We start from the raw sequence: 66,909 nt of genomic DNA on the forward strand, positions 1-66,909 counted from the left end.
CAAATGTTGACTAGTTAGCAGCTCGGCAAATGTGTGTATTGGGTATGGCTGAGCTCTGAGAGCAAGAAGAGCTTAAAAGACACTCTGGAATAGATCATAAAAATGTTTTGGTCCCTTCACTAGAAATACTGAACTAGGCACAACTGTTGCAAAGTGACTATTTCTGATCTTTCTGTGTTCCTATTGTTTTTTCCACAGTGTTTTGGGAAAGCCCAAGATAAGGATAAATTTCTTTCCACTGGGACTTGAATCTATTTATAGGTTACAAGGCCAGAAGAGAGTATTATATTATGACCATTTCACTTGACCTCTCGGGTAACAGAAGCTGTAGAACTTCCCTTAGTTAATTTGTGTTTGAAGCAGAACTTCTCTTTTAAGAACAACAAGAGATCACAACTTCTGGGAAATCCCACCGCAGCTCTTGGCAAATTATTCCAATGACCATTATGCGTTGTAAAAATGTTTTCAGGGTACATAATGGGAGTTTGTTTAGCTTCAGCTTCTAGCCACTGGACCTTATATTTAATAAATTCTCTATTAAGGATGAGTTCCCTACACGCCAGGTGTCCTGGAATGTAACCTTTTCTTAAACAGATGTGGAATCCTTCTCTCCGTGACATGGTCCTGTTTTGTGCTCTTCCCGAGGTTTTCCATAGTCACCTAATAGCCACCTTAAATGGTGAACTCCATCACTGGACCAACTAAAGCTACTGCAAAAGTGCTAGCTGCAGACGTAATTTGTTTCTCTGGTTTTTATACTCCCAGCCATCACATACAAACTGCATGCCCACATTCTCAAACGTGCACTTGAACCTGTGCTCGTGCTCAGTTCACTCCCCATCCACACAGCTCAGCTGTGAACGCGACTTAGACGTCTCCTGGACTCTCATTCCAGTGGGCATTTTAAGAAAGAGGGAAAGTGGGGTTTGAGGGTCGTCTTCTGTAGAACCGCACTGGGCTAAGCGCACTGCAGCCTGGTTTCCCTGTGGATGTCCCAAGCTCGACTTTTCCTAAGCACAGTATAAAAACTATGAGCCTGAACCAAGTGGGGTTATTCACCAACAGCATAGATGGAAAGGCTCAGGGCTTCCCATGATCAAGCTGTCCTGCAGCTTTCCTGCAGATCTGCTTCCTCAGGGCTTGTCCTTCATGCTACGGTGGTGTGATTTTCGCAGAGCGACAGATTAATTTCCCTTTATCATCTCTCCATTTAATAAGATATCCATGGTAACTACTCTCTTCTCAATTTTCCCAAAGGTTTTGTGTTTCCTCATAGTGATTTGACTGAAGTCATATTTCTTGCGCTTGGTCGTAATACTTTCAGGTGGGATAGTGGCAAAAGACTTGTAAAAGTAAAGTGACATCTTTGCTCAAAAGCTGCAGGCAGCTGCATAAGCTAACTGATGTGACTGGGAGCTCAAGATAAGCAAACGACTTAGTATGATCCCCGGATCTTTGTAAAGTAATGAGTGCCCCACAGGGAGCTGCACACCCTATAAGGCATGTCCTGCAGTCCTTGCTCCTAGATATGTAATTTTGTGGAAGCTATATTAAAATACATATTGCCTGCTAAAGCCCAGTTTATTCAGAGATCGCTCAGTGGTAGTGACCTGCCTTCAGGACTTACCATTCTCCTAATTGGTGTGTTACATGAAAATGTGAGCACTGAGGATGTTACATCCTCTTTTAGGTCTCTGATAAAAATTATAAATTGCCAAAGCCTAATCCATGCTTATTTTTTTAGGTCCCGCATGAAGATGACACATAAAAATGATATTCTGAGACCAATTAGTCAACATTTAATCCTTTTAATGCATGCTGTGCTAATTCTGCAGATATGTCCTTGTTGCAAATGTCAGGGGGTTATTAAGCCAAATGTTCCACGGAAACATAAAGCATCATAACATTGCTACCTTTACCTAAAATATGTTTTCCACCAACCTTTGTCAAGTGGCATTTGCGATGGTACTCTCCCTTTTTATTCTCAGCTTTGCCATACCTGTGTCTGGAATCAGAGCAGAGCTGACAGGTCTGAGCAGCCTGGGCTGCTTTCACTTCACAAACCAACCAAACCACTAATGCCCTGCGCATGAGCATTCGTCCAGGGGTCTGAAACCTCCACACCAGACTAACAGATTGAAAAACCAGTGTTACAAGTCGTTGGACGCGAGTTTATCCAGAGCTGCTGATTTCAGGTTGTTTAACTAGAGCTGCTTTTCTTTTGCACTCTCAGGCTTTCATTGGAACAGAAAGTATTTTGTTGCCATCCTGGAATATGGTTCTATCATCTGTTTTCCATGCCAAAACAGAACAGAAATATTTATTGAACATCTGTGTTTCTTTTGCGTTCCAAATGATAAGTCAAATTTTTCACATAGCAGTAGATCAGTAAAATAGGTACCATTCTTTTGTTTCAAATATATATTAAAATCAGCAAAATCTTTATCACTCAATATTGCTGGCTGCAGCCCTCATCTTAAGTTCTTTAACAGTTTTATACTTCTGATTTCTACCAATTCCTGACAATTTAACCTTTTTTCTACTTATTTTTATTAATTCAAATGCCTTCTGTAATTAAACTATTAGTATTCTTGTCAGTTCTCTGGTCTAGACTGTAGTTTTTTTCAGGCAGTGCAACCTTTTTTTTTTTTTTTTTTTTTTTTTGATAGCTTGAGAAACTTTCTTAAACAATGCCAAGGCATCATTTCCAAAAGGATGCATTTCAGTTTCTGCCTTTTTCCAGCTTTCCAAAGTTTCCCCCTACACCACCAAATATTTATGTTACTGTTTTGGCCCTTACCTTGTTCATCCATAGCAGACGACTAGCTTGGATCCCAGCCAGCACTACTTTGGGGGTTTCACAATTAATTCTTCTTTGCCAGCTCAGATGAGAGCATATAGAGATTTCTCTTGCTTGCACGCTTCTCCTCCTGAGTCAGGATATTATTACCGCTCCTGTTAGGAAGCTTGAGGTCATTTTAGTATCAGCAAGAGGAGACTTTCAGCATATTTTGAACAGATAGAAATCACAAACAATGTCACATCTCTCCCCCCTACGCAGAGCAGAGAGGGAATTCAGTAGCCAGCCATCCTGCTTTCACACCTGGTGGTCTGTAGTCAATATGTGCTACTACACGATCTTGGTTTTATGCCAACAGAAAAAAAAAGACATTTTCTTCCCAACCCAACTGTGCTGGCAGGAGAGAGAGCCACAAACCAACACGCCACCTTATGCCCACTGAAAACCACCAACACAGCCAATCTGGTGATGGCGCCCTTCATACAAATGCCTTTAATTTTGTTGGGTAAAATCAGGCAGATTGGTTTCAGCTCGTGGCTGGAGTCGACGTGGCTGCTCTGGCCTGGCTAAGCCGGCAGCAGCTGCCCGCAGCCTCTGACACCGCCCGTCACTACACATGCAAGTGTTTTCTGCACAGCTGTCAGCAGCTGGAAAACAGATGATCCTGTTTTTGCAGGTCAGGGTGCTTTTCCCTGCCTGGCCTTCCCATCACGGCTGCCTTTGATGTTTCAGCCACCTCGGCTCTGTGCTCAGGTGGGACCTGCCTGCACACTCCCTGCTTGTTTATCACACCGGCAGCTGGTGCTACAGATCAGCAATTAAAGGTCACTCTCTCCTTGTATCCGTCGGTGTCTAAATTCATTTTGTTCTCAACATGACGGTTGTGGGCTAAACGAGTATTCGTCTGCTCCCTCTTTCTCCTGTCCCTTCTGTTATTAGTGTCTCACTCTCCAGGGAAACTAACTTCAATGGCAAGGAACCCGGCATTTCATCCGCCGCTAGCCAGATGCCTCAGAGACCAGCTCCGCTCAAGTATTTTAATGAAAAATATGTTCCTGGTGAAATTTGGATGGCACATTAACAAAGACAGATCTTAGTCCTCAGCATCACAGCAGGTGTGTTATGTGTGAACATAATCCAGTGTGCTTCAAAGGGTTTAATAATGTAGGCTGTGTATTTATCCTGTGCTCATCCTCTTGTTACCTGGGGTCTTTACAATTTCTATCTTGTAATCATAAGGGATGACTTGTGTTTTTTAAACACTATTGCTTGGACTGTGTCCCCTCTTGGATGTTGACACAAAGGTGAAATGGGTCTAAAAGAAGGCACGAAGTGGGAGTGCAGTGACCTGAACTACGGTCTTGGTTCTGTTTCTGGCTTTACAATTCAAGTACAATCTCAGTGAATCACTACTCTGGCAGAAAAAAGAAGACAAAGCCTTTTTCATCAGGAGTGGGAAACAAAAAGACCAAAGATCATTCCTAACTCATAAAATACTTTAAGACCACCAGATCAAAGGCACTATAATAAGTGCAAAATACTGTGATATAACATTTTTCTACATGTTTCAGACTCTTTCCTGCTGTGTGGATTTCTTTACTTTCTTCTCTGTATTAGAATGGAGGAACAACATTCTTTTTCTTACTGATTAAATTTTTAAGAAGTTGCGGTCAGAGAGGAAAAAAAGCCTGGCAAACCACTCACCAATATAAGATTTTTCAGATGTTAAATGTAGGCAATGAGACTGGAGTTTCAGTCCCAGGACTTCAGCAGATGTTTCGAAGCAGGGAGCCATTCGCCACACACTTCCTCACCTCTGAACTTCCCCATCATCTGTAATCTCCTCACAGTATTATTTTCTTGATTACTACGCAAGATTTATTACCTGTTTCACTCAAACCAAACCCAGTGCCATGACACCTCCACTTGTGTCGGCTGATACCTTACATGCTCAAGGTGAAAGGAGTTTCTGGCACGGTTGTACCTGTGCGCCTTTGCACCTCCACAGCAGCACCGCCTGGAGCTGAGTCCTTGCTGCCTGACGGGTCACACAGACCAGGACCGGGCATGGGAAACTCCTCAGCACTGAAATCATAGTATCATAGAATCATTTCGGTTGGAAGAGACCCTCAGGATCACCGAGTACAACCATAACCTAACTCTAGCACTAAACCATGTCCCTAAGAACCTCATCTAATGGCCTTTCAAACACCTCCAGGGATGGTGACTCCAGTACTTCCCTGGGCAGCCTGTTCCAATGCCTGACAACTCCTTCCATGAAGAATTTTTTCCTAATATCCAATCTAAACCTCCCACGGCGCAACTTGAGGCCATTTCCTCTTGTCCCATCACTTGCTACTTGGGAGAAGAGACCAACCCCCTCCATGCTACAACCTCCTTTCAGGTAGTTGCAGACAGCGATAATGTCTCCCCTCAGCCTCCTTTTCTCCAGGCTGAACAGCCCCAGTTCCCTCAGCTGCTCCTCATCAGACTTGTGCTCCAGGTCCCTCACCAGCTCCATTGCTGTTCTCTGAACTCTCTCTAGTATTTCAATGTCCTTCTTATGATGAGGGGCCCAAAACTGAACACAGGATTCAAGGTGGGGCCTCACCAGTGTCGAGTACAGTGGCACAATCACTTCTCTAGTCCTGCTGGCCACACTGTTCAGAAAGGGTTGAGCCACCGTGAGACATGGAACAGATAACGTGGCTGCGAGTGTCTGATGGTGAAATGCAGTGACCTTCACTTGCTAGAGTGGACACACACACACATATGTATCCCTCCTCCTCCAAAACATCAAACAAAATCTTACAGACACCAGAAAGCCAGCAGTTAAAACAAACAAACAGACAAACAAAATGTATACACCTGTATTAAAACAAAACTGGAGAATATTATGAATTTCGATTGCTCAAATTAAAATGTTAAATAACAGCCTGGAAAATCTTTATGATACATGAATACTCCACTCTTTGCTGTCCAGAATACAGTCCGAGTGCCTCAGCAAGCATTTATCTTGCTTTCCTGAAGGTTTTTGACAGCACTCCAGATGGCAGCGTGCCTGTGAAGCGTTGGCCAGCGCAGACCCCAGCGAGCATATGGAAAAGGGTTTTAGCGCAGGTTGATCAGAGCTGAGTGAAAGTGTGAAGGCAGAAGATGATGGGGGACTAGGGTGGGCAGCAACCCTAATCAGCTGCTGAGGCTCAACATTCATGTGGGGCAGGGATACTCGTGTTGTGTGGAAGTTGCATTTTCTTGGTCATATAGGTGGCACAAGCTAACTAGGAGCAGCATTTCGCTTTGATTTTGGACACCAAAAGTTGACAATTACTTCCTCTCGGGCCTTTATGTCATGTCCACACATATTGTAGATGAATTAAGGAAAGCAGGAAGATTCATTAAACGTAACACTGGCCGATTTAAATGCCCCTTGAAATCCTTCTGTAGTTTTGTGGGTGTGTGGGTATCCATCGATCTGTATTTAAATCACAGATTCCGTGTCAGAGAAATAAATTTAATCATGCTTTGAGATAAATGGATGAGTCTGTTGCATAAAAACAGATGGAAAGTTTTTTTTTTTTAAAGAAGTCTCTCTCCAAGAGGATAGTTTTATTCCTGTCACAACAGTCCCTGAATATTATCCATCAAGTCTAGACACAACAAATACCCACACATGCATGACCTTTGGCTGCAGATGGGCATGTTAAGGAGCCGGTGCTTCTCTTTGCTGTTGATGAGGCTGTTTAATGTCGTGTGTTCACCACTGCAAGCTCACTCTGCAACGTGGCCTCTGATCTGCCTGCTGCTCTCTTCACGAGACAACGACCAACACCTGGCTCCAAGCTTGTGCCTGGATGGATGGCTTCGCCAACACCCAGCAGGAAGGGACTGATGATCAGTCACTAGCGGGATTTCGCAGGGATCCATCCTAGGGCCGGCACTCTTCAGTGTCTTATAAATGACTTAGACTCAGGACTTAAGGGATTGCTTAGTAAGTTTGCTGATGACACAAAATTGGCAGGAGCTGTTGACACTCTCGAGGGCAGAGAGGCCCTGCAGAGGGATCTGGACAAATTGGAGAACTGAGCAATTACCAACCGCATGAAGTTCAACAAGGGCAAGTGCTGGATTTTGCACCTGGGACATGGCACCCTTGGCTGTACATACAGACTGGGGGATGAGATGGTGGAAAGCAGCTCTGCAGAGAGGGATCTGGGGGTTCTGGTTGACGGGAAGTTGAACACGAGCCAACAGTGTCCCTGGCAGCCAAGAGGGCAACCGTGTCCTGGGTGCATCCAGCCCAGCATGGCCAGCCGGACAGGGAGGGGATTGTCCCGCTCTGCTCTGCACTGGTGCGGCCTCACCTGGAGCTCTGGGTGCAGGTCTGGGCACTACAGGATAAAAAGGATATAAAGCTACTAGAGAGTGTCCAGAAGAGGGCTACGAAGTTGGTGAAGGGTTTGGAGAGGAAGTCGTATGAGGAGCGGCTAAAGTCACCAGGTTTGTTCAGCCTGGAGGAGACTGAGGGGAGATCTCATCCCAGCTGCAGCTTCCTCACAAGGGGAGGAGGAGGGGCAGGCGCTGAGCTCTTCTCTTTAGTGACCAATGACAGAACCCGAGGGAATGGCAGGAAGATGTGCCAGGGCAGGTTCAGGTTGGACGTGAGGAAAACGTTCTTCCCCCAGAGGGTGGTGGACACTGGAACAGGCTCCCCAGGGAGGTGTCACAGCCCCAAGCCTGACAGTGTTCAAGAAGAGACTGGACAACACCCTCAGACACATGGTGTGACCTGTGGGGTTGTCCTGTGCAGGGACAGGAGCTGGACTCGATGATCCTGGTGGGTCCCTTCCAACTTGGGACATTCTGTGATTCTATGACTGATTTTGCAGTGAGGACTTGCTACTGACCACAAAGGAAGCCTGCAGAGATGTGCGAGAGGTGGAGACAGCCACACATCTGTGGAGAAACAGCAGCCTGGGCAGGTCTGAAGGCCTGACCTGCCTCCCCAGCAACACCTTGACTCACCACGGCTCTCCAGCTTCTTCATGACCGAAGAGAAGAGCACAACCGTTCACCCCGGGGCCACACAAACCGCACCGCGAAGAGAACTGTTGAACGCCGGACTACAGCAGAGCCCTCTGCGGGACTGGGCGCGGCCGAGCCCGGGGCGCGCACGGCGAAGGATCCCGGCGCGGCCCTCCCTCAGCGGGCTGCCGCGGCGCGGCCCTCCCGCAGGCCCCCGTCCCACAGGGGCCGCCACACCCCGGCGGCGGGCGGGAAGGAGGGCGTGTGCGGGCGGCGCGGCCCCGGCGGGGCAGGGCTGGGCAGGGCAGCGCTTCGCCTCGCCGCGCCGCCAGGGGCGCGGGCTCCCGTCGCACGGCGCCCGCCGCCGCCCCGCGCCCCGCTGACAGCCGCCCTGACAGCCGCGCCGCGCCGCCATTTAACCCTCCCCCCGCCGCCGGAGGTGAGGGAGCGCCCGCCCGCCCGCCGCCCCCGGGCAGCCCCGGCGGCGCTTCCTCCGCGGGAACGACCGCGCTTCAGCCCCGTCCCCGCTGTGCGCCCGTCCCGCCGGCGGCCGCTCCGCCCGCCAAGAGCCGAAGGCAGCGGCGTGGAAGGTGAGCGCGGGCCGGGCGGAGGGAGAACCGCGGCCCCTGCCCCGCGACCCGGCCGCAGCTTCCCCCAGCCGCGGGGCGGGCGCGGCGCACCCCGGGCCTCGATCGGGCACCGTCCGCGGGGCGCGGGTGGGTTACCCCGGGGCGGCGGTGCCTCGCGTCGCCTCGCCGCGGGGGACGAGGGGCTGGCGCCGTGGGGGAGCCCCGGGCAGCCTCGGGCTGGCTGTCGCGGTCCCCAGCCGGCACAGGCTGCGGGCAGCCCGCAGGTCGCTTATGAGGAGCGCTGACAGGACCGCGGGGCGTTTGCCGTAACGCTCGGTTATTCCGGTTTTTGAAACTACCCGTGTGACTTCAGGTTGAGGTTTTGCGCCTGCCCTCCGCCTGGATTTTCCCCGCGATCGCCTCTCGCCCCGAGGCCGGGACCGTCCCGCCCGCAGCCGCGGTGTTTCGGCGCTGCCGGAGCGCAGGTAGCGCCGGCACAGTGACTGTTCTGTTTCTGTCACTCCGAGTCTTTGGTTAGTAGGATTAATTTTAGCGTTTTTCAGTGTGTTTTGTGATTTCTACTTCGTATCAGTCGCTAGACCAGACAAAACCATGTAAGTATACAACGAAATCGGTGTAAAGCGTAGGAGACAGCTTCCCAGCTCTCTTTTTAATACTGACACTTCATGATACCTCAGACTTGCTTCCAGACATATTTCTAATTATTTCAGCTGTGCAATGTATATTCCCCATACTATGATCTTTAAGATAAGCTCCATTAAAGGGGGAATTCCAGAAACAGTGAACAATATATATATATATTTTTTTAATCTAGAGGGGAGAGGAAAGAATGGATCACTGCATTCCATCCCTTATGCCATAAGGGGTGATCTAATGTATTTAATTCTTTGCATTCATTATTTATTATTGCTTGGACACTTTCCCAAATCTCCTTAGGCTTAATAAACTTATTTCCACTGTACATTTTCCAAAGTAAATCTCATCCATATATTCAGTCTACTGTAGCCCTTAGGTTTCAAAGGACAAATGTTGCTGGCCAGCTAGCTCTTGCATTGCTGAGCTGATAGAAAAGGAGCTGAGAAATCCCAGAATTTTGTGAGATCAGACTCCAAATGTTGATGAAAATAAGCTTTACCAGCTAATTATCTTTTTTCTTTTTTTTTTTTTCTTGCACGCAGGGAATCTGGTGCTGTCAATGTAAGCCTGGTGAATTTAGATGCATGATTTTAATAAAGCCATTATCTGATAACAATGTAAAATTGTCTGATGTGTAAATAAGAATGAGAGATGCCTTTGAGGATGTCAGCTCTAGCCCCCCTGCTGTGGCAGACATCACATACATACTTCCCTTGCTAAACTCAATATCTTCTGAGAAGTGGCATATTTTTAGCCCTGACCACTCTGACTGGGCGGCAGTGATTAGATTTTGATAAAATGTGATGCACACCTGAGGTACTCCCTCTTTAATGTCAAAGGGGGAGGATTATATGGGAAGTTCTGAAATTCCCAGCAGGTGGTAACACTTCAATAGCTGCCTGATCTCACATTGCAATAAGCGAATGCTGGTTGAAAATAATTAATCTGTTTCCTGCCATACAGAGAAAATATCTTAAATTTGCAGAAATCTTGCAGATACACATTTCTTTTTGTTGTTCGTGCTGTTTGGCACCCCTCATCTGAAACATAGGGAGGATTTAGGGACTTTGAGGCTTTTCGGTCTCTAGCCTATTTTACTGCCTGTCTGTCATGCATAACCAGAGTTATGCAAATTTTGGGTTGCAAATACGACTGAAAAATGTCCACTAATGGACAGCTATTAAGGAAACTGGTTTTCATCTGGGATTTTTTTTTTTTCCTTTGCGTTCTGGCAAAATTTTGCTTGTTTTTAATTCGCATAGATAACGTTATTTTTCTGACAGCATCACTCCACACCCTGGCAGGTTCCCTGGGTCCATTGGGGTGGCTGGGGTACGTGCCGCTACTCAAGGCAGTGCTCAGGCAAGGAAGGAGGCTGGCTCCAACAGGATCAGTCCTTAACCTGATCCCCCCCCCAACTTACTCCTTCCCCGAGCCCTTCTCCCACCCCGCTCTCATGTGTTCCTGGGGTCATGGGGCTGAGTACCGTGGCTGGGTCCACCTTCACCCAGAGCCACGAGGTCTGGGGGACAAGGAGGGAGCAGGGCTGTGCTTGGAGGAGAGATGAGCAAGGTCTGGCTCCTTCCTGGCTGCTGACGTAGGATGGAGCTGGGCCAGGGGAGGGCTCTGCTCCCGCAGGGGATTTGCAAAGAGGACTGAGGGTACCCGTGGCTGGGCCAAAATACAGGATCCATCGGTGGCACTCCCCTTTGTGTGAATGAGGCTCCAGAGCACAGAGGTTTCAAGTGCCATGAGTTTGTGGTCTCCTTAAACTCAACGCTTCACCGTGCAGTGGCTGATTAATTCCTGATAGCCCTCTCTTAACTGCAGGGCTCACTTGCCTCTCATCTCCTTTTTGAAGGGGGAGTAGCTGCTGAATGCTGTACTCTTGCAGCTGATGAAGTTGTCAACTGGTTAGCAGTGCTAGATCAGCAGGTGACAGCACCCGGAGGAGGTGGCTGGTTTGTGAAATGTCATGTCTGCTCTGTGGCCTTGGATGCTGCTGCAAAAAGTACTGGCAGTCATAAATCCAGTTGGCTTGTGGTTTGTTGTTGGTTTGGGTGGATTTGTTTGTTTTTCTTTTGTAAAACTGAAATGATGACAAAATACTTTGTGATTTTAATGACATAGAGAAATAGCGACATTACTTGAAGACATGAAGAGACATAGCTCTAATAGTGTATATATAATCTGTTACTTATTTTCAAAAAATATTGTAAATGAAATTGTAAATTGCATCTTTGGCTCTTGCACAGTTCCTGACACTGTAGTAGCATCTGTAAGCCTCGCAGCTCCTGGTGGATTTGTTCTCATAATACTGTACCAGACAGTGAGGTACTATTTCCAGTGGAGAGCTATGACACAGGAAAGCTAAGTGATGTGACCAAGATTGCACAGGAAATCTGTTGCAGAGCAGGGACTTGAAGTTTTCCTGTGTCTTTTGCATTACATATACACCTCTTGGTCTTAATTTCCAAGGCCGTTTATGGCTTATCCCCTCATCTGTCATTTCCAATTCCCTTTGGAGAGGAAGTCTTCCACTTCCAGTCAGCCCATTACACCGTCTCTTGGAAGAAGAAAGCATCTTTTTATGTTGCTGTGCTTCTGCTGCGTCTCACATAATGGAGCCTCAGTCCATGCTTGTCCATGAGAGCAATAAATTTAAAAAGCCAATTATTCAGAGTCTGATAGCCTTCTCCATTCGATCATTTTTCATCTCATTAAGTTAATGAACTTGAGGTAGAAGATCTGAATAGAGGAGAAACCATTTAAGATGTTCTGTCTGCCTTGCAAAGCAAAGTTTTATGTGAGTATGAAAAGCGGAAAAATAATAGACTGGGGGACAGGAGGGAAAGATGTGGATATTTTTGAAGAAGATCTAGAAATGAGAAGAAATCTAGAAAGAAGTTAGCTTAGGGACAACTAAGAGGAGAGGGGGGAAGTCTGAGCCTGGCTTAGAGATCAGCGTAAGGCCTGTCCAAAACTGAGACAAGGTGAATGGAGGGAAAACTGAAGGAGGGGAGAGAAACAAACCTGTGGGGAAAGAGAGGAGAAGGAACAGGGCAATACTATGCCAGAAATAGGCTGGCAGTTCTTGCATTCAAAGTTGCCGTTACAATTGAGCTAGCAAAGGTGCAAAAACTCAGGGAGGCTTCCTGGAGAGACTTTAGTTGGAGTTTTGTCAGAGGCAGGGCTGTGTTGCAGCCGGGAGCCTGGGGTGGCTGCAGGTGAGGTAGGAGGGTTCCCCTGCAGTGCAGTGGCCGCAGAGGGTGAAGCAGCCCCAGGCGAGGCTTCCAGAGGTACCTGATCTCACTAACTGGAAGTTAGTTTTGGTGCCGTTTCAAATGCTCCAGTTCTAGCCTGGGTGTTGCCCCTGCTGCACGCCGGAGTCTTTTCCCAAGCAAGCCACGATAACAGAGGGAAGGAGGTTTTGGTCTGACGAATGGTTGGCGTTACCGAAACACCCAAGGGCTCTGGCTCTGGGCTGTGTCCGCGGGCTTGGTTAGAAAGAGACCCTGTCCTGAAAGGTCTGTACTATAAATACAGAGTGTGAGAGACGGGGTGAGAAAGAGGGGAGCAGATTAATGCTGCAGTTTGGTGATGCCGTGTGCCAGCGCCCTGTCTCGTGAACCAGGCTGCTTTTGCCTGCGTCGGGCTGACACGCAAATTAAGATGCAAGGTGACTGTCTTGATTGAGAGTGTTCTTCCCTGCAGGCTTTTTTCTTTTTTTTTTTTCCCCGAGGATTTATTCTCCCTTCCATAGCTTCGATTCTCTTCTGCTGCGTGCCGCTTATTAGACTGAGATTAGGACTACTTGAATTTCACCTGTCAGTGTGTGGCTCTGAAAGAAGTATTTGCAAAAGCCATTTGAAAAGTACTCAACTAGGAAAGCTAGAAATGGAAAGGATCCGTTAAATCATCCAGCACAATCATGGCTGTGGCCCACAAGGCATTTCTCCCCTTTTTTCTTTCAGAGCAGCTTACAGCAGCGCTGCGTAACTTCTGCTGCTTTCCTTGAGCAGTTATGCTAGAGGCTGGTGCATCTATCATGTTTTGGGGTTTTTTTTTTTTTTTTTTTTTTTTTTTATTGGAACCTGCTTTTTCTGCCTTGGACCACTTTGTTTTGATTACCCAATTAATGATCAGTAATGACACATGAAAAGAGCGATGCCTGGGACGCGATGCCACGCCTGCTGCCAGTAGCTGTGGGCAGCCATGGGGCGGCCGGCTGGATGTCCCTGCGAGCTGCCCACCCCTGTCTTGAGGCATAAGGTTTGTGTTCCTGTAATTTACGGCATATCAAGTGAAATTGTGGGTGGTGGCGGTATCACTGTCCCTATCTAATTCTTCCTGGAGCCTTGTCAAGTTCGTGGGCCGGATGATGATTATTCCCTTCAGATACGCACAGTTATTATTGTAATGGGCTTTTAGTGAGCAAAGCCATGCTGTTAGTCTTTTCTTAGAAATTATTCTCTCCAGCCACTTGGCACGGAGAACAGTTTAAAAAGCTTTCAAATAACACGTCTGCTGTCTCTTAGTTCCAGAAGTCTAGCAATGTAATTGCTGAAATATCTCATCTGTGATTCCTAAAGACATACCTGATCTTTGCCGTACCTGGTTCCTCCATTTTACCTTTATGCTCCGCAGCTTTGATCACTCCTAACTTATGCCTGCTGCAGTGACAGATTTCTCTCATAAAGTTTGGTTGTAAACTTCATGGCACGAGAACTTTCTTGCACGTTTGCATGATAGTGAGCACAGTAAGACTGACTTGCCGGCGCTCCTATGCAGTGCAAAAGAGCAATTCTTATGTTTTGAGAATAGTTTCCTTGAGCTAGATCTTATCTTTTTAGATTCCCCCCTAATTCTGTTTCTGAAGCAAACTGTTGGTTTTGCTGCTGTCATTGTGCTTCCAACCTGTGTTACGCGATTGTTAAGAGACTCAGTAACACTAGTCTAAAGCACATGGACGTAAACTTTTGAAACTTGCTGAAAGGAACACTCTTTGTTGGCTTAACCAAGGCTGTAGAGAACATAAACTTAAAAAATTATAGAGGAGAAGTGGAAGTTAGCACCTTCTCCATCAGATCAGTCTGCATGACATAAAAGGCAGTTATAGGTCTTTTATAAATCTATTAAGATAAGTAAATATACTACTAGACCTGAATAAAAGTGTAGTTTGAGGACCAAAATAGTAGCTTTCTACCAAGTTTCCTTCATGCTTGAAAGCAGTTGACAGCAAGTAATATGAATTGTGTAGCAGCAATAAATCTCCAGTATCGATAGGTGCTGAGGTCAGAGTTACATTTTGTATAAAATACTTGTTATTTTGCTACCATGAGTCTTGATCTTAATATAAGACATGCACAGCAGCAGTTGCTGCAGTGCAAAGGTAAATTATTGTGATGTGTGTTTGCTCTGGCTCAGGAGCTGACATTTCAGGAGGGAAAATTTATTGTACAGTGAATTGTAGTTGATACATTATTAGTAACTGACACAGTATTAGTAATTTTTAAGTAAATGGGAGAAAAGTGTTGATTTATAGTGTATTTTTTTTACTTATTAGTGAGATGTCTTCCTTCTTGTATCCTGTGAAGCAAAGTTAACACAGCTGTAATTTCTTAACTTTCAGGTGTTCTTGGAAAAAAGTGCCTGCACTTTGGAGCTGAAGAAGGACATGAGGAGTAAAAGGACCTGGGATCTCACTGGTCAGAATGAAACAGATGTTGAAAGATTTTTCAAATCTATTGTTAGTAGTGCTCTGTGACTATGGTGAGTATTAGAGCTGTCAAGGGAAAATTGTGAGATGTGTATTCATATGGTGGATTTGGATGGTGGTGTTTCCAGGTGATGTGTTGAAATCAGGTGTCTCAGAAGCCACCACTGATATGCTCAGAATGTAGACTAGATCTTACGCAATATTTAGGTGGAAAATGCAACTTGCATAAACTGCCTCTTTAGATCAGAGTGGCAGGAACCTTTCCTGCTGTTAATTTGCTCAGAAATATAAACGAGATAAATGAACAGATTTCTGTGGGCATCATCGAGGGACTGGCTGTGTTAGAAGCAGTAACTATAACTTTGCTCTTCTGTAAGACTCATATTTCATTATATTTAATGAACATTATGGAAGGTAGACCTGTTTTAGGTATCCGTACCAGAATGGGGGAACTGCGCCATACAACTACCTGGTTCTCTCCATTAACTATAAAAGGAACCTGTGGTGGTTGGTTGAGGTGTAAGTGTCTACATTACAGGCAACCTCCTATAGTTGAGTGAGGTCCCCATCTGATGGACCAAAGCTGCCAGTTAGAGAACTTTTGAGAACAACAGAGGTGTCCTTTGACTAAAGAATAAACCAAAGGATGGTGTTCGTACTCATTCAATTTTAGTCATGTAAAATTAGGCAGCTAGGCAGAGGCAATCAGCCTCTTTTGAGCAGTCCACACACAAATCAGCACATATTGAAAGCAGCTCCAACCCATCTGCAGTCTGAGACGTGTGGAATGAGAAAGCACCTCCTTCTCACTGTCAGCTGCCAAGGAGGGAGGTTGGACATCCAAGTTCAAATTAGACAACTGTAAGATATCTACAAGCTGAGGGGCATCCTGTGCGTGGCATCTTATCTCTTCCAAGAACGTACTAAGTGAGAAGTAGATTTGCAAATGGAATTAATTCCTTAATGCACAGTGAATTAGAAATTTTGTAAATGTGACTCTTAGTTCCTGAATAATACATGTTTTGAAAAATTACATTCTTAATTTAAAAGCAGGTGTTGTTCTGACAGCTGCAGAACTTTGTCAAACCATGCTAAAGGATTAAGTCATGCACTGCCGAAATGTCTCTAGCATGGAAAAAAATGGAAAAAAGGATTGGTTAGTCCGCACTTATAGAATGAACTGTAGCAGCAGGTAGTTCACACACCAGATGGCCGAAGATGTCTTGCAAAGGAGAGAAATGGACAAAAAAAATGGATGCAGTTTGCTGTCCTTTTGTAAGCGAGAAAAATCTGATTATAGGTGATGATTGAATACTAAGTATGCTCAGCTACTCATGCCTCTATTCTTGCTCCATCTCCACTCTAGAACAAGGGATCACTACAAGGTGTAAAGAACCTAGAATTGCCATCTTTTAGATGAGCTTCATTCCAGTAGATGTGGAGACGCTTTCCTGTGGCTTTTAGTACCATTTCTTCTTTTAAGAAGACAAACTAGCCGAGTTAGGAACAGTGCACTGAGTGGGGAGCACAGTGAAGGCAGGTATTAAATTCACTTAACCCTAGAAGTGAGGTGAATGATTGCAATATCCTCTGGTTCTTGGTGTCCTGTAGAAATTCACAACTAGTTCGCTCAGAGGTAAAAGCTATTATTCCTGAACTTTATAGAGCATGGCACAGTAAGTAATTACAAGCTGAGTTAAAGAGCAAAATCTCTCCTGTAAACTTGAGGTGTGTCATCTTTTGCCTTATTTCCAGTTCAAGGGTAGTCCATAATTAAGAAAATTACTTCCAAACTGTTCTGCCTATTCACTACACATCTTTGAGTATCAGATGTGTACAAAGTCTTTAGATAACTATTTCACTCATAGACTTTTGTGTTTCAGACCAGGACTATTTTTTAAATGATCCAGTATGCTCTGGAAAATTACTGTAGTGCTAAAAAAAGCCCTAACGTACAACAAAACGGTATTCTCATTTCTTATCGGTTTTTCTGATGTGTTTGTTCTTCTTAGCTCTGTGCTACTGGTGCCTGACAAGCCAACAGCACAACCCGAGTTGGCTTAAACACAATTAAAATAAATAAATATCAGAATAGCACCCTCAAATAATTTTTCTTACTCTTCAGTGAAGACAAGGATTTTCCTTTTGATCTTTCTAAGCGCGAGTTCTTGCAAAGGCTCCTCTGGCAGGTTGTTGGCGCCACAGCCAGGCTCTGTTCAATGTGAGACCATTGTAATGACAACCGAAAATATACAAATGCATTGAAAGCTGCCCCTGACTGGCCGTCCAAACAACTGGGACCAAGTCTTGGCATGGCACACAGTCACATGCGCAGTAGGCTGGAGGGCAGCTGAAGGAGCTTGTGGTAGAGACTGGTTACTTCTGACTGGCACCTTGTGGAGCATTGTAAAAAACTGCTGTGTGGGCTGTCCACGAGTGCAAAGTTCTTGCGTTACTAACCAAAGATGGGAGAAAGGATGCTGTGAACTGGGGTGCGCCAGCCAGAGCTCTGCGGTGCTGTGACAGCCTCCTCCAGTGGTGCTCACTTCCCACACCTCCCAAGTGATCTGCATTCGGGGTGATGGGAGCCATGCGGCGGTCCCCTGGCCTCTCTCCAGTCCTCACACACACACACAGGGTGGTGTTAATTCTTCTCAACCGAGCCATTCCAAATAAAAAATAGTGCAAGAGAGTGAAGACAGTTGTAAAAGAGAGTAAGGGCAGTAAAGAGGTAGATACAAACATCAATGCTTTCCATTACTATCACTTGAGTGTTTTTGCTCTAAGTTTAAAGTGTGAAGTTGAAATTTTTCATGCTGGGTTTTTGCCATGGTCTGATTTCTTTTTCCCTTGTAGTGTTTCAGCTAAGTTGAATCTAGCCAATTCCTTTAGAGAAACGCTTCATTTTGCCCGTGTTCAAATAAATAAAAACACTGGGGAACTGTAATACAGTTATGGGAACTTCACTTTTGCTAGGGTGCTCACAGTGGCCTGGGACATGCTTTCTGCTGTCCTTATGAGGATTTCCCCAGACTTGGCCCAGATCTAAGCCCTTGTGGATGAGTTAGCGATGAAGTTCTCCGAAGGGTCCAGCACGCCCCAGCTCCCACTGGCTCCTCTTGCCAGCCCTGTGCAATGCTGTGCATGCTGCAGCCCAGGGCAGCAGGGTTCCCCCTATGTTTGTAGTATGAGGCACTAGAGATGCTTGTCCTGTGCTCTCTGCTGTCATGCTAGCAGTGAGCCAGTGGGGACTTGCTGAAGTTAATTGCAAGCCCAAACAACAGAAGAAGGTAGAAGAGCTGTAGGGCAAACAGACAAGGGCAGGAGTTTGGAGAACCGTGGTAATGGTAATAGATTTAGGATAGTACCCAACAGATCTTGACAGAAGGTGACAGTAGGAACAAGACTGGAAAATATGGGTAGGGACAGGTGACAGAACCAAAACGTGAAGAGCCAGGAGAATGCGTTGCTGGGCAATTCGTAGAGAGCCATTTTTCACAGGCATTCAGGGTCTGTTTCCTACTCTCTGAGTGTATGAGTTGAGATTGGGTTTGCTGGAGTGCCATGTGCTCACCACAGCTGGGATCAATGGGATCCTGCTTTGGATGTCTGAAGGACCATTGTATCTAAAATCAGGTCCCGGGTTTCTTGGGGCATCCACAATTAGCTGATGCTTGACAGTTTTCACCTTTGTGCTTCGTTCCTGACACACTAAACAAAAATAGTGACATCGTCTCATCTTTCAGGGATATTGGAAGGATAAAGTCATTAATATTTCTAATGCACTAATAGACTATGATAAGAGCATGATAGAAGAGTCCATAAGAGAAATGAATAATTCTGTGTTATCAGGATGGATTTTGGATGGTGTACAGTCAATAATACATGGGACCACCCATGGGAGAATGAGAACAAAAGAGCCTTTTGGTAATGAGCACCATCCATCTGCCAATGAAGCAGCTTCTTGTGGAAAAAATAGAACTGAGTCATGCAAATTAAAGACTGAGTTATAGTACATATATGTAACAGTTTATGCATGATTTATATGTGCAAGGCTGTGTGTGCCACCTTCATTCGGACTTTATGGATGTGGTTGGAGCTGGTTATTTTAAGGACGTGTTAATAGCTGCTGGAGAGTAATAGGCTCTTCTTGTGCACACCGTACCTCACTCTCATGTAAATGTCTATAGCTAGGCAGATGAATTTCTTCCTGAAAATTTTCCCTGCTGACAAGAAAGTGAACCCAAGGTGACTAACTCAAATTAAGGCTTAGAGTGGTAGGCGTCTAATATTATATGAGATGAATCCTGCTACTCCTGACTGCTGAGTGCTTGCCTTGGCAGTTGCAGTGTTTTCCCAGCAAAGCTTTCTTTGAGGTAATCTAAAGACATGTGTAAGAGATTTAACAAGTCAAAGTATTGTTAGTTGATACTACTTATGAAAGGATTGCTTTAACCGAAGTTTTACACTTCCGTAGCACCCTCCATCCAAGACTCAGAGGCCTTTTCCCAGACAATTAAATAAAGATGTCTCACAGCACATTCTATATCTGGAATAGATGTATGCAGTTCCCATTTTCCACATAAACTTTCTGTGTCTGAAATCCTTAAGTTTCAAGCAACACAGAAAAGTTATCTTGAGCTAAGAACAGAAATGTGATCTTCCCAATCCATGGCTTTAGATATCATCTATCCCCACTAGTTACGGCGTGTCTCAGGATAATTTGGCAACTTGCACAAGCATGGTCATGCAAGAAGTGCATTCAAAAAGACTGCACCATTTATAATGAAATGATGTCATTTAGACATGTTGCACCACATCTGAGACAAGAAAAGTGCTGCAGTCACCATCACTGTTATTTTCAGCTCTTTCACTCAAGTGTCTCTGTGATGCAAATGAGCAAAATGAAAGATTCATAAGAGAGAGCAAGAGAAGAGACTTCAAAAAGCATCACGCAGACTTCCTATGTTATTTAATTTGAGGGACATTTTTTATGTGTCTGTATTAAGAAACTACCATCCTTTTTTGGCTAAATTACGGCTAAATTACAGCTAAAGTAAGTAGAACAACAGCTGGCCACTATGAAGTGGACTTTAAAAATCTGTAAGTGAAAGAAGATGAGAAGTTTGGGAATGTGTCCTGAAAAATAAAGTTTTCTGTGAATCTTTTTTGTTGTTGTTGTGTTTTGGTTTGGTTTGGTTTGAAACCTTGTTTTTAACCTCTCTGAACATGTTACTCCAGTAGACTTTGAGTTGCTCCAAACCATGTCCCTGCACAAAGGAAAGGTGGTGAGCTTTAACTGCTATAACTAGGACCCTTTTTTTTTTTTTTGGTGAACTGATAAACTTTAGTAAGTTTGGGAACCACTTCTTGAATATCCATTTCATAAATCTATGTTTTCTTCCATGAGGCAGATAAATAATCAGTTATCTCTTTGGTTCTTAATACTGTTGTGAACCTTTTCCTTTCAGTTCTTGGCGAAGTGGAGTATCTCCTGTTGGAGCGCCCAGGTCATGTAGCCTTCAGCAATGACACAGTGTCTGTGGAATATCAGTACTACAGTGGTGGTGGTAATGTGACAGCAGAGTGTCCATCCATCCTATTGTTGGATGCCAGCACCAACGAGATAATTGCAAGAAAACAGCTTCCAGCAAATCAATCCCAGGGGATTGTAGAGTTCGAGTGTTTCTATTTCAAGAGCGCTGGGGACTTCTTGTTCAGAATGGTCTCTCCCAGCAATAACAGCAGTGTTGCCCAGCGGAGCAGAAGCAGCATGTCCACCCTCCATGTGGAGTGGCCTGTATTTCACATTGATTTGAACAAGAGTTCAGAGGTGCTCGGGAGCTCCCTTCAGGTTGGACTCTTTACAAATGAGAAGTTGTGTGCCATGAACGAGACGGTGGTTTCACTGGATGTGATATTCACCAGCACCCTTTATGAATTCAGAAGAGTAAGCTCTGATGAGACTCTTGGCGTTAGAACTAGCAAAGGAATCCCACTCTCTAGGTCCCAGTGGGTAGAGTTTGATTGCCCACCTGTTGGTCAAGAAACATACATCACTGTGTTACTGAAATCGTTAGAAACGCGTTCCATCATTACCTCCATGGGACCCATAGATCTCCTCCACAAATTTGGATACAGACTGGTTGTGGCACCAGAAGCAACATGCAAAACTTTGGTTCAGGTCTTTGTAGTCTCGCCACCATGCGTTTCTATCAGTGGAAAAATTGTCGTCTATAAAGAGGCTCTCAAGCATCCTAGTCAAAGAACAACTTGGCTGTATGAAAACACCCTTCACCCAGGAGACAACAGGACAGAATTTAACTGCACTTTGTTTGATGTGGGGAAGAACAAATACTGCTTTGACCTTTTTAATTTCTCAAATCGAAGTCATTTCCCAACAAGAGCTAAGGAGTGTATGATGATCCAAAGGAATATGGGTTTGTACTGATGTTTGTCCTCTTTTAGCCAAAATTATCACTCTTCCCAGCCAACATGGGCAATGATAAATAGGTTTGATTGTAGTGTTCCCTACTGAATAGCTACTTTTTGGGTTTTCTACAGCAGACAAAATATTTGTAATATCATGTGCAGATGGGAACAAGACAGAGTAGGCTGTTACATAGAGGAATACACAAGGACATTTGGTAGCAGACACCACTGTGGTAGCTTAAAACTGCGTTAAGTTAACACCAAGTACCAATCAAAAATGTTTGGGGCATTCTGAATGGTGTATCCATCTAGTCTGGGTAAAACTGAAACTTGGCTCTCTCAGTGAGGTAAGAACCTATTGCAGAAGATCTGGCTGAATGGAGACACTAAAGGTAGGGTTAGTCTTACCTACATTTAAGTGTCTAAAAGCCAAGGGTCCAACATAAAGTAGTCGTTTAGCTTTTTAGTCAAGACAGGTGTCCCACAAAGGTCATGGGTATAGACAATACATGGGCTGAATCCTCATCTGGGTGTCTTTCTCTCTAGCCCATTTGCTGTAGGAGTTTAGAATTCTACATGTTAGATACAAAATTTTGGTGAGACGAATCAGGATTTGGCCATAGCAAAAGACTGTCATGTCACTTGGACAGCTTGTGGGTTTTTCAAGCAGGCTTTCAAGCATGTCTCTGCTACTGCTTAAAACAGACCAGGGTGCATTTTCTGATCCACGAAGCCACCTGGCAGATCATGGGTCACATTTGTATAGCTGCATTTTTCCTCCCAGAAACTATTAGAATCGTACAAACTGCCGACTAGGGACAGTCTGTGGTCCATATAGTCCTTTGGGCCGTGACCAGGCATGGTCTGGGAGAGTGCTGGTTGGAAGATGCCAAAACCATCTCCAGGAGCATGAATGATCATGGTTAAGGAGTGATCAAACTTAAGTATGAACACAGGACAGAACTGGAGCCCATTCCTCATCCCTGTTTAAGGAATATCTATACATCCTATTTATATCTATACCTCTTATGCAGATGTAGCTTCAGAGGTGGCAGTCCTCCAGGTTACAAATCACGGTAGCATGGCAGACGAAGCAGATGAGCCAAATGTCCTTCTCATCCCTCATTTGTGGAGGGCAACTACAGTGAGACATGGGCTGTATGTGCACAAGGGGATTGGGGTTGGGTTGGATTGTGTTGCCTACACCCTGGAACAGAAAAGTGAATGTTCTCATTTGGAGCAGGCTAATGTCCATACATAATGAATTAGTGTTTTCCATCTGCATGCTTCAAAGAATTTGGGTTGAAAGGTTTGAGATGCACACCATTTTCTACACCTCCCTGCCCTGGTCTCCCTGAAAAGGAAGTGCAGGAACTGAAGCCAAAAAAGGGTCATTGTGCTTCATGGGCGGGTCTCTGGAGCAGGGTCATCAGGAGACCAGGCATGTAGGACATGCTCCATAGAACACAGTCCAGACACAGCCTACCTTAATTAGGTTCCTAGCATCATGTGGTCCTACTTTCTACCATTTCATAAATTCTAAAACTGTTAGCTCTTTAATTAGCACTCTGTACTAAAAATGACCTCTATTTTCACCATATGCCAAACTTGGTACATAGTTCTTCTCTTCATCTGAACTTCCCATCTGCATTCGCTGTTGGCACTCTTTCTCTTCCTTTGGCATAAGAAAGTCTGTCTAAAAAGGAAAGCATATTATTTTCTTAATGGAGATAATTCTGAAGGAAAAAGGAAGAGAGAATTACAATACTTTCTCTGTGCTTGTGTGGTATGTTACACTGATGCGATCTAGATAATTACCCTGACAGATGAATACCTAGGATATGATGCAGGTATGTTTCTGTGCCCAATATTTGACTTTTAATTGATGAGATCCACATTGAGCAACGACTCCATGCAATCCACTTTGTTTCCTTGGGTTCCCCGATAGCACAAACCTTACAACCACTGTCGAAAGAATCAGACTGCGCCTGTGAAGAACAGAGTAAAGTCAATAGCTGCCAAGTTTGAAGTGTCAAACCTACACAGCCGATGAAAGCGAAACCACACCGCATAGCCGTAAATAAAACGTCAACCTGAAATTAATTAGACCGCAGCACATCTGACTTCGTGCCTGTATCTGCAAGACTTCAAAGCCCAAGGCAGCGTTTGAAAGGAGCGGGGTGTTCTGGGAGGAGCATGTCAGCCCGGAGCCACGACAGGCAGAGCGTAACCCGCACCGCCAGCGAAGGCCGTCCCAATCCCCGCTGCCTCGGGAAGCCCTCTCCTGGGCTCAGATGTGCCCCTCACCCTGCGGCCGGGCGCTGGGAGGTGGCCTGCACAGACCTGGACACCTGAGAGCTGTTGCTGCGCAACAGGCATCTCCCTCAAGTCACTCATTTTCTCCTTTGGGCTTCCTGAACTCACCCAGTTTCAGGCAAGGAGAGGTGATAACTCCTCTGGTCAGGGCTGCAGTGCAGCGTGGGCTGTCGCTTTTCATCCAGCTACCCCGATGTTGAGCCCCACAGCTCGGCTTTGCATTCCACTGCCCCTGATCCCCCAGAGTTACCCAGTCTTTTGTTGAAGGCACCACAAAACAGAGACTCTTCTAGTAATTTCTCTCAGTACTCTGATTTTATTTTTAAGGGAAGCTCTGTGTGTTTCATAACTGAAGCTCATCTAGCTTCATCCTCTAGTGACTGGCTCTTAGTCTGCAGCTCTCTGCTGGAGGAGACAGCTGTTTCCCATCTACGGTCTTCCCCTCACAAAGGCGTTTGCACATCCAGATCATCTCTGTCCTTCCAGATAATCTCAGTGTTCTTTTTAATAAACTGAAAAGATTGAGGCTTTAATTGGAAGGCATTTTCTTCAGGATTTGATTAATTTTCTGTGTCTTTTTGGCTCCCTTTCCATTTTTTTTATTTGACAACAGACGTACCAGCTTTGGCTGCTATTTTTGATGTCCTCCTCGCCAATGCTGCTTGGGCAGTAGCACCCTACTTAACTACTCCTTTGCTTTAATTTCCACCAATTTCATTACCTAATTTTGCTGTAACTTTTATCCTGTAAACTACTCTTGAGCTGTTTTTGCATATGACCTTTCAGTATGTAATCTACCATCCTGCAGGTACAATTTATTTTCCATCTTCCTACATTTTACGTTTTCCTGATTTGCGATCCACTTTGCTTGGGTTATCCTAGCTTAGTAAGTAACCTATGTTGCTCCATACAACTGTGCTATCCACTTATGTCGTCACAGGAGTGACATATTTTCTCAGTAATGGTTTTATATTTACTTCTGTGTCAACTAGGCAAGCATTGTACACCGAGCCTTATACGAATCCCTTTGGAATTTCTCCAAATGCATTCGCACTCGGTGATGGTTTTCTGTTGACAGTTCCATATCAAATCTGTCACTCAGCCAGTTCTTACTTCATTTAGCATATGCTCTATTATTTGAAGCAGAGATATTGTCTTGTAAAAAATCAAAGCTCCTAAATCATTAAAATTATCTTCATCCTAACCACACAGGATGAGATAAAAGATTATTTTGCCACTCCTGTTTTCCATAGATAAATCAGTTGTATTCCTGACTCTTCACTCCTCATCCTGGCCAGGTTTGGTCCAGCCTGTGTGACAGGAATCTGGCTTGTGTCTGGAGTAGGAAGGAGAAGACTCATGGTGGTCCTAAGCCAGCCAGGACAGCAGCTTTTCCAGCCCAGGCCATCAGCTTCAGAATGAGTGTAGCTAAAAGACCTGTGCTGTCTAAGACTGTGGATGTGTCTCTTAAATTGGGGAATATGTCTATGAAATTTAAGTCAGCACTTGAGCAGCTTTCCGTAGACTCCACTGGAGAAACTGAAAAAATAGCAGTGAGGTATGAGTCAGTTCATTCATCTCAGTGGGATGTTAACTGTTTCACACAGATGGCTGAGGCAGAGTCATGCAGCTAATTTTTTCCCTGTGTTTGACTGGATTATTTGAATGTCTGAGGTAGGAAGCTCTATTAGATCATCTCACCCAGCAACAGATGCATTGCAGGCTCATTCTTTTCAGTGCTTTATCCTATGTTTTCCTCATCTGGGATTTAAACAGTGAGACTTCTGCGCTCCTTGGGAAGATGTTCCATGCCTAGCCTGTATCCCACTTGAAACATTTGGGATGAGACTGATAAAATTAATCAGTATTGTTACAGCATAGAAATGGGCATATTATCTTCATATTGCTGGTGTTAATTAACTTTCTTTTATGGTTCTTAGTTACACTTTGGAGACTGGTTTCACCTTTGATGTGACTCCCAGTGAAGTGCCTTGCACTTGCTGACAGCAGAGTTGAATTTTGTTCATCTGCCTTTCGCTAACTGTGAAAAAAAAAGCTATTGGGAGGTCAGCAGGGCATAAGAAGTGCAGCTGTTGCCAGAAAAGGGAAAGAGGAAGGTAGGGGAAGACTTTCTGAATTGAAAAGTGCTCAGTAAGGGAGGAGTAAGTGGAGTATCTAGGGGTCAAGCAGGGACATACAACTTCTATTAAATTCTTGGTCCCTAAATAAGACTGTATGAATCAGACCTGGCTATTATCTGTAGGAAAATCTGGGAACCAATTAGCTCTATTGCCTGAATCTGTACCTGCCTTGTATTTCTTTAGAAACAGGCAGATGAAGGGGATCTGCGAATGCCAGGGCTGTTTGTGCCCTATCTGCTTCTCCTGTTTCAGTGAATGCTTCGTCTTCACAGCCCCAGCATTTTAGGAATAAATCAGGTGTTACAGACTCACTGGGATAGCTCTTCGCTTCTGAAAAAAATTTTTAGGCTGCGTCTCAGGAATTCTTAAAGATGCCTGTTTGTGGGAAAAATACTGTAATCTGTCCAGGCAGAGTCTAGGTTTTCTTCCTTTAAAGGGAACCTTGTCCTTTCAGTGTCCAAATTAGTAACCTGTTGGAGCACACCACCTTTTCAGTGCTTCATTTCCATGGAAACAGAGAAATGTGGAACAGGTTAGAAGGGTGTTTTCCCAGGTCTTATCCAAACACCAATCCAACGTGTGTGCACCCAGTCTCAGGACCTAAAAACTCATCTCAGCTTCCACAAAGTGCTCTGCAAACCCCCAGGCTGGCATAGACATTTACAAGAGCCTCCAAATAGTTAGTGATTTTGTCCCATATCACTGTCCCAATCCCGTGCGCCAGGCTGGAAGGATGGTGCTGAGTATCCCTCGCTGGCTGTGCTGTTGGATAGCGCTGCATGCTCAAAGTTCTTACAAACACAGAAATTTGAGGGTAGACACTTATGCAGAGCGACAATTAACACAGTTAATTGCATTTATCTTTCATGTTGGCAGATCTGCCAACTGTCAGCTATTTCAAACTAACTCATCAGTTAGATGTCTTCACGTTGATAATTGATTCCTCAATTGTATGTGAAAAAATTCACACTTATTAGAGCTAGTTTGCAGTTCATACCTTCTGTTTTTTCCCCTGGCACTTTGGATCTGTTTGTCTTAAACAGAGGTTAATCATTTCATTTCCTTAGGGGAGAATAAACTATGCTTCATTTTCTTTTACATTCTGGTAATTGCAGGAGGTTGCAGAGCAAGTTACAGGAGTTTAAATCTCCTTTCATGGGAGCAGGAGCATTTCCTGCTCTCCTGCTGCTTAGGGCACATATTCTTGGCCCCAAAGCTATGGATGCCACGTTTTTGCTGAGGAACTCTCTGCCCTCAGCTGAAGCCAAAGTCAGTGGGAAGTGCCCTGGAGCAATGGGCACATCATAGATTTGACGTCAAAATTAGAAAATTACTCATCCTAAATGTTCTTGTACGTTGAAGCCTAGAGGCATCAATGCAAAAGCTGCTGAGCACCCTCCACTATCACCAGCGTTAGCATGGGAGGCAGCCAGAACCTTTCTGGATCTGGCTCTACACCTGACTGTAATTAACAGAAGTTTAAATGAGCAGAGAGTGTGGAGAGAGGGAAATGAGCTGGCTCGTGCTCTGGAAATTATGGCAGGGGCTCACCAAGCTGCTCACATAAAGCAGTCCATGAGGAGGTGGGTGCTTCTCCAGCGAGCCTCCCTCCGTCTGCCAGTGATGAGGGACGCTGCTAGAGCCTTTAACGACACTGATATGAAGAAAAGTGTTGTGAGATCCCCAGATACTGTGATACAATGAAGTCTTTTGCAGGAGGAATCAGTGGATCCTTGACTGACTATTGATTATGGCCATTTTTCTCGCTGCCCCCACTGCTACCTCTGCTCACTGCCCGATGTGATTCTGCAACTGTCCAGGACCTGTACCTTTGAGGGACTCTTTACCCCAACAAACCTCTCCAGTTCCCCCTCCTTGGCATCTCTCTCCTGAACACCACACACCATCCAGAGTGGCTCCATTTTGCACTTTACTGGGAACAGACTGGAGGAGAAGTGTGCAAGCTCAGCCTGCCCCTGGGCTCCTCTCCCCTGCTCTAGCAGCTCTCCAGCTCCATCGGCTCAGGGGTGAAAGCAGAGAGGTGCGTGAAGAGCACGAAGTGAAAGACAGCCTGGGATCACACATACTGGAATGTTGTGGTAGAGTCAGCGGTAAATAGCTGGGGAGGTCACTTGCTGTTGTGTGGGCTTAAAACCGCAGCACCACCGGGGTGTCTCACCGTGCCCATCTCTGCTCTGCATCAGGCAAGGCAGCTCTACTGGAACGCGTATGCACGCAGATGTGCGTGCGTCCGAAACTGTGTGCCATTTTGGGCGCCACAGTATAAAAAAATATATAAAGCTGCTGGAGACTGTCCAGAGTAGGGCCATGAAGTTGGTGAAGGGTTTGGAGAGGAAGCCGTATGAGGAGCAGCTGAAGTCACTTGGTTTGTTCAGCCTGGAGAAGAGGAGACTGAGGGGAGGCCTCATGGCGGCTGCAGCTTCCTCACAAGGGGAGGAGGAGGGGCGGGCGCTGAGCTCTTCTCTTTAGTGACCAACAACAGAACCTGAGGGAATGGCAGGAAGATGTGCCGGGGGAGGTTCAGGTTGGACATCAGGAAAAGGTTCTTCCCCCAGAGTTGCTGGACACTGGAACAGGCTCCCCAGGGAGGTGTCACGGCCCCAACCTGACAGTGTTCAAGAAGAGACTGGACAACGCCCTCAGACACATGGTGTGACCTGTGGGGTTGTCCTGTGCAGGGACAGGAGTTGGAATCCATGATCCTTGTGGGTCCCTTCCAACTCAGGACATTCTATGATTCTACGAGTAAGTGCCCACACGCGCTTCGCAGCCCTGGCTGACGGCACAAGCGTGAGCTCCAAACCTCTGGGCCCCATTGTGCAACACAGGCGAGTACCTGCACGCAGGAGAAGCCCCGCTCATTCTGTTATGCTGCCCACATTAACATTATTCATACTGGTGTGTTCACAAAAATGTGTAGGAGAGGGCCCAAAGCAGTTGAATTTTCATGTTTATTAAAAGACAGCTGTATTTATTTTTGTTTGAGAGTTTTAAAAATAATAGCACACTATGAACAGTACAGCAACCAATATAATATGAAATCATGAAACCACTTCCAGTCATGCAACACTGTCTAGTTCTTTAACATCATAAATTGTTCACTGATCAGGAGCTCGGTAGCATGCTAGCAGCAAAGCAACGGTGTAAGAAAATTAAAGATCGTGACCGGTGTTGGCAGTAGCAACACCATAAATTGTTTAAAATAGCAAACTGTAGCAAATCTAATCTACATTTTGTGATTTAGCTGATTTTCCACTTTATCTGTGAGTGCTGAAATGGAGTAAGTAATCTATTGTTTTTCTTTCTGGCACATTTCAAACCCCGGTCCCTGAGTCAACTAATGCATAAGAGGGTTCCCAGGATGTCCGTCCCTAAAGGTTACACCTGGACTTGTGCATTGGTTTGGAATTTATAAAGTCGTGGTCCTGTTTCAGTGTCACAGCTGTCAGATACGGGCAGGAACAGTCCCTTTCTCTCTGTAAAGTTTGAGTGTTGAACACTGGATGAAGATGTTGCTTAAGCAAAAGAGGGATTTCATTACACATTAAAAAATTATAACGTTTGAGGTAGCATTAGAACCTGAATTTGCTTTCACTTGAAATAAATAAATGAACCTGCAAATTTTCATCTTGAGTTAATTGCCTAACCATAAACAATAAAACAGTAGGGACCTGTAATCTGTCAAATGAATGATTCAATAACACGTTTATGTGCTGAGAAGATAATAAAGAGAAAAACCAATATTGCTGTTTCATTAGGCCTTGTAGGCTTATCCTCCTTTCATAATCATATAAATCAAGAGTAACTACACTTAAGTCAATGAACTTATCTTGCTGTAAAAGCACTATTTGTCAGGCGGGAATTGGATGAATATATAAATTACTAACCCATTCCAAAGATTTGTGGATTAATTTCCATTTGCTGTTGTTCCAGGCAGAACCTGCCTGCCAGTTGACTGGCTGCTGTGTTGCTGGCTGGCACTGGAGAGAAAAAAGGAAAACAAAAAGTGGGAGTTTTGCTCCAGACTCTGATGGGAACAGGAGCAGGTCCCTGGATGTTCTTTTGGTGTTGCTGTTTGCATTGCTTGGTTATTTATTGCTGTTTTTCTTAAATAAGAAAAGGCAAACGGCTATGTCTTTAAAGGAAAGGAGTCAGACACGTTCCTCATTGCTGTGAGTTTCTGTATTTGCAGAAGCGTGGAGCCCGTGGCAGCCCTGGAGCCCCTGCAGCGTCACCTGCGGGGACGGTGTCCGCGAGCGCTTCCGAGAGTGCCTCACCTCCTCGCCCGCAAGACCAGGCTGTGCCGGACCGCCGAGGGAGACGTCCTTGTGCTCGCTGGAGGAGTGTTTGTGTACGTAGCTCTGCTGTCCTCGTCCCTGTGGCCGCGTGTCTGTCCTGGCAGAATCAAAGGGCCTGTTATTAGAAGGGCTTTGTGAAATGGAAGCATCCAATCTCTCCTTCAGTCATATTGGTTTTGGGGAGGCGTCACGTTCCCATGGTTGATGTAGTAGGGTGAGAGCCTACATGCGTTTGCGGGACAGCTGGAGATAGGATTCCCAGGCGTAAGAAGATTTCTGCATGCTGTGAGTGCCATGGAAGGTGCTTAAAATCTTCCGCATGGTTGGGGGATGGGAAGGGCTGGAGGAAAGATCTCAGGGCAGCAGGACAAGTTCAGTTCCAGGCAATGGAAACCTATTAAAAAGTGGAAACCTATTAAAAGAAGGTTGGTTACAGCTGGGACCCATGGTGTGGGGTTCCCACTTTGGGAGTTTTTTGAGGTGGCAGTGCCAGGTCTCCCCCTGTTCCAGCTTGCCACCACTGCTATCTGATGACAGGGCAGGCTGGGTGGCACTGCTGGGTGGCAAGTGGATGCAGATACAGGAGACCTGAGTCTCCTGCAAGGCGAGGGGGTTACGGCAGCATGCAGCTGGTCCTTGGTGGAGCTGGATGAGGCTGTGCCAGCACCATAGTCAGGTGCTTGCAGCCAGCGTGGAGGGCAGGAGAAGTGGCCTCTTTTAATGAGATGATGGTGCTCAGTCCACGTAAAACTTCTGCCTCTTGCAAACTCCCTGCAGAAAAGGAAAGTGCTGATGCCAAGGGGCTCTGGGGTCCATCTGCTCAGAAACCGGCTGGTCGAGAAGCTCCAGTGCTTTCCCCGTCCCACAGGTGCCACAGCCTGGCAGGGATGGGGAAAGGAAGGTGCACGGGCGTGCGCAGGCTCCAAGGCTCTTTGGCTGTAGCTGAACAGATACTTTATGCTATTACAAACGGAGCAATGCCTTACCCCTAGCTGTAGCTGCTTCCATGCTGCTCACTTCCTTGTGCTGGCAAAAGTTCAGTGTGGAGAAATGGAACAGAGCCAGCTAAATGGACAGTTTGGGGCTGTGGAGAAGTTGCTTATCACATGGCCATTGCAATGCTTGTGCCACTGGAAAGGGAAGGGCAGTAGAGGGGGAGAACGTGTAGCTGGTGCAGCAAGAGGGCAGGACTCCTCTTTTGATGGAGGTGTTGGCTTGAACCAGCTTCAAGATGTTTGTTGAATGAACGCCTCAAAAGTATACATGCGGGACTGAAATGTATTGTGGAGCACTGTGAGAAGTATTGAGCAAAAGGTCAGATGAAGGGAAAACTAAAAATTATATTCCATCAAGCTAGGTATTGCATTTTGTCAGTGTTCAAGCAGCCCTTGGGATATTGTAGCACTTTGTTTTTAAGGCTTATGATGCTTTTAATGACTAGAAAGTGCTGGCCATGTGGGTCTGCTTATTTTGTAAAGCTGTGAGTGTAAGCAGAGAGGAACAACTCAGACGTTTAGGGCCCCATCTTAAAACTAATGCCCTGCTCTAAGGCTGGTTGTCTTCTCTATGCCAAACTCTCTCAGACTGCTGTGGGCAGTAGTGCCACCAGCAAAATGCAGTGGGTAGTTGGTGTTTTTCTAAAGCTGGTGCTGGGCTTTGCTATTCCGTACCTCCTGTCACCTGCTGGAGAAGTATTTCTGTAAGTACAGTATCTGACGTGGCTCCTCGCCGGCCAGTTCCACCCCACTCCTCTGGAGCTCAGAGAGCCACCCCAATGCACACAGCTCCCCAGAGTGGGGTCCATGTGTGCAGAGTGTGTCCTAGACTTGTGATTTTGGTGTGCACCTCGCTTCACATGCAGAGAAGTGATGGGCTTCCCTGGTGCTTCTCGGAGGGCGTGCAACTGTGCAAGGCACACGGTGGTTTCCAGAGAGGTCAGCTGTCATGTGCATATGCAGTCTGGTTGGAGTTACTGTCTGATGGCGCTGAGCAGGTCTGGAGAAGCCCCAGAGTCCAGCGATGTCTCTGGTTTAATAGAGACAGTTTATGTATAGAAAACCCAGATGCATAGGACACCTACACCTGCACCCATTGCCGTGGGATCATCTGGAGGAATTACTTCACCTCTCTCTTGCACATGGTTTCCAGTCCTCCTGCTCCCACATCAGGCAGCTTCCTTTACATAATCACCTGTGTGATTTACATCTCATTGAATCTTGTGTTGCTTAAGAAGTGACTTGACACTGTGATCTTACAGTGTTCATCTGCTGCCTGTGTTACCCTTCCCACTCTCTGACTGTCCACCCCTTTCTGAAGCAGGAAAGTGTTTTTTCAGCATGACTATGTTTGCAGTCATTAGTCCAGCAGATGGAGCAAATGGCTGAATAAATGAAACTAGTAGAGAGTCTAGGGAAGAGATGGAGAGCAGCAAACCTAAGTGACTAAGTCCTGTTTCAAACCTCGCTGTTTGCTAGCTGTTAGCTTTCTACTCCAAATGGTACAGCACAGTGTGCATTACAGATAGCAAATGGAGTCTTTAGAGAATAACTGCGAGTCTGAGAAGGATGAGCAGTGAGTGAATTGCTCTGCTGCGGTGGTACTGAGCTGAGCAAATGCTGGTCCTGCCTTCTCCCCTGCGCTCAGCGTGTTCACTGCCTGGCTCAGGCCCCCAGCACGGCAGAGCTCCGTGCTCCGGGCATGGGGGCACTGGGCTGAATACAAGTCCTGGGGATCCTCCAGAAAAGACAGAACAGGCAATGGTCATATTCTTTATGCTGATGTCGAACTCAGACTGACATGAAGATCAAGGTTAATCCCAGTCTTGGGGCTGCCAGGTAGCCCTGAGTAAAAGAAATGGGTCTCCTGCCCACCCAGCGCCCTGCATGTCTCTTATTGTAGCAGCCTGAGACCTTCTGGTCTGTGTTCATCAGTGCCTTTTTGTATCCTGCGCGTCTAATAGCTGTGCTACCAGCTCGCTGTTGAATTAGTGTTTTTCTGGACTAGGAGAAGTATATGGTGTCTGCTTCTCGTTATTCTGCAGACACATTTTTCCTATGGCTGGATAGTCACTGTGGTGCAGGCAGGAGCACCTGGCGAGTTTTACAGTAAACTCTCTATCACTCTGATGGAAGGCTTTGGCTTCTGGATAAAACTAGAGACTGGGAAGCGTCGTTAAGTGATTCAGTTTGAGCTCACAGCTTCATGGCCAGCTCTCGTTAACTACAACTGAGCAGCCTTTTCCTCCAACAGCATTTTCATGGGCTTATGGAGCTGATGATAGGGGAGTGCTGACACACACTAAAGTTAGCCGATGGACCAATTCATCCACTTTTAACTGTGCTGTATTCTTCTCAGGCTTGGCCCTGAAATGCTAGAGACCTCGTCCAAAAAAAGAATTATTAATTGCCCATTGGTTCAGCTATCTATAATGTGATGCGATGGGCCGGTAAGAGGTTTAAATAGGGCTGTGGAAAGTTCTGAGATGTTCACAGTACAGGTTTGCAGAGTAGTCTTCCCCATTTGAAGGCCCATCTCCAGTCCACAACAGAAGAGTGTCAATACCAGAAAGCCAGGGGCACGAGAGCAATGTCCTCTTCTCAGTTAGGAACCTGCTGTGGAGGGGAAGGTTTTGTCCTCTGTGGCTATGACACCGGGTGGCATTGGAAGAAGCACCTGCAGAGGGCTGGTTAGAAAAGTTACACTGAACCTGCTAACGCCGCCTCTCTGCTCTTCAAACTCGCTGCAGTTCTCACACCCACTTAAGCCATCCTAAAGATAATTTTAAAGTGATACCTGAAGTACTAGCCTGGCTTGGGTTGTTTTTACCCCTTTTACAGTGTTTTTCCACAGGGGATCTTAGTGTATTTCATAAAGGAGGGCCAGTGTTGTTATCCTAATTTACACATATTTAGGAATGTCTTATGGAAATGACAGAAGAAGCAAAAGTAATTATTACATTTAAAAGGTCCATGGAACCCTTGATTTAAAGTAAGTAGATCTGTTCCTGCCAGTTTGAAGTGATCAGTAGCAAGTCATCTACAATGAGCAAATCTTAATGGTAAACAACTTACTATACTGATTGGTTACTTCTTCTTTTTAGTTAAGTATCCATCCTAAAATACCAAAATGCTGATAGTGAAACTCTGACAGACGTGTGTGCTCTTTGTTACAGCTATCAATCCTCCTACCCCACCTTCTGTCGAGCCAGGAGAGGACCAGAAAGCAAATAATATAGTCACTGTCACAGGTATCTCCTTATGCTTGTTCATCATCTTTGCCACTGTTCTCATCACCCTCTGGAGGAAGCTCTGCAGAGCTCAGAAGTGCAGCACTGCCGTGCGCCGAAGCTCTGTCCATTCCCCTGGCTTCCGAAAAAACTCCGATGAAGAAAACATTTGCCAAGGCAACAAGCAGCGGGACAGCTTTGCCGAGGGAGGGGATGCCCCTGTTAACATTCCTCTGACCTACAGGCGAAGCCTCCAATTTGCGCAAGAAGATGATGCCTCTGGAAGTGAGAGCTTCCAGCCAAATGCCCAAAAAATAATCCCTCCAATTTTTAGCTACCGCCTTGCACAGCAGCAGCTGAAGGAGATGAAGAAGAAAGGCCTGACGGAGACCACCAAGGTGTACCACGTCTCTCAGAATCCCCTCACAGACACAGTTGTTGGTGCCACCACGATGCTTCCCCTGAGCGGGGAAAACCAAGAGGAGGCAGCGGCAAACAAATTTAGGATCAAATCTCCATTTCTGGACCAGCCAGCCACTCAGCCCAAATTCCCAGGGGAAAGCTCTCACCCTAGGCTGGATTTTCCATTCTCGCAGGCCAATCCTGCAATGAGCCCTACGCAAACCTTGATAAGAAGAGCTCATTTCAAGCACCAGGATAACAGAGGGGACTTTCCCGAGAGGGGCTCTCACAGAAACCCGCAGTTTAGAAGAACAGCCAGTTTCCATGAAACTAAAAAGGCCAGACCTTTCAGAGAGAGAAGCATGTCCACCCTCACCCCCCGACAGACTCCTCTTTACAGCTCCAGGACCAGGATGTGGGACCAGAGTTTGGAGGACAGGATGCGGCCAAAATCAAGAAACGCTAATCCAGCTTGTGACAAGCTGGATCAGCCCCACGGCGCCGTGCTGGGGTGTGAACCACAGGGCCACGGCGCAAAATGCCACCGCAGGGCATGTCCCCCGGTGAAGAAGCTGGACCTCGTCACTGACCGCCAGCCTGCAGGTCAGGAGAAGGCAGCTGATAAGCCTGAGCCCAGCCGAGGTAAGAGGGGTCTTTCACCGAACCCCAGAGGTGCCTGGAAGAAGGAAATGGGCTCAGCTGGCAAAGATAATTCCCAGAGAGGCCAAAGCATGAGCCCTGCCCAGTACCGAAAGGACAAGTGCCAGAGCTTCCCCTTGGACCCTGAGTTTGCCTTTTATGATAATACTACTTTTGGCTTAACGGAGGCGGAGCAGCAGATGATTGACCTCCCTGGGTATTTTGGCTCAAATGAAGAGGATGAAACAAGCACTTTAAGCATGGAGAAGCTGGTGATCTGAGCGGCTTGTTGCAGCCCTGCAGGAGAGGTGTGTGGAGGAGAGGATCTGCAGGATCTGGTGACTTCTGGTGGAAGGAGCAGCAGGAACCGCGTTCCCTCTGCGCAGAGCAGGAGGGAATAATGCCCCAAGTCTGGCTTGTGGGAACACATTCCTTCCTAATTACTGGAAAGTGCTTCCGTATAATTTTTTGTATGTCCGTGTGTACAATACACACAAAATACCCTGGGAAAGCACGTGTTAGTGAAGGTATGACGCAGGAATAGCCAGTAGACTGTATTGCAGCAAGCAGTCACGTTTCCTGCATCATACATGGTGAATGCCACTGATCAAGCTTTTCCCACCTTGTGGGCTGTGTACTAGTAGATTATGTCCTAATGCATCCATTGTCCAGTATCCTCAACCATGTCCTAATTAGTGAATCCTTTCCCATTTAGAAAACACAAACCTCAAGTTGTGAGCAGTTTTCATCGTTTTTCTGGTAGTCACTATTGAACTGTGTTGATTTGTCATAGTTGCTTAAGTAAGTCGTATGGTGGTGTTACTTTTAGTTGGTTGCTTGGAAGTGTAAACAATTGATGCTGAATACTTGGAGTGAATTTAAAATTTGGGGGCATTTTTCAGCATTCAAGACTTTGATAATTTCTTTCTGCCAATATTTACACCAAGAAAACAGTAATGTACAAATATTTGCAGGACATTAGTAGTAAAGGACATGCTACTGGGAGGGCAAAGAAAAAGGATGATCATATTTTAGTCCTCACAGGAATGTCACTGCAGCATTTAAGCACCTGTAAAAGGCAGTGAGAGAAATGTCGAATCACCTGTCCTTTCCATAATCATCTTTGCCTTTATTAAACTTTTAAAATGTAAATAAATTGACAATAATACTACTGTGGCAAGCTCCAAATAAATTATGAACAAAACCAGTGAACAACAAATTTATTTGATGAATACCTTTTCTGCAAACAAAGAGAAAAAATAAAATGGCTTGACAACATCTGGTGATACCCAGAGAATCTTATAGTGAAGTACAAAAGTGATGTTGTTTTTTTTCTGTCGTGCTAAAAAAATAGAGATCACAAATTGGCAATTACGCACTGCTGCAAGTATTCAGAGCTGGGTTGAAACCCCAGTTAACAACAGAGACGAAGCTTGGGCCAGCAAGAATGACTCAGAGGCTTTGCTTGCCATTTGTTAAGATAACTGTCTCTTCAGGGCGTTTGCAAAGACCAGGGGAATGCTGCTGGGCAACAAGAAGAAAAGAGGAGATGCTACCCATGAAGGATGGAGGAGAGAAGGTAGGTTCAGGCAGAGGACTGTCAGCCTTAAAACAGGTGTGAAAGAAAAATTAGCATGTGCTCAGTTCTCTGGCAGTTTGCTGCTGTCTTTCTCAAAACTGGCTCACAGAGTGGAAAGATAGATTTCCCAATCCCACACTTTTTTTTTTTTTTTTTTCTCCAAGCCAACAACAATTTTAAAGAGAGAGCAGCATTGCTGTGCATTAGTCAGTTAGCAATGGCACCCCACCGAAGTGTCCAGAGCCTGCACAGGTAACGTGACAGGCGCAGGGCTGGAGAGCTGGCTGGGACAGCCCAGGGGGAACAAGACTGTCAGCATTTGACTGCCAGAATCAAGCTCCCCTGTTCGAGTGGCCTTTTGGATGGGTAGTTTTGCAGCTCCTGCTGGAGCACCGCATCCAACTCGCAGGGTGCTGCGAGCTCCCTCCTTCCCCGGAGCTGTGCCAGCCCCCGCTTTGTCAACCTTCAGCCCTTCCGCCCAGCGTGGTGTTCATACTAGCTACATGTTCCTGTAAACTGTCAGCTTGAAATGCTGTTTAAGGCATTTGAGAACATGTCCACACTTGAGCACTGATCCAAGGCTAATCAAATGTAACGAGTCTTTAAATTGACTTAAATGAACTGGAAATAATCTCTCTGAAGCAATTGCTGCTCAAGTTGCTTAGCACCCCTGTGCCAGGGTAAACTCCACCGTGTGAAGCATGTTCTCCCCAAAGCAGGGATCTGTCAGCACTAGGCCTGCAGTGATACATAATCTGTTTACAACAGGAGGAGGAAGGGTAGGTGCCACACTCTTCTCTTTAGTGACCAATGACAGAACCCAAGGCAATGGCAGGAAGATGTGCCAGAGGAGGTTCAGGTTGGACATTAGGAAAAGGTTCTTCCCCCAGAGGGTGGTGGACACTGGAACAGGCTCCCCAGGGAGGTGTCACGGCCCCAACCTGACAGTGTTCAAGAAGAGACTGGACAACACCCTCAGACACATGGTGTGACCTGTGGGGTTGTCCTGTGCAGGGACAGGAGCTGGACTCGATGATCCTTGTGGGTCCCTTCCAACTCAGGACATTCTATGATTCTATGATACAGCTTTGGTGAGCCTCTGGGCATGGGAGACTCTCAAGAAACGGGAGATCAACAGCAACATTCAGCATTTCTCTAACCTTCGGTGGGAGTGATTTGATCTTGGCGGTAGCACTCAGATCAAATAAGTACTGTGCTAGTGGCATTTTACCCAGTTTATTAAAATAAAGAGGGTTCTGAAACACCTCCTAGGGTTTGCTGTGGGAGTTGCAGGGTCCTGCACAAAGCCCCGGGTTCCCTGCATCTCCAAGGGGGTTCTCTGAGCCACAGGAGGGCAGAGGAGGAGCAGCCTTGCTCCGAGGCAGTTGCTGCTTCCTGCAACCTTGCCTCGATATTGCGCTGCGTTCAGAACAGCTCCTGTAATGCATTAGATGGACTTAGGTACATCCTACATGTAAGACAGGAAGGCAGACCCCTTCTCTCCCAGCTTGTCAGACCTTGGCCCCTTTTTCTTTCTGAGAGACAGAAAAAACACTGTTAACATATTGATGCTGGCTGAAGGCAGTCCAGCTATGATGCCTGCCTCTCCATACTGACACAGGCTTTGTGCTCTGGTCTTCACATCTTTCACTGCTCACCCACTGGAGAGCTGAACTGGGTGGCAATTGTCTGAGTCAGCCCTGTTGACTTTATCTCCAGCTTGATACTCCATTATCAGATGGGTTGTTGGCTGCTCAATGAACTATCAAAACACTAGTGTTGTTCCTTTGGTGCTGTAGTTGATTTCCAGCATGCAGAGTTGAGTATCACCAGCCTCTAATCTCTACCCTGCTTCCTTAGCCCTCTACTGAATAATGGGATTGAGCATCATCTGCCAGAAGGCATTAATTTATTTTACTCACATTCTTCTTTGTCTTCTGCCTAGACAAAAATTGTCCTCACTGCCCTCAGCACTGCATCAGTGGCCACATGGTTATAACACGTGCAAAGTGGTTCCTTACATTCACAACATGCAGTTACAACCTCGCACAAAGATTTTACTATTGTAAAATACAGAAGTAGTGATGAGAAACGGAATAGTAAATGCTGGCTGTTCGCAGCCCTTTCCTCACAAGGGCAACCTCATTTCAGAGCTGTAGGTGCAAGTTTTGTTCCATGTGGGTATCTGCCAGCTCTTGGGAAGAGGGCAGTGGTGCAGTCTTGCCAGAGCACGGGCTTTAGGGGCTTTAGGAGCTTTAGGAGCACGGTCCCTGGAGTGCTGCCCCATTGCGCTCCAGTGTTCACTTTTGCAATCATTGGGATGTCTAGGAAGAAGTGAGAACAGGGTTTCCCTCTTGACAAGGCAAAGGAGCCAAACCAAATTCTATGCTGAACTTTCACATGTCTCTGCATTGTCTCCAGGATGGCGTAAGACATGGAAATTAAATGTATCTTGCAGACCCTTTCAACTACCCAGGACAGCAGTTGCAAAAGCACCAGAGACAACACCAAAATAATGAAATTCTCACATTATGAGCTTTCTCAAGATTTTCATCCAAATTGCTGTTCAAGTCCCTAGTGTTGAAAAACAGATACAAAGTGTTAAGTCCTACTCAGATGGTTTTATTTCACGCTATGCATATATAATACAAATTACAATACGTATGGATCTAAAAGCAAATAAATGGTAAAGAACTACCGGTTAAAAATTGTTATAATTCATTCTACAACACGGTAGTTAAATGATTTGCATCAAGCTGATACTACTGATCATTTTTAACTGTTGTTATTAACAATTTGTGGAAAATATATTTTCAGTATTCCATTTCTTTCATTTATCTGTGTTGCTCTTACTGTTTCACTCCGATGAGAAAATGAAAGCAGTGTGCCTTATGCTTCAATCACTTTCCTCTTTCTGATTCCCCTTCAATAACTCAGAGTTATCTGTTAAATTACATGAGAACACACAAATGAATCATGACTGCATTTTATGGACTCGTAAGAATATCTGTGCTCATCTTAAATTTAGTAAAACCTGCCTAATTTTAATTTGGGGCTTAAATCTGGTCAGCAGCATTGTCTTTGTCTGCATTAACATGTCACAATGTGCTATAGAAGTGGATCTGCAGAGGGAAGCTGTTGGTGATGAAACCCAGTGTCCACACTGTCCATGCTGTGAAGGTTTACTCCAAAGTGACCTTAGTCTGGATGCGCATTAGCAATTGGAGCACATCCATCCACTGGTTTGGTTTCACGCCCTCCAGGAGCCTTCTACAACTGAAGTGTGGCAATTGGGGACCGTAGGGAGAGTTGCTTAAAAACATCCAGAGCAAAGCACTAAGGAAGGCACATCAGATGCCCTCATCACCTTGTTTCTGTTCTTGTGTTCTCATAACTAAGGCACCAACCATTAAAATCAAGATAAGAAAGATTTAGCCCGTGAAGAGTACGGATAGCTAAAAGAACATGCTTGATCATTCATGGTCCAGAGAGCTTTTCATAAACGCTCTCCAATAAAGTCCTAAAAATTGCTAAAAAAGAAAACTCTTTTATTCCACGACTGAGATCCATTTCTTTTCCACTAAATTGTTGGCTGGCTGTGCTTGAACAGCTCATGAGGTTAGCGTCAGCTCATAGAAACAGGTGCAACTCCAGTTATCGCAGTGCAGCTTTGGTGATTGGCAGCAGCAGAGGGCTGGCTATTAACATACACATTTCTTTTCGGGCTGTACTTTTTGTCTTTCCAAAGCAGCAGATTTCAGCTGCCCTGACTGTTCTCACCATCTCCACTCTCACTGTCAACAAAGAACGGAGCCCTGATTTTCATGGCCGAGTATTTTAGTGAGTACCACATCCCATGCCACGTAGACCAAACCATGCCATTGTCATGGGTTCCATTGTACCTTCCTGTTCTGTAGTATCGTCCATTGAGGTTTACAGCATGGCACCTTGTAACGAAGTAGGAGAGGGAGAAACAGAGATCAGATTTAGTGTGGGAAGACATTGTATCAGTACAGCAAGGTGCAAGTTTTACACAATATACACTTAGAAATACTGGGGTGGGATCCCTTGACAGGTTCAAACACCTAGATATGTCTGTCTGTACTGAACTGGTTATCTGAAGTCCTACTATAGCCTATGGAGATGAGGTTAATGCATTTAGTGGCACCCAGAGAAGTATGTGGGTCATCTCAAAGTAGACACCAACACTGGTCAGGCAATTCAACCTGTTGACTCCTTCAAGTGTATTAACTAGGGACATGATTTAGTTGCCTAAACAGAGGGACATCATGCCATTCAGTAGGCACTAGCTCAAGTGTAGGCAGCTAAGTATTGACACCTAAAAACGCAGAAATCTTTTAATCAAGGTAAATCACACTATCAATGTACATTTTTGGAGTTGCACTGATTTCAATTTGTACGTGATGAGAGCCTGGTCAAACAAGAGGCTCATTCTGCACTAAAGCAGGGAAAAACTGAGAGTGGTGCGTCCATGCTCCCAGGGCTGGTGAACCTGAGTCCCCATCTGTTGATGTGTGGGCTATGCCCAACTAGCAGACATACCATCAGGACTGTTTATGGGTAGCTCACCCCCTAGACATGCTCCGCAATAGAGAAATGTCCTTTGAACACACTTCACCTTGCAGGGGCTGCAATTTTCTTTCCTGGGATATAAGCCAAAGCACTTTAAGGAATTTTAATTGGACTCCTTTCCTTCTGGGTCATTCCCAACTACGCATTTATTCTGACCTATTTTCTTAAAATGAATGCAATTTACAGATCTTGCTTCATAATGAAAGAAGCAGATTGCTTTCCTTTGAGGATCTGTAGGTGCGAACATCTTAGGTTTGGCTGTGCGAGGTGGTTTGTGCACACAGCAACCTCCAGCTGCTGTAAAGCAGGCAAGGCCCCTCGGCTGTACAGCCACCCACACCTTATGCCTCCAAGAGGAATCAACTGTTTTCCATACCTGTTAAACCACCAGCCGCCCCCGTTCTCTAACGCACAGTTGCCTGCCAGGAATCGGTCGTGATCCTTGTCAGATGTGGTGAACTGCATCCCTCTGTGAGAAGCTGACCACTGGTCTTCAAAACTGCTCCCACCAGACAAAGCGTCACCAGCGTTACCAGAATAGGTGCCAAACCATACCCTGTAATTGTCCTGCAAGAATGTGTGAAACATGTCTTTGGAATCAGCTCTTTCTGTCCTTCCTGCCATTTTTGAGACCAAATTTGCCCTGGCCATTGTATCCACTGTGAAAGGCATGACTGTTGAACTCAAGCATGACTTTTGGCCCCATGCTTTAGCAATCCTAATGTAGATCAATACAGGATTTAAACTTCCAGAAAGGATTGCTAATTACTGCTGCTGCTACAAAGGGCTTCAGGCTTTATTGTATTTTAATAACCATTTGATACACTATACAACAAGCTAGAAGGCTCTTCCTACCTCATCAAGGACAACTTGGTACGAAACTGTGCCAAGTAGTTGCCTTCATAAACCAACCAGTTGTTCAGCTAGAGTAACTCCTTAGGAATTTTGCTCCTCCAAGAACTAGAAGCCATCTGATTTCTAGATAAATGGTCCCATCCTGGTCAGAATACTTATAAGAATAGTTCCATTGTGCACAGCTAACAGATCTAAGAGACATTTGATATGAGATAGATAATTACTTTCGTGGTGTGGGCTTTTTCCTGCCCCACTTTTGTTTATGAAAAATAGCAGTAAGGTATTAAAATGAAGCTGTTCAAACTTTTCACAAGAAAACTCTAATTTCAATCTGAACATAATGCATACATTTCTGGAGCAGTGACGGAGTTGGAACTAGGACTGGTCCATGCAATGGAACTCATGTCCTTGGGTACTCAGGCTACTTACGCATGGTACTCAGAAATGTAAGCCTGCAAAGGACAGCACCTGCGTTGAGCAGGATGCTGACTAAAGCTAGAATGCAAACATGAAAATACAGGGATTTTCTGTCCTTGGGCTTTCAATGCTAAGTGTAGTGCTGTAGGCACCTCTCTTCAGGATGGGAACTTACAACTGCTCTTTCAAAACTTTGATTAGAATTCAATGCTTGAAACAGTAGAGGGGGTTTGTTCTCGCGGTTGCCTTTTATGTGCAGCCTGGAACACTCTCAGAGGAAGTAGGAGAACAGGGTTCCGTTTCCTTGCAGAGGTTCAAACCTTAGCTCCTCCCTCATGGAAAGACTCTTCTAACCATGAGGCTGGAGGCAAACACACATGGGAACCCCTGTGCCCTGCAGCAGAGTTAGCAAGAGAGCACGCGTGATCCTGGCACCCGGTGGCTTGGGCACCCAGTGGTCGTGAAGAAGAGGTCCCAGGCTCACGTCTCTGCTCCCAGGGCTGTTTGTCAGTCAGCCAAACCAGGAATCCCAGGGCACCAGAGCAGGTAAGTTTTGCAGGGCTGTAATTACAACCCTGACGCTATAGTCTGACGCTGCACATGCAGGTGGCCCAGCCTCACGGATAATACAAGCAAATCACCACTCGCTCCATTTCTTACCTGCTCATTCGCAAGCTGGAAATTTTCATAGACCGCATGACGTCTTTCCCCATGCCAGTCCATCAGGTCAATCTTTAATGAGCTCTCTCCTAAACACAAAACGGTGTCCTGTTAAATGAACTATCTCATGCAAATTGGAAAGAAATCTGTGGAGGGAAAATACTTGCACCTCTAGTGAGCAGGTCATAGATGTGGTCATTGCCCAGCCAGTATTCATCATTCTTGCCCTGGAATTTTCCAAATCCCAGTTTGTAATCATCCCATTTTCTGCAGTGAAATACAAATATCAATTTCAGCATGTGAGGGAATTAGAGAGTTTGTGAGACTTAGCTATGGTAACGAGTAGAACTTCAGCTGTATCTCTACACATTGTTTTCTAAAAGTATCTGCTTCATTGCAAGCTGAGCTGAGATTTGTCACTCTGCCTTAGAAGCAAATACAACTCACAGATTACTACTTCTGCTAAGCCTCTGCACACACATACACTGGATCAAACCTTCAGACTGCCAGATGCAGTGTTTGCAGAATGAGGTTGTCAGTTAGATGGAAAGGGAAAACAGCAGCTGTCATATTGGTCTGCAGCAAAGTATCTGATATTGTTCGTCAGCAAGTCATAATTCAAACGCACTCCTGGCTGGAAAAGAATGTTGGAGTCTAAAATATGCTGCAGTCATGGATGGGGTATATTGAAGAATCAGAAACTGAATAGAAGCTGCAAACACAAGCTTCCAGATGAAGTTTAAAGGAAAGTTTCTGGGTTTGCTTTGTGCTCCCATTCCATGTTCCATCTAAACCTATTTTTGATTCACTGACCACTCTCATATCTGCTTTTTCGCAGGATCACTGTTTGGATGTGGCAACTTGTCCTTCAAAGATATATACTTAATTTTCATCAGCATTCTCTGGCTTCATCTTTCTAAGAGAAATCTCTCTGCCATTACTTTATTCTCATCATTTCACTCTCTTAGAATCTCCTCTGTTATTTCTATATTATCTTTGACATTCACATATACTTCTTGTGTGTCATCATTTCCAGCTTTACTAACACCTTGTTTATTCCCTCTCTCACGTTGTTATTAGGATATTAATCCTGCCTGATCCACGGGCGTACTAGTCAATGCTCTTCTTCAGGATGTTTTTCATCCACCATGGCTAGACGGTTCCCACTCTGTGTGAGCCAGCTTAAAGCCAGCTGAGGCAGCTTTGCAATGGACTGCACTAGAGACACTAGACATGCCCTGAAATTGTGTGGGCTGTGACAGTGAATTAATCTGCTTGGGGATGTTTCTTCTTTACTGTGCTACCAAAGCATCTCTCCTCCTGTAGATTTCCAGGTGAGAGTCACCTCTCTGGGATTTTGCATAGAGAAAGGACAATCTGGACCAGGGGTTTGGCATCGTTTTGAATGATCTGAATAAATATTACACCATGCTGAACATAATTCCTAATATGAGAGCAGATAATATGTTCAACGGGTCCCAGTCTATGTGCTGGCAGCAGATTCCTGCCAGTTTGGACCCTTGGACAGTCCCCAATAATTATAAAACGAATATGCACATACACACACACTCAAATGCAGACGAGCTGTGTAAAGGGCATTACAGGTCCGTTTTGAAAATGGCCTCCTGCTACCAATACGTACCCCCACATTGTCCTAACACACAGTTATCACCGTTAAAGCACCGTCTTGCATATCCCGCTTCTCAGATGTTGGGTTTTGCCAGGCAGCAGGACAGGGGGTGGGAGCTGGAGGCCCCACTGCAAGCCCTGTTGATGCAACCACAGCGGGCCCACCTGTTGAAGTTCTCCTTGCCGTTACTCCGCCGCTGAATGACAGTCCAGCCCCCGCCGTCAGACATGTCACAGTACGCCAGGAAAGGCTCTCGGTCCGCTCTGGGCCTGATCCGGTAGTAGCCGTTTTTGGTCTTCCTCCTGTTGTACACTGCGGAGCAATCTAGGCAGAACAGCGTCAGCTTGTCAAACAGGGTGGGGGGAAAGCAAAGAGGTACGTGCAGCCAGGAGGAGATATCACTGAGACATGGGACAAGGACACATGGAGAGCTTGTGTAATCACTCTGCAAGCCCTGCAAAGCCAAAGCAAACGCTTCAGTAAGGTGGTAGCGATGCTGGTTTGCAAACTGCTGGGCCTGATGAAGAGCAGCTTGAGAGCATTTACAGCCATGCCCGCTGAGGGGGTCATTCCCAAATCTTTGGTGAGATACGGGACGGCTGCAGCTCAGGCTGGGACTATAGCACAGGAGCAACACAGGACCAGGTCTGGCTCCATCAGCAAGTTCATTTGCAGGGAAGCTAATTACCATGTGGAAGGTAATCTCAGCTGTACTTCAGAATGGATCAACACCCAAAAATTTTAAAATAAGAGTCTAAGCTCCTGTGACCAGCTCTACCAGGCCTGCATCAGGAGAGCACCTCTCGGGACCTCAGTGCTTCCCAGTTTCAGTGTAATGCCTATGAAGGAGAAAATCTTGGCCACAGGCCACAATTCCATTTATCACCATGTTCTCAAAGTGACACCAAGGAACAGAGTATGCACGCCTGCTACTGTGCTGCAGAAGTGATGGAGGACCTGAGGAACTCAGGTGGGCTCCTCCAAACAGATTTCAGTACCTGCAGCTGAGTCAAGCACTCCAGGCTCCCATAAGTCACTCGGGGAACATAAGCTCTTCAAGAGCAAGATTCATCTCTGCCTAAAGCAGATGTCTAAGGTAGGTCTTACGGAAAATAGCTCAGAGGTGCCTGTTCCTCTCTGCACCAGAGCCCCAGGTGAGAAGCCCACCTGCAGGTATCCGCCTTGTACCTGGGTGGTAGGTGCCTAAAGCTGGGCTGGCTGACTCCAGCCCCAGGAAATGTCTGCTGGTACCAGGGCCACCTGTCTGCCCTTCTTCTTCCCATATATCTGGCTGCATTTTCAAACACAGTCCGCTTTAAAAATTCTAAAACTTTTAGCAGAAACAAAATATTGGACACTGTGGGGAGAAATAAACATTGTGGCAAGCTGAAATTTCCATGTATGCTACTGCAAACGGTACCTTGGTCATAGACTATCAAATTTCCACTTGTTGTGGGTAAAAGCACCTCATGCTGCACACTCCTGTTGCCCGAGAACAGCCCACTTCTTGTTCTGTGGTAAGTGTTCTCCAGGATGTCCTTCAGTTGCAGTTCATATATGTAAAGAAGGTCTTGAAGCTGTCTTAACCTTTGTCTTAATTTATTATTGTCCAGGAGGCAGGTATCTTTTTCCTATGGAGAAATTAAAACAAAAAACCCCATGCCTCAGTCAGTGGTAAGAACGGAGAGGCAGAGAGAAGGAATATCTGTCTCCTCTTGACACTAACATACCACACTGCCTTTGAGGATCAAGACAGTTCAGTGGTGGTCTCTCTCAAAGATACATGAATCATGCACAGAGTAGGCTGTTGAGTTGAGCCCAGTAGAAAAGGATTTTCTATAAAGATCTTGCTACTGCTCAGAGCATCCCAGAATATGATCAGGTACACAGAAAATGGGCAAAAATCATTCTTTTTGACTCCCATGTAATGAACTCAAAGGGAGTGTTTGCAGACTATGAAACTGCTCATAGTAGTAAGAGGGGGAAAAAACGGCTCTTGCACTGCAGCCAGGCCAAGCCAGTGAGGTTCCAGAAACATCTGCTTGTAAAACTGGAAGATAAAAGAGCTGATATTTGGTGCAAATCAGTGGAAAGCAGTGAGCCTACAGGATCAGCAGAGTAACTTCAGAGCTGCATTGTCATAACCAAGACCAGAATCTGGCCCATGCTGCCTGACATAAACATTTTCAGCAACAATCTCATCTGTGGCTGGTGTTACTCCATTAAAAACATAACAAAACAGAACAAAATCTCTTCTAAGACAACCAAGCAAACCTGTGCAATAAGAATCAGTTGCTGTTTTTGCTCTGAGCAAGCTGGCTTCAGTGATACCAGGTCAGGACCAGTCCTAGGCATAAGCAAAACAAGCAGCTGCCCAGGACAGCAGACTGACCAGCATGCCGAAAAGTGGCCTCCCAGCTGCCTCTTCCTTCTCCTAGGCCTGTTGGTTTTCCCCAACAGGGGATTTCCAGGCTCAGGGCACGCAGGGAACTGCTGCAGATAGCCCCGAGCTTGCTAGACTCTCCTTCCTCGGTACCTCCTTGGGGTGTCCCAAGAGTAATTTGCTCATCAGAAGAGTACGGATTGCCCATTCCCTTCCTCTTTTAAAGTTGCAATGAATGAATGAAGGCAGTTTTCCCTGAGGGAATGGAGCAGAGTATATCTTCAGTGGCCATAAAATAACTTTATTTTTTTCTTTAAGGGGCAATGTCAATCCAGCCATTCAGAGAGCTGCCCATCCTCTAATGCCATGAAACCCCAGCAAGACTGACCATACTTTAGCTGTAGGCAGACATCTTTTTGCTCTGCTCTTGCAGGCCCATGTCTCTTTTGTGGGGAGCACCTATCTCTATGTGACTGGGAAGGATAAACCATTCAGAGGTTGTACAGACAGCAGCTAAGAGATACGCACCGAAAACCTGGGTGCAGGTGAGCCAAAGCTGACCAGGAGAAGGAGTAGCAGCAACCAAGGCATCATCACGCTCATTTCTTATCACCTGAAAAGAAGCATTAACAGACTGTACTGGAAGTTCTTGTAATTCCCCTCACAGCTTAATCCCCCCTCAGTCATATTTAATTCCCCAGAAAACACTGCAGGATTCATTAAGGAGGCTGCTCGAAACTACAGGCAGGACAAAATTGGTGATGTTGATCCCCAAGACGTGTGTTAGGGAGAAGCTGAAGCACAAGTGCAGCATGTTGACAGGGGAACCGAGGCTTGGGTTCAAGCTCCTGCTTCCCTGGAGAAACAAATACCTATTGTGACTCTCCAGCAGCCTCTGCCCCTTCTCCCGAGTGCCCACGCACATGGGAAATTACTCAGCAATGACGCCTCTTTGGAGCACTCCTTGCCAAACTGGTGGGCCAAAATCACACAGTCCTTATTCAGTCCAAACTCTACAAAGTTGAGACGAATTTTTCTTCCCGGTTGAGTGAGTGTAGGCATTGCCCCTCCTCGGTCCATGGAGCAGTCTGGCAGGATGGGATTTCCTCAGAAGCCAAGGGAAGGTCACACGTGGGATGAAGCAGGCACAGGGTAGTTTTTGTTTGGATTTCAGCGGAAGAGATCTCTGCTGCGGACCTGCCCCAACGCACAGATGGGGCTTTGGTCAGACAGTTTCAGCTAGAAAAAACACTGAGCAACTGCCACTGGGAACACGCAGCTGAACGCGAGCAAACAGTACAAATTGTTCACACTGTGCTTGCGTGGTGCTTAAAGAAAAAAAATCAGAAAGAATTAAAAAAATCTGAAAAATAGGCTAAATCTGACTCCCCCGCTTCACATCTGGAAGTGCTGCAGAAACTTGGCTACCCAGCTCTATGCTCTCAGCGACGCGCTTTGTGTCAGCTACGGCTCTGCTAGCATCCCCGCAGCGGCTGGTGCTTCCAGAGCCCGCAAAGCCGCTGCCACAGGGGAGCCAGCCGCCTGCCAGCCGGGCAGGCAGGGCCCAAAGCAAGCCCAGGGAAAGGGCACCCGTGGAAGCCACCCACAAAAGGTGTCGCACAGGTGGGTGCCCCAGCACGCGACATTTTTTCAGCTCACAGAGAGAAGAGTTCAGTGTTACAGCAGGGGACCTGCCAGCCCGTGACCCATACCTGAACACCACCACGCAGCAGCGGCTGCAGCACCAGCGCGGAGCTCAGAATCAGGCCCCATGGGATATGGGTGGAGGCAAAAAGCTGGCAGGAAGGATGGGTTTGAGTAACAGCTCCTGAAAACCAGGCAGTACAGACCAGAGGGAAGGAAAGCAATTTCATCTACACCTTTATCAATATGTATGAAGCTCACATACCTGTAACTTGCCTTTCCTTCGGACTTCCTCCTGATAAGATCCCTTAATAGTCAACTGCAAAAGAAAGTGATCATAAAACTGGCTGCATTTCTAGAGGTTGATGAGATTTTCCTCTCCAGATGGCCCACATCAAGGACGCAGACAAAGAACATTTCACAGCACTAGGCAGTTCCACGGAAAAGCCATTGAAAGATTTACCCAGACCCCAGGTTATTTGTTGTTACCCAACACTCATGCTGCTGCTTCCCAGTGAGGATAAATGACAGCTTGGTTTCTATCAGCAGTGCTGTCCAAAGGAGAGGGGCTCTGCTGCTTGCACACCATTACCCACCTTATTTGACTAAGAAGCTCAACCACGACTGACTCTTTCAGTGTTTATACAAATCACTCAGACTAATGCTCCCTTCGGGAGTTTTATCTCACGTTTAATACAGCCAGGCTCATTTCAATAAGTCCTGCAAGGTGGAAATAACACAGCTTTTCCGTTCAGCATTCCTTTTGCTGTTTTATCTGGTGTACATGTAAAAGCACAGCACAGCTGTAACACCAAAGGAGCTGCAAATCTGAAGCAAGAAGTGAACATCAGGGTATTAAGCAAGAATTGCTATTAGACTGAAATCTCAGGAGGTTTGCGGTTGTGTAACTTTCCTCTGAGCTGGATGATTAGATTTGCTAGTTAACAAAACAAGCAGATTTGTGGAAGAGAGAAAAAAACCCCAAACAAACAGATGGGTGCCTCCCTTTGCATTACGGCCAAGGAATTACAGGTTAATTTAAAGAAAACAGCAGTAATGTTCCTTTTTACAGAGCTGTGTTTGGAGGAGAGACCATGAGGCAAAAAGACTGGGCATATAAGCCCATCATAAAGTTCTGTCTTACTTTTCAGGAAAGCAGGACTGTCCAGCGATTACCAAGTACAGCGATGCTGTTTATTTCTTAAAAACTGCGTTCCCCTTCTCCCGCAAGAACCGCTGACCCACTTCACTGCCAAAGGATTATGTCAACAGTGCTCTTCTGCTCACTTGTTCTCTACCTCCAGTTTTAGGCTGGTTTTGGAAGCTGTGAAATTAAATGTGTGAAACGTCTCCTCATCCCTTTCTTTGCACCTTCAGCCAGCAGCTGAGGCTGTCAGCAGGGTGCTGGGGTACCACACAGGGGGACTGCATGCCACCCCCTGGGGCTTTCATCCACAGCAGCCCCGTCCTTAACTGGAGCCAGACAGCGCTTGGGACACTGCACACCAATTTATGCTCTCGCCTTAATGGCCAACAACCTCCTTGTGGGATGGATGATGGGCCCAGGTCTGCGGTGGCAGCGTTGGAGTCACGGTGTGGGCAGCATGGTCAGCGCCTGTGGCTGTCTGCAGGGTTGTATGGACGGGGGCATTGGGCCATATGGACAAAGAGCATCGGGCCATATGGACAAGGAGGGCCCACGGCCATTGGGCCCCATGTCTCTGACTTCTGCTGGGTAGCGGGGGAGGTGGAGCTGCAGTCCCGGTGGATCTCACATGTGTGTGTTATGTGACTCCAACTTTGCAGGAGCAGGACTCAAAGTCCAACCCTCCTTCAGGGCCCCCCAGTCGCCTCTCAGAGCCAAGACACCTGGAGCACTCTCATGCTCTCTCAAGGACTCCACCAGTGTCAGCCTCAGCAATGTCTGCATGTGGAAAGCCCAGTCAGCTGGAACGTGTTCCTTGCATACCTGCTTCATGATTAACTTATTTTCCCAAGCTAGATGAAGCTTTAGGAATATCTGAAGCACAAGAGAGGGATTGCCATGAGGTCGAGTTCACGTGAGGTGGGTCTAGTGGGAGGGTGTGTTCATGTACTGCTCCACTGGCCCAGAGCTAAAATAATCAAGTCATCATAAAGAACGTGGACACTGTGTAATCACTGCTGTTGTTTCCTCACAGATGTTGAAGTCCCTAGGCAACGGGACTGGAAAGGCTCTTTTTCTTTTTACTTTTTTTTTTTTTCCTTGGAATACACGTGCTTCACACATATTCTGCAGTGCAAATTCCTATTTAGTTACTTGGAAGGAGATCAAATTCCCTCTTCTTAAGATACTCAGTGATCTTGTCAGCAAATAATAACAGTTTCACTGAGTAAAAACCTCCCCACCCTGCTCTCCTCCACTCTCCTTCCAGCAAAAGTACGTAGGTGCTGAATAACAGTCATAAACCACTATTATTCACACATTAAATGGAAAGCCAACACAGCAAGAATGCAAACTGGTGGCTAAATGTGAATGAAGAGAGTGTCTCTGGGGCAGTTCTTGATATTCCTGCAGTCATGGGACACTGGGGTCCCCCAGAAAGAACGGCTGGCGATGAAGACATGAAAGTGACACCAGATAGACCTTCACTTCCCAGAGCCCAATAGAACATCACTGCAGCTGGAAGAGTGGTGGCCTCTCGAAACTCTCCTGTGACCAGTTCCTCCTTGTTTGTTTTTAAAGGGGGCAGGGAAGAAATTGGGCAGACTGCTCCACACTCCAAAGAGGTTACAGAGACCTGAGGTTTTCACAGCAAGAGTCTGACTGCCTAGCTGTGCCCTAGGAAAATTCGGAGTAGTCGAGAGCCAGCTCCAAGCAAAATGGTTCATTTGCACTGAATCCAGGTGGTTTATGCATTTACCATCATTCTTATCCTTATTCATCATGTCCCACTTTCCCTGAGCATCTTGCTCACTGGGAAAGACCACGGACCGGGCTCCTTTGCAGACACTGCAGGTGTGGAGATACCAGGGACCTGCAGGCTTTCCATGTGTGAGCTACTATACATCTTCTGTAGGAATCTTGGTTGTCATGTTTTTTAAAACAGAAGTAATTTATGAGGTCTGAAACTTTTTTTTTTAATCTAACAATAAAGGATTTCATCAAAAGTAAGATAAATTTAAAAGATCAGGATGACGTCAGCCATCATAGTTTCAATCTACAAAATAACCGAAACCTGTATATGTGTATGAAAGGTCTGTGGTTTGTTCGCAAGGAGCAACCACAGAAATCTGTGTACAAATGAGTAATGGTGGCAGACCATGAAAAATACTAGATCTGAATGTTTTGATAACGTTCAAAGAGCAAAGACATAACTCAGTCAAACTAATGAGTCTGTGTGCAGCCTGTGAGTATCTAATGGGTTGACACAACAAAAGTAATTAGTTTATAAGTTCCTGAGGGCAAACACAGGTCCAAACAGATCTCACATCAGGAATAGCTGTACCAAAGGGAATTAGTCACAAGGCCAGAGGGAATATGTGGATTATCTGTGTGATCTTCTACCTACCTCAGGTCAGAGAACTCTCCTGACCTAATTCACTCCCATTTGAACTGTAGTATCTCTGAGAAAAAAACCATTTTCGTGTAAAATACTCCGTGTTGAAGAATCAGCCACAGACTTTAGCATGCTCTTCCACTGCTTAATTACCCATATCGTCTTTATTTTTTTTTTCCTCAGACTGAATCTGCCAAGTCTCATCCTGCAGCCTTTTTAATCTCATGATGCTTCACTCTGCAAAGGGGAAGAGCCCTCTGCTGCCAAATGTCTTTTTCCCTGCTCAAGGGTAGGTCCAACTACAACAACCCTGTGTGCCTGTCCCTGCCTGGGCACCCAAACCCCAGCAGCTGCTTTGGCTGTGGGTGCACAGGCTGGGGGAAAGCTGGCAGGGTCACGGAGTGAGGGGTTGCACGGAGCTTGTTCTGGGCATGAGCGCATCCCAAGGGAAGGGCGCTCGATGGGAGGGCGCTCACCTGGCATGGGGAAGGAGGAAGAGCAACTTCTGCTCCTGGAGTGACTTTGTTCAGGGTTGTTTCATGCAGAGCACGTACATAGAGGTGGAAAGAACTATGGGTGGTGTATGGCAGTGTGGGGTGGAGGTGGTTTCACTGGGCTTGTTGAGGGGGCTCCAGGGACTGCAGTACCTCTCTGCCTAGTTTTGGGATCCTGATCTGCCCTAGGCAGGGGAAAGCAGGAGAGGCAAGTGGCCAGGACAGTCTAGGGCACACACAGGAGAAGAACTACAGGTTCTGGGGCGGTCTGAGGTACCCAACTAATTTAATCACCTCTAGCGCTAGGCAATGCTAAACAAGTACATTTCTAGATCTAGATTTTGAAGCTTTAAGTCTGCTTATACCCATTTAGGGACACGTAGACCTTTTTCCAGATCCAGTCCTGACTGCCTATGATTAAGTCACTCATCTTTTCATTTAGAAGACAGGTCTCAGCTCCTCCACTTAGGTGTGATGAGGTGCACTTCTCAGCCTTTTACTCACATCATGGCTCTTCCCTCTTCCTTGTAGAGTTGTGGCTGCCAGGACCAGAGAGCTGAGAGCACATGGGAGCCAAGAGCTCAGGGAATATTTCCAACCCAACGCCTTTCCTGTTTGTGGATCCAAGGATCTTGTTATTCCTTTTGTCACAGAGCCACATGCCACAATCACCTGTGGTTGGCTCCTCCCCACTGCTACCCCAGCATTTTTCAGTTACCTGTTTTCATAATACGGTTGCTGATACTCCAAGTCTGACCTGCCATGATGTTACTCCCTCCAGCCAGGATGATTGTGATTCTCAACACATGAGAAGTTACTCTAGAAATGCTTCCAAGCTTTCTGACATGTACACATGTACCCCACGTAGGTGGCAGGTGCCTCGCAGTGACAGTCAGTGGGACTATAAGTACACCAAGGATTTTTCTTAAAGATGTTGCATGGTCCTCCAGGTACCAAGGGCTGAAAAGCACCGCCCTGAGCGGAGCACCTTTTGTTCTGAGATTGACAGGGGACGTGTGGAAAAGCACATTTCTCGCTCATCTGGGCTTACCAGATGTTACAGTTTACTCAGTGCTAGGCAGCAATTCTTCTTCTATCCAATCGCTTTTTCTACCTCTGTGTCAGCTCCAGGCTCAATCACTCGGGATTTTATCCAGGATATGGTTTAAAACAAAACAACACAACATTAAACAGCTAAGGAGAACACCCAAACCCTGCAGAACCTCTCTGGAAAGGAATTGCTTAAGGATGGTTCTCCTGTCGGTTATTTTAAGACTAGTGTGCTGGGTTTTCACCAATGTGAATCAGATGGATTTTATATCCTCCTACCTTTTAAATAAAATGTGATTTTCTAGCCAGACAGTTGCTTACAGAAGCAATGAAATACTTTTATCAGTAAAACTTGTAATCTTGTTTTAGAAATATAAATTAGTTTGAAAGAAATTATTTTCCCTAATCCTATGTTGATTTGCATTAATTATTATCACTAAACTCCTTTAATATTTTATTAGTTGAAGCCTCTATCTACTCTGCTCTCATTTTGTCTGGGAGCAAAGCCAAACTGACAGGTCTATTGTCATCAGGTCATCTAATCTACCTGATTTTAATATCGGCAGAGAATTGACTTTTTTCCTCACTTATCTCCATATTTCTGTTACCCCAAGACTTTATAAAAATAAAATTATTTTAATTGTCATTTATATCTGGTAGTCTTATATGTATCAGACATAAATGAGCCATACCTACTGATTTTAAAATCTACCAAGTTAAGAGATTCTGCTTACCACCCTCTCTGTTATTTTTGGAATGTAAAGTATGTCATCACCCCCCTGAGATATGCATACTTCATCCTGCTCTTTACCCAGTATGTAGCTGGATTATTTACTGAACATTTCAATCCTTTCTGCATTTTGTTGACAATTCTCCTGCTTTACACTGATGAATAACTGTCAAGGCATCAGAACTAGATTGTGAGTTTTTAAATGTCAGTATCGTGACTTAACCAGCAAAATACAATGACAATGATTTACAAGTCTCCTATTTTAAAACCAGAATATTTTCAAAGTTTCCTTTTAATTTTTAGCTTTATGAACCTTGGATCTTGTTGCTATGCTTTACTTCAGCAGCTCAGAGGTAGAAATTTAATTTTATTAATAAAAAGTCGTGTTTTTATTTTAGTCATCTTATTCCAGAAGTTAAAATTTTAAGAAAAATAGAACAACCACCAGGAAACTCATGATGACGCACAAGAGCTGGCACATCTTCTACAGTATCACCAGTGCTCTAAAATAAGATTAGCAACGTCAAAAGGAACAGTTATGGTGTTATCACTGGCAAGGCAGTGTCTACCTATATGATGAAAAATGCAAAGAACTGTTTTTCCTTTTTACTGTAAGTGCATCTAGCAAGCTGGTTCGCTTAGGGCCTTGGCATCCAGTCTGAACCCCAAGCTGGAAGCCTCCCTGCCTCCAGCCCCTCCTTTGACTGTTTGTTACAGGATATTCTGTGAAGAGTCCACTTCAATACCCACAGTATTTTTTGTCACAGAGACATGGTTTACTGCTAGTGTTAGATTATGGTTGGACTTGATCTTAAGGGTCTCTTCCAACCAAAGTTATTCAATGATTCTATTATTTTTGTTGGAAAAGACCTTTAAGATCATCAAGTCCAACCATTAACCTAGCACTGCCATATCCACCTCTAAACCATGTCCCTAAGAACCTCATCTACATGTCTTTTAAACACCACCAAGGATGGTGACTCCAGCACTTCCCTGGGCAGCCTGTTCCAGTGCCTGACAACCCTTTCCGAGAATATCTTTTTCCTAATATCCAATCTAAACCTTCCCCGGTGCAACTTGAGGCCATTTCCTCTCGTCCTATCACTTGTTACCTGGGAGAAGAGACCAACACCCTCCACGCTACAACCTCCTTTCAGGTAGTTGCAGACAGCGATCAGGTCTCCCCTCAGCCTCCTTTTGTCCAGGCTGAACAGCCTCAGTTCCCTCAGCCGCTCCTCATCAGACTTGTGCTCCAGACCTTGGTGCTTACAGGGCTCAGGGCAGGGGAAACTGGACTCCCATATTTCTACACTCTTCTCCGATACGGTACTCCCTGTGAAGGCAATCCACGGACATAAGATCCTGTTGAGAGTAACTCACAGGATACCCGCGCGGTCCACAGGATCAAATAACCTGCACATGTAACGCTCTTTTCAGGACTAAGAGCTAATTAATGATTCTTCTCATCATCCAGCTTAGTTTCCATCCACATTTGGCTGTTTATCAAATACATAATTATCTGAATATACCAAACGCATTTAGCTCATTACTTGGTACCACTGTCCGTGCTAGCTGCTTACCCACACATTTATACACATGGAAGGGAAACTTTCCATTTAGTTTGCTGCCCAGAAATGCTCCCTATTCTCAGCATTCATCTTAACGACTTTACTTCTTTGGGGCAAAGGGCGTTCGGAAAGGCTCCTGCCATCAGGTAACCGCACCTACCCCTGCCCAAGCTCCCGCAGCCCCGGGAGCGGCCCCCAACAGCTCGCTTGGAGCTCCCTCTGCTGCTCGCCGTGCTGCAGGAACCCTTCCCCGGGCAGCCCGGCCCCGGCGGGGTTCATCCCCCGGGAGGGGCGGTGGGGCGAGCGCCGGGGCGGGTGTGGAGCCTCTGCAGAGCGCAGGGCAGCACGGCGCGTTTGTGCCCTGCGGGCAACGATTCTGCAAAAGCCCACAAGTGCTCAATTGTTATGTGAAAAGCGTTAAGTGCTCAATGTTATGTGTCTCTTGCCCTGGATGGAGAAAGGAATTGTCACACGCCACGGGGGCCTGACTGGTTTGCAGTCCCCCCCCGCCAAATCCACCATCCCAGGGAAATGCAGTAAGAGGCACCGAAGCACAGCAGCAAAGTCCGCCAAACGCGGGTGGCCGAGGCTCGGGAGAAGGCGGCGGGCCCTGCCGGGGCGGGCTGGCTGGCGGCCTCCTCGCTCCTGCGGGCCCAGGAATGCGTGATCCGCGGGGGCCGGGCCGGCCCTGGCCCGGAGCTCCCCGAGAGGCCCCTGTGGCCGCCCCGCTGCGCACCTGCCGCAGCCCGCGGAGCGGCGGCGGGGCCGTCGCCATGGCAGCGGGCGGTGCCGCCCGGCCCGGCCCGGCCCAGGTGCAGCCGCGCGGCTCCGCCGGACCCTTTATCCGCGGCCCGGCGCGGGGGATGAGGCGTGCTCCCGCTCCGCGGTTCGGCCTCGCCTCGGCGGGTGAGTGGGGCTCCGCGGGCCGGGCAAGGGAAGGCGGGAGGGTCGGGAGAACAACCCTCAGGAAGTTTAACGCAACTTTCCGCTGAGCCCGCGGCGCGCCGGGGGCGGGTGTCCGGGCTCGACTTTGAGCCCGGCGGCAGCCCTGAGGTGAGGGCGGCAGAGGGAGAGGGGGCTCCCGGGGGCTGCGGCCACCGCGGGCTGTCTCCGCTGGGGCTGCCGCGCCGTAGGTTCCGTGTGGCGGCTGCCGGGCCGGGGCTCGGCCTGTGCGGGGCCCGTGGCGGGAAGGGGCGCCGGCCCCTCGCCGGGGCAGCGGGGAGGCTGCCGGCCGGGCCGTACCCGCCGATGTGGGGGCTGGTTCCCTGCCCGGGACCGTGAGGCTGAGCCTGAGGCAGGTGTACGGGAGCGGAGGCGCCGCGGGGCTGGTTGATGTGCGGCGCCGGGAGCGCCTGGACCCGCTCCCCCGGGTTTCCAGCCGGGGCCGTGCCCGTGCCCCTCCCGGGGGTGCCGGCTGGGGCTCTCGCGTGCTCCGTAGCTCGAAGCAGGGGAAAATGCTTCATCCTCTGGTAAAGATGCTGCTTTAAGGTTATCGTCGCTGTGGCATACTAACTGTGATCAAAAAACCTTCCTCGCGTTGCTGAGTGCCCTGACTCTCACTAGCTTTATAGATAAAGATTGTGTTTTGTCAGCTATGGGGGTAAATGCCTGAAGCAGAAGCCTGTCTGCTGGTAACATGAGTGCACAGCTGCTGTGGGATGCTGGTATTCACTGTTTCTTGTGCTCATATCTCTTAAACTAGATGTGCTTCTCTTGAGGCCAGCGGAGCAACAACAGGCAAGATGACAACTGTGAGGTACGAGCAAGGGGCAGAGCCGGCAGAAGCGGCCAGGTGAGTGAAGCGAACTGCACCAGGGTGAGGGTTTTGGTTTGAAGTATGCTGCATGTGGGCCCCTGGCTAGAGTTTCTTAGTGTTTTAAACATAACAAAGAGAATAATGACGGAGTGCTTGAAGTTTATATAGCATATAGTCTTTGCATTTCCCACCCCCTCCTTAAGTTGCTGCTGTCTGAGAGGAGTGATATCTTTGAGAGAAATGTGCCATTGTGATTGACTTCTTGCAAGTAGTTAAGAGCTAAGTAAGAAGTGCAGAACACCCAGGCCTGGTATAATAAGCTTGTGGTAATAAATCCTGCTCTCTTCTAGCATCCAGAAACACTGTCAGGGTCTCATGTAGAGAAAGACGCTCTTCTCTCCTTGAAAGCCTCAAGTCTGAAGTTCCCTTTAGCTGTAAGCAGTCAGAAAAGCTTATGCTCTGTATGGAGAGTATGTGTAGGGAGGAAATAGGTTATTCTAGTATATCCTTATTTTCTTCTCTTCCACCCCAGCAGTCAAAGACTAGATGTAGTAGCTTGTGGCAGAGAGCTTGTTTCAGCTTGGACAACAAGCAGCTGTAGAATGCTCAGCAAAACAAACTCCCTCGGAGGAAGGCATTATCTGGAACTGAATTTTTGTGTGAGAGCACAATGGAAACAGTGTACCCAGACTTGGCTTGTTTTCTTTTTGTGTTAAAGATTAGCTTCCTAATCCAAAACACCCATTCTTATTTTGACTTCTTTTAATCACAGCAGAGGTTAAGAAGGTGGCATTTGGTGCCCTTCATGTGCCTGCAAGTATAAACAAGTGACCTGCAACAAAATTGCTGTAGCAGTGACAACCTGCTTTAATGAGTGAAACATTTTAGCTGTACATTAAGTGGAAACTCCCAAGTGAATATCCTGTAAGAATAGCTGGAAAGCAAAGTTGAATGGCCATACATTGTTTCTAGAACTGAAGCAAAGCTCTGGCAAAATGGGGATACTGGAACTGGAAAATTAGCCTTAAATACCAAAGTTGTTGGGGGTAAAATTTCTCTATTTGGCTTGGTACTGAGTGCAGGTGGTGAACCATCTGTACTGATTGCTGAAACTGTAGGAAATGCATCAATAAACTTTGTGCTTAAAAGGGGGTTATCCCACACTGCAGTGCATGTGCACGAGTCTGTTGTGCAGGGTGAAGAATACTTGGATTCTCCGCGTTGTTACACTAATGCTTCAATCATGCTAGATTGCCTCAGAACAGCAGGGAAATGTCAATATTGAATATGTCTATGTAGTTGCTCCTGCCCAAGAAGCAATGATGCCAGAGGCAGAGCCACAGCAAACACTGGCTGTGCTATTATGCAGCACAGCCTTTCTGTGGAGAAAGCTGAATTAGAAACTCCTGGATTTGAATTTTGTACTTTATTTTCTCTGAAGTCATCATGTGACCCTCAAAGTTTCTGAGGTGGTTGAACAAAAACTTGATCTAAGGAAACCCTTTTAAGGAAGTTATGGCAAACAGCCACTAGCCCCAAAAATGCTGTTCTAGCACTAGCTCAGCTGCTGCTCTACTCTTCCAGTTTCCTGTCTGGTATCCTGCGCTGCACAAAAACATCTCTGTGCTATGGCTCTTCCTGGTGAAAACATTAGTTCTCTGAACAAGTAGTTTACTGCAACAGCATGCTTTGTCACTTGGACTCTCTGAAGCAATTTTGCATGTGCATGTTTCCAGTACTTCCAGAGTCTGGACTGGACTTTAAAGTCCTCAGTGAACTCTCAGATGCCCTACTTCAAAGCCCTTTGTCCTATTGCTGAACACATCTGTTCCTTTCTCCAAAAGAGAAACTTCTGGGAGATGGATTGCTAATGTGGAACCAGGTCAGTACAAGCCAAGGGGTTCTGTGGTACCAACATGTGGGAGATCTTTCTTCCCCTGGTACTGTGCCTGTGCTCTGGCCCAGGCTGCTGCTCGCTACTCAGCTGACAGTTAATATTATTTTCTCTGGAACAATGAAGGGTAGCAATGTGTAAAGTTGACATCTATATCAATGCGTGACTCCTGTTATTTCTTTGCCAGCTCTCCAACAGCAGAAGAGCACACAGTAAAGATTGATGATGGCCGTGATGAGGATAATGAACCAGACAGCTGTTCCAAGTAAGCTAATAATATACCAAATGCCTTGCTTACCCCCAAAAGTGGAAACTGTTGAGCCAAAATAAGACGGATGGCTTGTTGAAGCAGAGATAAGCCCAGTAAATCATTTGATATTGACATCTGATATGGTATATAATAAAGTTCAGGAAACTTCTTTATGCCTCTAGAGATGAAAGCCCAACACAAGAACTAGCTACAAGTCCATCATATTATGGAGAATGGGTACTCCAAACTGTGCTGATTGAATTTTCCCAAAGGAAAGAGTTTGGGAGAGCGCAGAAGAACAAATGCTCCTGATAAAATGAGGTGAATGAGTATTTGGGGCAAATGATAAGCATCATGCCCTCACCATGTCTGAACTTGCTAGTGATTAACTCTGTTCTTGAGGTAGCTATTTTCTAACTGTTTATCTCTTGTCACCACTTACTAACTCTCCTAGCATAGTTAGTGAAGTCAGTGACAAGCGAATAGGCATGTTTCTCTGTTACTGCAGCTCAAGACTAAGCCTGTTATCTTGGTTCTTCTATGTGACAACATGTCTTTCTAGAATTCAGAAGTTGGCATTTACAAACATAAAAGCTTTAATCTAAGTATGTGAGCAAATGAGCCACATTCTCTTCAACTGATTTAAGATGTTGGCAGGCCAAATCGGAGCGATGTGTATATATTTCAGTCTTAAGTGCATCTGGTAAAGGTACTTGTCCTTAGACTGAGGGAGTTGAAGTCTTCCTACTACATTTGCATTGTAGGATTGGTGGGGCAAACTCATAGACCAACTGGCTGTTAGTGTAATTATTGCAGTGCTTCCTTAGATATTAGACATTTATGAATCTAAGAACCTCTTATGCTAGGCTGCCTTCAAGACAAGACCTGTGATTACATCCTTGACTTCCATGGGAAAAGCGGGCACTACAATTTCAGTATCTTGTTCTTGCTTAAGGATGCAGATGTTTGCTGGTTGGACCTTGTTCCTTAGTTTAAACTGTGAACCTAGTAATGAGAAGTAATCAGTAAGCCTGGAAAGATGCTTCCTCATCACTTCAAATATATCTAGCCTTGCCTTAAACTGAGTTACTAAGGTGTTAAGGATATGCACCAAGTGAAATGTGATGCTTGGGTTACCTTCAAGAAAACAAGTAGCTCATGTAGGATCACTGGGGTGCAATATACATTATTGAGCTGCCAAAGACTTCCTGTAACAGTGGTATATCTAGTGGTGGTGGGAGGGGAAATGTAGTAACTGTATAAAACAGGAAAGAGGGTAGGTATGTGAACAATACAAAAGGAATCTACCAGTACTTTTTGTCAGTGTTAGAATCTTTTGGTAGGTTATACTGTTAGTGATATACTTTTAGAAGATGTTTTCTTTTAAGTGTCCATGAAAAGACTCAAGTGCTTGCTGTAGTTAAGTAATCCCAAGATTACTTAACACACTGGAAATCTATCTTTCAAACTGTCAGAACCTGAGTTTTGCAGATAATTCCTTCTAATTTAGTTTTTGGTGTAGCCTAAGGAGACTTTCAGCTAGTAAGATAGTTACACAAAGGCCTAGCTTAAAACCAGAAGGCTTAAAGCAAAGAGACAACAAATAATCTTATAGAATCATAGAATTGTGTCAGTTGGAAGAGACCCTCAGGATCATTAAGTCCAACCATAACCTAACCTAACTCTAGCACTAAACCATGTCCATAACTAAAAAGAGGAGCTGGAGCCCTGCTAGGGCTGGAGATAACTCCCACAGTTGGAAGAACTTGGCTTCAGTAACTCATTTTCTTAAAAGGCACTTGTCTTTAATCTGACAGCCAAACCAATATTTCCTTTTAAAGGTAGAAGAGAGATTTGTCTTCCTCTATTCCAAGAGCACAGAAGCATAAATGGAGCTATTAACAAGTGCAGCTTTTCCCAGGCTTGGAAAAAAAACCAACAAAACAACCCCCTGGTACAATAAGCTAATATCTTGTTCAAGATACCTTGAGAGACATTTATCCTTTAATCTTCCTCTTGACCAACAGCTATTATATAAGCCCACTTCTTAAAGCTTAAACTGGGCATTAAGCCAGATTTCTAGCGTCGCTACAATTGTGACACCGAATACGGTTGTGCGTGAGTATGTACTGCTGTACTTCTAGGGTCTGTAGCTGATGAATACTTTTTCTAACAAGTGGTCAAAGCATTGCTTTCAAGTACTGTCTTAAACTATATACTTCATGAATGCAACCGAATAATCTCCTCTTGAAGAAATCACTGCTATATGTTCTTTTGTTCACAGAATTCTAAAATGAAAAGAATGTAACAGTGCTCTTGTGGCTAATACCAGTAGCAAAATGTCACTTGTCCTGATGCCAATCTTCTTCTCTTGCAGTGCAATTAGGAGAAAAATTTCCCCATTTGTGATGTCATTTGGATTCAGGTAAAAGATCATGCTTGTAATGGTATGAGCAGGGTTGAAATAGTCCTTATTTCTGGTGTAAGAACTTGGAGAGTTCCTTGAACAACAGTGACTCCAGCCTGCTCTGTCTGGAAAGTACTAAACCTCCTAACACCCCCAGAAAGGGTGAATTGAGAAAAGTATTAATACTTTCATTGGGAAATAAGTCTTAAACAGATGACTACATTCTCCAAGGAGAGCTAAAAGTCAGAACTGTGAAAGCTGTTGACTTGGATAAAACCTCTTTAATGGCTTACTCCAGGCTGTGGCAGCCTTTGAACAACCAGCTGGTCCATTTCTTGCAGTCTAGGTACTGAAACAAGGTAAGCCATTAAAGACAGTTATTTTTAATGGATTACGCTATGTCACGAGTGGTAGGGAAGGTGAGGAGGCTGAAAGACAGCACTGACACTTGTGTGCCCTAAGGCATTCAGGTTTGGGCTGCTTCTAGGTAGCTGTGCAAATACAGATGAATAACTACAGTTGAGTCAGAGGTAAATGTACAGTTCCACATGGACAATGTACTCTGTGCAGATCACTTTAATGCAATTTGAATAATTGAATAGTTTGGGTTGGAAGGGACCTTAAAGATCATCTAGTTCCAACGCCCCTGCCATGTGCAGGGACACCTTCCACCACACTAGATTACTCAAAGCCCCATCCAACCTGGTCTCGAATGTTCCCAGGGATGGGGCATCCACAGCTTCTCTGGACAGTCTATTCCAGTGCCTCACCACCCTCATGGTGAAGAATTTCTTCCTTATATCTAACCTAAATATACCATTCTTCTGTTTAAAGCCATTACCTGTTGTCCTATCACTACATGCCCTTGTAAAAACAAAAAAACCCAAAAAACTCCCCCCACACAAAAATCCCTCTGCAGTGTTCTCATAGGCCCCTTTTAGTTACTGAAGGGCTGCTATCAGGTCTCCCTGGAACCTTCTCCAGGCTGAACAATCCCAACTGTCTCAGCCTTTCCTCACAGGAGAGATGCTCCAGTCCTCTTATCAAATTTGTGGCTCTCTTCTGGACCCTCTCCAACAGGCCCATGTCTGTATGTTGGGGGCCCCAGAGCTGAATGCAGGACTCCAGGTGGAGTCTCATGAAAGTGGAGTAGAGGGGGGAAAATCACCTCCCTCAACCTGCTGGTCACGTTTTTGATGCAGCCCAGGATATGGTTGGTTTTCTGGGATGCAAGCTCACATTGTTGGGTTGTGTTCAGCTTTTCATCAACCAATGCCCTCAGGTCCTTCTCCTCAGGGCTGCTCTCAATCCATTCTCTGCCCAGTCTGTATTTGTGCTTGGAGTTGCCCCCACCCATGCGCAGGACCTTGCAGTTGGCCATGTTGAACTTCATGAGGTTTGCATGGGCCTACCCCTCAAGCCTGTTCAGGTCCCTCTGGATGGCATCCCTCCCCTCCAGCCTGTTGACCACACCACACAGCTTGGTGTTGTCAGCAAACTCGCTGAGAGCGTGCTCAATCCCACTGCCCATGTTGTGGAATCCTTCAGCTGCTTATACAGGCACACCCCAGTCTGTGTATAAGAGAACACACTCTTGCTGGAAGAGCTTAAAACATAATTCTGAGCTTGTGCTCTTCAGTCAATAAGTGTCAGCAATTCATTCCTAGCTCTCAAGTTGTATTTTTCTTTTTGCAGGGTATTTGGAGTTGTACTTATCATTGTGGACATTATAATTGTGATTGTGGATCTGGCTATCAGTGAGAAGAAGAAAGGTGTTAGAGAGATTCTTGAAGGTGTTTCCCTGGCAATAGCACTCTTCTTCCTCATCGATGTTCTCCTGAGGGTGTTTGTTGAAGGGTAAGACATGGGCAAAAGTTAAGTCAGTGTGTTAAGCCCTCAGGCTAGTAAGGAAGCCATACTTCAAGCTTGGACTGTGAACATGGATGTTTTGTAGGTGAACTTTCTGGTTCTAGACAATGGATATGTCTCTTCTTGGGCTGTTACCCTTCTATAGAATAATCTGTAAAGCACTTTTGATTTAAGTGAACATTTGGAAAGTGCCTCAGCTTTGCTGTGAATTGTGTGGAGACTAGGTGCAAGATTATCTTCTTAGTGAGTCTTCAGTGTCTACTGTTAAGAACTGCTTCAGGAGAGCTTGTGTCTAGCAGTAGTTCCGTATAGGTGGTTCTCTTCCTGAAGATGTGTTTTAATCTTTGTTACCCACGCAGGCATCTGTCTAAAACTCTCCTTTGTTTCAGCTTCAGGAACTATTTCCGGTCCAAACTGAATATTTTGGATGCATTCATAGTGGTGGGCACTCTGTTAATTAACATGACATACTCCTTCTCAGACCTTGCTGCAGCAGATCAGATACCAAGGTAAGAATGGTTTGGTAGCTGTTAAATGTGAGTTCTCTTTTCTTGATAGTTTTCTGAGAATTTTCTTGGGTATCTCTAAGCTAGATGTGTGTATTCTAGATCACAGATATGGCAGTGATAGGTGTTTCTATCCCTCATTAGTCTGTGCCATGAAATACTAACTTTGTTCTACAGTTATACTGTAGACTGTCCCTGTCCTGAAGGCAAAGATGATCTAAATGTGTCAGTTGGGGTAACTAAAAGTAAATAGTGAGGCCATTAAATGCTCTGACTTGAGCATTTTTTGGGGGGGAGTGGGCAGGGAAGGTGTGCAGCAGCTCTGATAGAGAGGAGGGTCTGAAGAAGGTCAGAAAGAACAGTTGGATTATTAAGAACAGATGAGACAGACAGGGAGAATCTTCATCTAATGGGTCTTGAAACAGAAAGAATTACCACACTGTCTTATTTCTTCCACCTTGCTTTCCCAAAAGTCCCGTGGTAACATATGTTGGATTTTTCAGCCATGTTGTGAGCCATGCTGTTTATGTGCATAAGTTAATTCAAGTTATAGTTCTATCCGATTTCTGTAGCTTGATCAGATGATAACCTGTGAGAGGAATCCCTTCCTGATGGAGACAGAACTACAACTCTAAGATTAATTTATCTGCATTAGGTTTGAATTAGTGAAACTTGCGTGCAGCATCCAGAGAAAGAAGCTGATTGTGTGTGGTGTGTGTTTGTTTTTTGTTTGGGGGGGGGGTGGGGGAGGGGGGGGTTGTAGTGGTGTGGTTTTTTTTCTTTTAAATCATCCCCCACCCCCAATTCAACTGTCTACTGGGCATGAATGGAGAAACATTAATCTAGAAGAAACAAACTCTAGTTATTGAAGAAGCTAGAGCTGGACAAACATCTGGAAGCACTAGTTATCTCTTCAAATGCCAGCTAAACTCAGGTTTCAGAAAACAGAACTGTCAAATTAACAGCTCTTGCAGCCTCAGAATCATAAAAGGCTGTTTCCTTCTAGGTATTTTTAAACATTAATCTGAGTTAAATGATTTCTTCCCGTCTTTCTGGCCACATTTTTCTAAAGCAACTTTCATCTTCTGGCAGCATCCAGTTAAAGGTAGGAGAAATAGCACTGTAGCAGGGTAATCTGTGCTGCTGTCTTTACTAGGTGATGTTAGTAGTAGGTGTGATCCTGCACTGACCCATCCTGTTGTGGATCGGTGTGTGCAAGTTCCTTGTATTCTGACTTGCTGAAGTGGATGGGGATTTAGACTAGGCTTTTGGGTCATGTGAAAAGGAGTTCACACTGATACTCTCTGAAGACACTGAGCTGGGGCCTACCATCTCACCCATGCAAGGTCCTCTGTAAAGCTTCTATTGTTAATGGCTCTTCAGTCTTGCTCTGACCAAAATATTACTACCTGGCAATAAATGATAACTCAGACTTAGCCAAATCACAAATCCTGAGATAAGATGGTCTTAGCACCTAACACTTCAGTAGTGTCCACACAATCCAGCTAAGTCCCAGTAGCCTACCTGGAGTTTATCACTTTTCTTTGCTCATAGACCTTCCTCAAGAAGAGGAAGCACCTGATAAATCTGAGAATAATCAGGATCTGTGCAGCATTTGTGCAGATGATACAATGAGTGACGTTTTGATGGTGGTCCATAGGGGTAACATGCCCTGATGGAGAAATAAAGTCTCTGTTTCCAATCTGGTCTAGCTGATGTGCATTGAATTGAGTTACCCATTTCCTTGAAGTCTGACTTACAGAAGGGCATTGAAGAATGAGAGCTGAGTATTGGTCTGAGAGCTAATGCTTAACTGGCTAACTTCTTAAAGGGCAGAATGC

General features: G+C 45.8%; 3 protein-coding genes across 8 annotated transcripts in view; 2 read left to right on the top strand and 1 right to left on the bottom strand.

The window, feature by feature from the left end:
* The first annotated feature begins 8,252 nt into the window (after positions 1-8,252).
* THSD1 (thrombospondin type 1 domain containing 1) lies at positions 8,253-36,573 on the top strand. Its single transcript, XM_065643979.1, has 5 exons — positions 8,253-8,415; positions 14,684-14,823; positions 20,242-21,210; positions 29,873-30,031; positions 34,150-36,573. The coding sequence occupies exons 2-5, from the start codon at positions 14,766-14,768 to the stop codon at positions 35,523-35,525; spliced, it is 2,562 nt and encodes an 853-aa protein (XP_065500051.1). The 5' UTR covers positions 8,253-8,415; positions 14,684-14,765; the 3' UTR covers positions 35,526-36,573.
* Positions 36,574-39,424: 2,851 nt separating this feature from the next.
* On the bottom strand, positions 39,425-49,760 carry LOC135992221 (fibrinogen-like protein 1). 3 transcript variants are annotated; one of them, XM_065641238.1, is made up of 9 exons: positions 49,602-49,760; positions 49,271-49,324; positions 47,890-47,974; positions 46,399-46,609; positions 45,143-45,302; positions 43,518-43,615; positions 43,349-43,437; positions 41,793-41,983; positions 39,425-40,770 (listed from the first exon to the last, which is right to left on the bottom strand). In XM_065641238.1, exons 3-9 carry the CDS (start codon positions 47,962-47,964, stop codon positions 40,581-40,583), a joined length of 1,014 nt encoding a protein of 337 aa, XP_065497310.1. In that variant the 5' UTR covers positions 47,965-47,974; positions 49,271-49,324; positions 49,602-49,760; the 3' UTR covers positions 39,425-40,580. The 3 variants fall into 3 exon arrangements, with proteins under 3 accessions (XP_065497310.1, XP_065497320.1, XP_065497303.1); XM_065641248.1 differs by lacking the exon at positions 49,602-49,760 and adding an exon at positions 49,495-49,573; XM_065641231.1 differs by lacking the exon at positions 49,602-49,760 and having other exon boundaries at positions 49,271-49,473.
* Positions 49,761-57,216: 7,456 nt separating this feature from the next.
* LOC135989742 (phosphatidylinositol 3,4,5-trisphosphate 3-phosphatase TPTE2-like) overlaps positions 57,217-66,909 on the top strand; it is a 21,198-nt gene continuing 11,505 nt past the window's right edge. For 2 of the 4 annotated variants that reach the window (XM_065636778.1, XM_065636803.1), the window contains exons 1-6: positions 57,401-57,439; positions 58,089-58,178; positions 60,224-60,301; positions 62,664-62,711; positions 64,389-64,550; positions 64,952-65,071. In XM_065636778.1, coding sequence (XP_065492850.1) covers positions 58,129-58,178; positions 60,224-60,301; positions 62,664-62,711; positions 64,389-64,550; positions 64,952-65,071 — 458 coding nt within the window. In that variant the 5' untranslated portion in view covers positions 57,401-57,439; positions 58,089-58,128. Of the gene's footprint in view, positions 57,293-57,400; positions 57,440-57,792; positions 57,856-58,088; positions 58,179-60,223; positions 60,302-62,663; positions 62,712-64,388; positions 64,551-64,951; positions 65,072-66,909 lie in introns of those variants that run through there. The other 2 variants (XM_065636787.1, XM_065636795.1) reach the window with 2 other exon arrangements.

The sequence above is a fragment of the Caloenas nicobarica genome, chromosome 1 (genome assembly GCF_036013445.1).
Source record: "Caloenas nicobarica isolate bCalNic1 chromosome 1, bCalNic1.hap1, whole genome shotgun sequence".
NCBI lineage: Eukaryota > Metazoa > Chordata > Aves > Columbiformes > Columbidae > Caloenas > Caloenas nicobarica.

Excerpts from the sequence above, each read along its gene's own strand:
- LOC135992221 (XM_065641238.1), bottom strand. The coding sequence starts at position 47,964 with ATGAGCGTGATGATGCCTTGGTTGCTGCTACTCCTTCTCCTGGTCAGC. Across the intron at positions 46,610-47,889 it reads CACCTGCACCCAGGTTTTCG|GAAAAAGATACCTGCCTCCT; the intron begins GTGCGTATCTCT and ends ATTTCTCCATAG. Across the intron at positions 45,303-46,398 it reads TTTGATAGTCTATGACCAAG|ATTGCTCCGCAGTGTACAAC; the intron begins GTACCGTTTGCA and ends TGTTCTGCCTAG.
- THSD1 (XM_065643979.1), top strand. The coding sequence starts at position 14,766 with ATGAAACAGATGTTGAAAGATTTTTCAAATCTATTGTTAGTAGTGCTC. Across the intron at positions 14,824-20,241 it reads AGTAGTGCTCTGTGACTATG|TTCTTGGCGAAGTGGAGTAT; the intron begins GTGAGTATTAGA and ends TTTTCCTTTCAG. Across the intron at positions 30,032-34,149 it reads CTCGCTGGAGGAGTGTTTGT|CTATCAATCCTCCTACCCCA; the intron begins GTACGTAGCTCT and ends TCTTTGTTACAG.